Raw genomic sequence first — 72,089 nt, 5'->3', positions numbered from 1 at the left:
TCGCGTAGCAAGGTCGGCCGAGGTCTTGACCAGCCTCGATTCGATTTAAATGGTGAGCTTCCAGTACGGTGGATGAGGGACCAACGAAGAAGCGGCCTATGAGTGAAGCGCTAGGTGACCTGCGAAGGATCCTAGAGAGTGTTGACCATACGGTGCTCGGGCTCTGGGTCGCCGAAGATACCCACACCTGCATCGTGGAAGATATTGGAACAAGGAGTAAGAGTTGTTTTCTGAAACCGGGTAGATCTCGTTGATTGACCTTGCTGATCCTCAATGGATGAGTCCATGGTTCTCTTATATGGATCTGTTAATTGATCTTGCTGATCTTCAACGAGGATTCCATCTTGATTTTTATATGTGAATATATTGCTGGGTACTATAAGCTAGGAACTATTGAAAAGGCCCTTGAGTGAGCAGGTGGTGAGGGTTCTGGTTGCCAATGATGCCATAAGTACACCGATGAAGGAATGATTGGAAATAAGGGTTCAACCAGAGATTTTGAGGATTGTGATCAGTGACACAATGGTTTCATTAAAGGATTGTTTTAAAGATAGCTGATGCTGAGAAAAAGGCAATTTCATATTGTTTTAAAGATAGCTGATGCTGAGAAAAAGGCAATTTCATATTGGGTGTGTAAGTGGTGTGACTAATTTTATGTTTGCATGAACTTTCGGCTAGGGGGCTTGGGAACTCTTTCCCTTGGTACCCGGGACAAAACCTAACCAAATTCCTAATTGGATCCCATCACTACAGTGGTTGGGTGGTTGGCTAACCCATGGGACTGGATGGGGTTAGGCTGGACTGATGGATCCGTAAATCGAGACTCAATTTCTGTTTAGTTCGATAGATGAAGTAAATCCCGGATAAAAATTGTTCTATAGAAAAAGAATCAACGGCTGTGCCTCTCGATGAGGAAAAAAGCGTTGGTCTCTATGATCCAAGTGCAATCTGTCCCTTGATCTGACTATGGGACTTACGAGTTCTCGGTCAGATCAGTTCAGTTAATTAAGGCTTTTGACTACGTTAGGAAAAAGTTAGGAAAAAGTTATCTTGGTGGAATCACCCGTGATTTTCGGGCAAAGGAAGTTTTTCCGGGTTCGGTTTTAAAAAAACCGATGGATTAGTCTCTTGTCCGGATATCCGTGGGTGAGGCCTCGAGTGTGGGACCCTGCCCTGCACAAGAAGTGCTACTTCCGCTGCTAGCATCCCAAAATTCGTTGCGCAGTGGGGTCAGGGATCTTACACGAGACGTCCTCCGTTGACTCTCGGTCAGCTGTTGCAACTTTATCAGTTAGGTCTCTACGACCTCATTCTCAAGACGGTCAAAATGCTTCCCCAACATTATTGACATAAAATAGTCATTTAAAAACAAGTCATAAATACAGTTTCTATAATGAACTCTCGTCTTTCACATTGTTTCATCTATCCACATTACTTAATCCATATCCAATTCATATGTATTCCTATTCTCATCCAATCACATCATTTTTCATCTCATCACATCTTTCCTCATTTATCCATAAAATAAAATTATCTAAAATTTTATCTTTGAATTTAAATAAAATACTCATTAATTCCAATATGCTAGGAATTTTCCTTTTTCCATGTAAATGATGGAATTCCAAATGTCATAGGAATTCCTCTTTTAACATTTAAATATTGAATTACTAGAAATTCCTCTTTTTATTAAATAACTATTTATACATAAACATAAAAATCAATTTATCCATGTTTATGATGAGAATTATTCAATTAACCTAGGATGATTAATCCTAGGATATGGTAGGAAGTCCTCTTTTCATATTATGAATGAAAATGATTTATGTATTAATTTTTCAAAAACTTTGCCATAGCTCCGCTACTATTACTGATAATTCTCAATAATTTTGAAAGCATAAAGTTTAGTAATACCATACGATAGAATAACCATTAATTGGATCACTATCAAATAATGGACTTGATTCGTAATTTTTCCATAAATTAAATAGCATAAAAGCATTAAAAAGCCACTTCTTTTGGCCTCTAATTTTTCAAACATAAAAATTACTTTTAGATTAGAGAATTGCTTCATGAGAAGCATCATTTGAATATAGAATAGATCATAGGAATGACCATTCTTTGGGAGAGAGAGAGACATGCTAAAAAAAAATATTTAATTTAAGCATAATTGGAAATTTATGTGTTTTATCACTACAATTCATTAAAGAACTACAATTCATTAAAGAACTTCAATTGTATTAAAAAGCCATTCAATTGAATGCTTCTCAAGCTTGAGAGGGGTTGAGAAGAGAGAAACATTTGGAGATTAAAAAAAAAAGACCATAAATCACACTTTGCCTCCTAGATTGCTTGAGAGGGGTTGAGAAGAGAGAAACATTTGGAGATTTAAAAAAAAAGACCATAAATCACACTTTGCCTCCTAGATTGCTTGATTCTTTAATCAATGTAGAGGCCCCCAACCGATCAATTGGTTTGGTATGTTGATGAAGACCCCAAGGAAGATTGAAGAGAGAGAGAGAAGCTCCAATCTCTTCAATTTGTAGAGGATTTTTAGAGGATAATAGAAAATATCATTATTTAAGTATAATACTGGCATGGTATAGTTCTCATATTTTTTTACAAAGGGCTAAGGATCTATTTAAAGGTGAGGGAGGCCTCTAACCAAGTCCAATTAGTTTCTAGAATTTTCCAGGTTTAGTTTGGCTGAATTTGGACAAGATTTTATCTCCCTTTTGATTTGGTTTGATCCAAGAGAGAGGAGAGATAAAAATATCACAATATTTTTGAGTTTAAAAATCCACCACGCATGTGAAATAGGCGCCTCCTTGAAGAGCCCCCTTCTCCTTACCAAGGTGTTAAAATTGAATCATTATACCCAAAATATCTCATTTTTTTAAAGTAATATTCATAGTTTTTTAAACTAATAAACCTTGTACTTAGTCAAATATTCATCTTAAGTAGGCATTTACTCATTTTGGGTATTTTTCTTTTATAAATTGGATTTATCTCCTCCCCACACTTGGATTGATCCTATTGGCCCATAGGAACCTTAATTGGACCATAATCCAAAAATTTCTGAAAATCTAGACCCTTAGGCTAAGGTCCTTTATACTTATTTTCAATTAATTCCAAATGCACATTGGAAAGTTCTTTTTGAATTTCTGTTTCAAGGGAAACCATTTTAGACACTAGGAAGATTTTTATATGCAAAAATATCTCAATTTTAGATTACCTCTCTCTAGATATTTTCTCTCTCCACCTTAGATAGGGTAAAACATAATATTTCTTTTATTTCAAAGAGGGGAATAATTACAAGATCAGAAGGGGAGGTTCTTACACGTGTACACCTCAAAAGCTGGAGGGAGGAATCTTACATCTTACCCCACTTAAAAAACGCGAGATGTCCTCATCTCGTAGGTGGAGTATGATCTCTTTCATCTTCTTCTACTTGCACCATTACTGCCTTGGAAGTGGACGACCGATTTGGGAACATCTCTCTTTGACTTCCCCTATTCTGAGGAGGCGGAGGTCTTGCATTACTTTGGATTAAAACTGCGGGTTGGTTAGAGGGTCTACCTCTCGGATTTCTTTGATTTTGGCGGAAAGAAACCTGATTACTCTGGAAGGAAGGAGCTGGAGTCTGGAATCTTGATCCCTGATTTTCTCACCCTGAAAATCTTGTTCCAAAAGGAGTTGGGCAATCCATATTGCGATGTCCAAATCCTTGATAGTTATAGCATTTCACTCCCTTGTTCAAGGGTGGAACTTCTGAAGTTGAATTCCAAGGGATTGAGTTCCGGGAAAAGGACCTTTCTTCTATTCTGGAACTTCCTATATCCCAGGCTTGACCCTTATATCTCTTAGACGGTGGAAGGTTGGAATCACCTTCTGGAGCTAAAAACCTTTTGAAAAATGATGGTGCTGGCTTCGGCGAGACCTTGACATCAAAGGCCTTGGCGAAATCCTTTGCTATCCGCACTGCTTCAGCCATGGAAAGTGGCTTGGCATTCTTCACTAGGATATTCAAAGGTTCGTTTAGTCCCCGAATGAACTTGGCCATCAGCTGTTCTTCATCCAGTGTGGTGGTGAGTATTTGAGGAGGAGAGCGAATGCTTGGTGATATACTTCAATGGTTCTGCTCCCCTGGGTTAACTCTAAGAATTCGTTCATCTTTGTTTCCAAAAAGTCGAGAGGACAGAATCTCTTCCTTGGGTAAATTTTGAGATCGTTCCATGTCTGAGTGTTTCGATCCACACGGTTTGTCTCGCAGTGGTTTCGATCCACACGGTTTGTCTTGCAGTGGTTTCGATCATGCTACTCTGGCTGTTTCTACTATCTTCAGCCTTGCAAGAGCCATTTTGCTCTTCTCATTATACCCTCTTCCATTGCTTTGATCCACTTCTCTACAGTCTCGCCCAAGTTTTTCCCTTCACCCTTGAAAGGTCCAGGCTGCGATCTATGAAGAGTTTTACGAATATCCAAGTCGAGCTCTTCCTCATCAAGTTGGGGGTTATCATTCCTACCACGACAACCTCGATCCATTATCCTATCAATACAAAAATTCTTGTTAAGTCCTTTTATTTACAATTCAAATCCGACTTTAGATCCAACTGACTCTGGGGGTCTTTAGATTGTTCAGCTCTCCACAGAATCATGGGGAATAAAGATCCCTTATATATAACTCATTATTAGATAACAATTCATTCAGGACATATCATTCATTTTCTTAACACAATGGTCCATCAGACCAAAAATTCCATCTGAACATTCCTCCATGGAAGTTTTAGTTATGCAGGTTTTTAATTTGTCATCCCTTAACTGGATCCACTGGGTCAAGTGTAAACAATAGCAATCTGACAATCTACTAATGTCGTAGTGATTTGCTGAAGTCATAATCATCATTCCAGTTATTATCATCATCATTGGGATTCGTCCCATTTATCCTCATTGTGGCTTTGTTCAACTGATTGATTTTCAACCAAAATTCAAGAATCATCTTTTTTCAATTAGAATCCAAATCAACTCATCAATTCTCAACCAGAATTTTAAAATCATATCAACCACATTTGAAGTCATCATTTGGATAGCATTTTTACTTATAATTTCAAGGTCTTAGATTTACTTGTATATACTGCCAGTAAAGAGCTGCAGTTATACCCTCGATATGTATGGGTAGTCCACGATCCTTGGAATTATAAGGTAAATACCATCATGACTAGGCCTCAAGCAAGTCAGGGATTTCCATACAATTGCGGTACTTCATCTGAAGACCCACTTTCAATTTTATGAATCTTCATTCTGAATATCAATTTGTATGAATTTTATCACACAATTACAACCTTTTACTGTTACTTCACAAATTTTTGACATTTTTGGCTTTTCAGTTGATCCACTTTAGTCGATTCGCTCTGATACCAGTTGAAAGATCCCTACCCCCTCCGTGCAACGGATTCGGGGTGCTAGTAGCGGAAGTAGCTTCTTGCGTGGGGCAAGATCCCTCACTCGGGGCCTCACCCACGGATATCCGGACAAGAGACTAATCCCTTGGTTCTTCAAAAACCAAACCCGAAAAAATTTCCCCCTATCGGAAAGCATGGGCGATTCCTCGAAGATATTTGTACTCTAACGTAGTCAGAGTACAAATATATTTGTACTCTAATGAAGATATTTGTACTCTAACGTAGTCAGGGTCAAACTGATCCGACTGAACCTGTGAGTCACTTGGTCAGATCAAGGAAGAAACTTGCACTTGGATCATAGAAACCAACGCTTTTTTCCCCATTGAGAGGCACAGCCGTTGATTCTTTTTCCATATAACAATTACTATCCGGGATTTACTTCATCTATTGTCATTTCCATTACATCACATCTTATTTTCATCTTATCACATCCATTCACATCCTATCACATCTCACACACATCTTATCGCATCCTATTTACATCTTATTACATTCCATTTACATCCTATCACATCTCACACACATCTTATCACATCCCATTTACATCTTATCACATTCTATTTTCATCTTATTACATTCATTCACATCTTATCACATCCTATTTACATCTTATCACATCCATTTCACATGCTATTTTCATTTAGTAGCCTTTTCTAGTTGATTTCGATAATGGAACTTTTTCTGAATTTCTACCAATTGCTTGGCCTAATTAAAGGTTCCTTTTCTTAAATGACTATTTCTATATTCCTTCTCAATTTCTCAATAGATTATATTCAATATTCCTCTTGAATAAAAGAATTCATGGGATTTACAGAAATCGATTCTACCTATATTTCCACTTTTGATAAATAATCATAAATTGAATTATACTAAAAATTCCTCTTCTTTCCATTTAATTTCTTGGATCTCAAATGCCATGGGAATTCTTCTTTTTTGCATTTAATTATTTGCATTCCAATGTCATGGGAATTTCTCTTTTATAATAAAATACCCATTAATTCAATATGCTAGGAATTTCTCTTTTCCCATCTAAATGATGGAATTCCAAATGTCATAGGAATTCCTCTTTTACCATTTAAATATTTCTCATAGATAAAATAAATTTATCTAAAATTCATCTTTGAATTTAAATAAAATACCCATTAATTTCAATATGCTAGGAATTTCTTTTTTCCCATCTAAATGATGGAATTCCAAATGTCATACGAATTCCTCTTTTACCATTTAAATATTTCTCATAGATAAAATGAATTTATCTAAAATTTATCTTTAAATAAAATACCCATTAATTTCAATATGCTAGGAATTTCTCTTTTCCTATCTAAATGAAGGAATTCCAAATGTCATAGGAATTCCTATTTAAATATTTCTCATAGATAAAATAAATTTATCTAAATGTTTATCTTTGAATTTAAATAAAATACTCATTAATTCCAATATACTAGGAGTTTCTATTTTTCCATCTAAATGATGGAATTACAAATGTCATAGGAATTTCTCTTTTAATATTTAAATATTTAATTACTAGAAATTTCTCTTTTTGCTAAATAACTATTTATACATAAACATAAAAATCAATTTATCTATGGTTATGATGAGAATTATTCAATTAACCTAGGATGATTAATCCTAGGATATGGTAGGAAGTCCTCTTTTCATATTATGAATGAAAATGATTTATGTGTTAATTTTTCAAAAATTTTGCCATAGCTCCACTACTATTACTGATAATTCTCAATAATTTTGAAAGCATAAAGTTTAGTAATATCATATGATTTGTCAAACATAGAAATTACTTTTAGATTAGAGAATTACTTCATGAGAAGCATCATTTGAATATAGAATAGGTCATAGGAATGACCATTCTTTAGGGGGGAGAGAGACATGCTTTAAAAAAATATTTAATTTAAGCATAAATGAAAATTAAAGAACTTCAATTGTATTTAAAAGCCATTCAATTGAATGCTTCTCAAGCTTGAGAGGGGTTGAGAAGAGAGAAACATTTGGAGATTTAAAAAAAAAAGACCATAAACCACACTTTACCTCCTAGATTGCTTGATTCTGAAGCTCCAATCTCTTCAATTTGTAGAGGATTTTTAGAGGATAATAGAAAATATCATTATTTCAGTATAATACTAGCATGGTATAGTTCTCATATTTTTTTACAAAGGGCTAAGGATCTATTTATAGGTGAGGGAGGCCTCTAAACAAGTCCAACTAGTTTCTAGAATTTTCCAGGTTTAGTTTGACTGAATTTGGACCTAGTTTGGCTCCCTTTTGATTTGGTTTGATCCAGGAGAGAGGAGAGATAAAAATATCACAATATTTTTGAGTTTAAAACTCCACCACACATGTGAAATAGGCACCTCCTTGAAGAGCCCCCTTCTCCTTACCAAGGTGTCAAAATTGAATCATTATACCCAAAATATCTCTTTTTTTAAAGTAATATTCATAGTTTTTTTTACTAATAAACCTTGTACTTAGTCAACTCTTCATCTTAAGTGGGCACTTACTAATTTTTGGGTATTTTTCTTATATAAATTGGATTTATCTCCTCCCCACATTTGGATTGATCATATTGGCCCATAGGAACCTTAATTGGACCATAATCCAAAAATCTAGACCCTTAGGCTAAGGTCCTTTATACTTTTTTTCAATTAATTCCAAATGCACATTGGAAAGTTCTTTTTGAATTTCTATTTCAAAGGAAACCATTTTAGACACTAGGAGGATTTTTCTCAATTTTGGATTATCTCTAGATATTTTCTCTCTCCAGGTCAAAATAGGGTAAAACAGAATCTCTCCAGGTCAAAATAGGGTAAAACAGAATCTCCAGGTCAAAATAGGGTAAAACAGAATCTCTCTCTAGATATTTTCTCTCTCCAGGTCAAAATAGGGTAAAACAGAATCTTTCTTTTATTTCAAAGAGGAAAATAATTACAAGATCAGAAGTGGAGGTTCTTACACCTGTACAGCTCAAAAGCTGGAGGGAGGAATCTTACAAAAGGACTCTAATCTATTCAATTTTCACTTTCTAAAGAGTAAACAATAAGAAAAGTTTAAATCAATTTATTTGTTACTCATTTTAGGATAAAGAAGGGCTAAATTCTTCAAGAAGAGAAGGGGCTAGCCTTTTCCATAACATCAAGATTCACTTTAATCAACAAAAAAAAGCAAAGAAATAAAAAAACCATAGATTAGAAATTAAAAAGTAGATTTTTTAGCTTACATGGAGTTTTGTGAGCTTTCCTTTGGCTTGAGGGATTGAGGGTTCTACTCTTGTTTGGATCAAGAGTGGCCACTAATTCTTTTGAAGAGGATTTAGTCAAAAAATGAATTAATTCAATGTAATTGGCTTTGGGAAGGAGTAGAATAACAGTGCATAAACACTATTAAGCTTTTACAAAGGGGGAGGCTTCTATTTATAGGAAAAAGTGAGCCTCAAACCAAGAAAACTGATTTTAGAATTTTTCAGATCATTTTGGTCATTTTTGACCATTTTTGGGCCACTTCAGATTACTTTTTGGAACTAGGCTTGAAATAGGAGAGAGGAGAGATGAATTTGACCAGGTCTGGGTCTTTCGGTCTAGACGGTTCGTCTCGCAATGGTTCCTCCATGTGACCCTGGCTGTTTCCACAAATTTTAAGCTGGCAAGAGCCATCTTGCTCCTCTCATTGTAATCGATTACATCAAAGTACTCTTCCATTGCCTCAATCCATTTTTCCACTGTTTCTCCTAATTGTTCCCCTTCATCCTTGAATGGACCAGGTTGGGATCGGTGCAGGGGGCTTTACGAATGTCCGGATCTAACTCTTCATCATCGGTAAGAGGATCCAGTTTCCTAGCACGGGCCGCGCGCCTCATGATTCTGACAAAATGAGATTTTTGTCAACTTAACTTTGTCATCAGATTTATGACTATTTCATTTTTGAGATCTATTTCTTAAACAAATAGATCTCAAAAATGAGATCTGTTTCCTAGCACGGGCCGCGCGCCTCATGATTCTGACAAAATGAGATTTTTGTCAACTTAACTTTGTCATCAGATTTATGACTATTTCATTTTTGAGATCTATTTCTTAAACAAATAAATATTCCATCATAATTCTTGAAAACAAGATTCACTCTGATAATTTTGTCAACCAATATTCACAACCACGAAATCAATTTGGAATCTTTTGTAAAACATCATTTATTATCAAAAGTTTTTGATATATACATAGAGCGTCTCGGCTCCAAAAGCCACTGCCTCAATCGCGTACGCATAAAAAGGCGATACTGCGATGAAGACATGCTATGATATACACGATTCATCACTGATAAAGCTGTTGTAATTCTACTTCTAGGAATAAAGCGGCTTAGAAGTCTAAAAATTTGGCAAGAATTTCTAAAATTTCGGGGCGAATGAGATTAAAGAGTTGGACATAATGAACAACTCCTAGCCTTATCAAGATCATGGCTAGTGAGATATTCTGCTTGAGTCTTTGAAGATGATTGGTATTGACGTTAATACATCACCCTCCCCAGAGAACCACATGTGCTGACGTTGCTCTACTGGATCAGGGAAGTATAGATCCTCAAAGTGAAGAGCGAGCCTCACTCTGCTTTCTCGGGTTGTAGATGAGTTGATGAGATTTTTGAAGGCAAAGGCGATCATATCTTGACTCTGGGAAAGTCCAGGAATGCTAGACAGGTTTGGGGTATCCATCTAAAAATCCAATTCAATTATGAGTTTTCAATTTATGAATTCATTTCAAACATAATCTTAGCAAGTAAAAACATTTTTTTTTCACAGATTTACTTTAGAATTTTAGGCAATTTTTTGCTGCTGTTTCATAAGTTTACAACACCGCTCTGATACTAGTAGCTGTGAGATCCCACTGTCCCCTCTGTGCACCGGATTCCCGATTGCTAGCAGCGGAAGAAGCTTCTTCATGCGTGGGGCAGAGTTTCCCACTCGGGGCCTTGCCCTCGAATGTCCGGACACGAGACTAATCTGGTGGTCATTCCGAAACCGAAACCAAGAAAATTTCCCTTGCCCAAAAAACGGGGACGATTCCACCTTTTTGATTTCCTTAAAACGAATTTTCTAACAGGGTCAAGAGACTAAACTAACCTTCACCTGATTAAACTAGATAGAAGGAAAACTATTACAGACTTAACTTGAAGAAATCAATGCTTTTTTCCTAACTGAAATCGGGCACAGTCGTTGATTTATTCATTTGAGAAGTCTTCAGGTTATTATTTAACTATTCGAGTTCTAAGCGTATTCCTATTATTCAATTATCATTATTAAAACTCTACTGATTCTAGCCATCCGGCCCATGGGTTAGCCACCACCCAACCACTGGAATTGGTAGATCTAGACAATTACTCACCCATCCATAATTGAATGCCTTTCTTAACTTTTGCTTTCGAATACAGATATGCACACACTCCTCTTTAAAACTTTAACTTATAAAACAATCCATTGATAAACAAATATTGATTATAGATGTCATAACTCAAAATTTCCATCTAATCCTTGTTTCTAAAAAAAAACAGTATCACTCTGGACTCTTCGTTGAGACTAGCTAGTCAGCCAACGAGATCCAGTGTAACAGATTACAATAATCATTGGTCCATCATAGAATATCTTCCATGAGTCATGACATACGCATGGGTGTCCTTGGCAGCAATGCGAGCCCGTGTATTGCCTGGTCAGAACCCTCTAAGATCCTCCTTAGGTGTCCTAGAACTTCACTCAGGGACCGCTTCGTCGGCCCTCGTCTATCATACCGGAAGCGCACCATTTTAACCGTACCGAGGCTGGTCAAGACCTGGGCAAGCTTTGCCGCGCGTGAGCTGTCCTTTGAACACTCCCCGCCGCGAGCTATTGTAATCGAACTTCCCTTAGAAAAACACATATACCAAATGCTCCCTCCAGCATTCTGGTGTAAGACATTTCTTTAAGAAAACAGGGTTTCTATGCAAGTTTTCAGTTTGATTTTCTTTTGAATACAGTAAGTATATCTTAAATCGGTATCCCCAAAACTTCATAATCGTAATACTGAATTTCAAAACAAAATTCCTCGAATTCTGTAACCTGATCCTCAGATCAATACAAAGGGTCTCAACTTAGTTTCAGATTTGTTGGGAGATTTGAGTGTATTTTCTTGAAGTGGTCACATCGTCTTTCCTCGAAACTAATGAAAGAGTTTGGTCTTAGTCATAGTCTCAGATTCAGGGTTCGAGTCTGATAAGGTTTTTCTTGAACTATCTTTCCCAAAAAGGGGGTGATATTTCAGTTACTATTTTACTGAATTTTATTCATTGAATATTCACTTAACTGATTTCTAAATTAATCATGAATTTTGATGAGGAATAAATTATTCATTTATCTGAATATTTTGACTTCAATAGATTTCTTGAATTTTCTCTTTACAATCCGAGTGAATATAAACAATAGAAATTCCTCTTAGAGTATTTACTTATTCACTTATCAAATACTTAAACATAGAATTAAAGAGAAATCTAATTTTGATATAAAAATTCTTTATGCATCTATTTATGCATAAAATCCAACTTCAATGGAAATAACACTTTTATATAAAAGAAAATCCTTTTATGCATCTATCTATGCATAAAATCAATTTAATAGGAATAACACTTTTAAAATAAAAAGAATTTCTTTATGCATCTTTCTATGCATAAAAATTAATTTCAGTAATTGATATCAATGATATCCATGCACATATTCATAGGTGAATATGTGCATGGAGTAAATAAAAATATTTCTTTTAGAATGCACAAACGATGGGGATTACTCTTTTAGAATAACATAAAAATAAACTTTATTTTTCACAAAATTCAAGAAAATTTTGCCATAATTTCCTTTGTATGGCTGAACATTTCTCAATTTTTACATTCTAATATCACTTTAAAATTAATCCCAATTTGAAGTAAAGTACTCTTATCTATTCAATTTTCACTTTCTAAAGAGTAAATAATAAGAAAAGTTCAAATCAATTTATTTGTTACTCATTTTAGGATAAAGAAGGGCTGAATTCTTAAGGAAGAGAAGGGGTAGCCTTTTCATCAAGGACGCAGAACATCAAGATTCACTTTAATCAACAACAAAAAAAGCAAAGAAATCAGAAATCCATAGATTAGAAATTAAAAAGTAAAATTTTTAGCTTACATGGAGTTTTGTGAGATTTCCTTTGGCTTGAGGGATTGAGGGTTCTACTCTTGTTTGGATCAAGAGTGGCCACCAATTCTTTTGAAGAGGATTTAGTCAAAAAACAATTGAATTATCAAGTGAATTTAATGTAATTGGATTTGGGAAGGAGTAGAGTAACAATGCATAAACACTATTAAGCTTTTACAAAGGGGGAGGCTTCTATTTATAGGAAAGAGTGAGCCTCAAACCAAGCAAACTGATTCTAGAATTTTCCGGTCAATTTTTGACCATTTTTGGGTCAGTTCAGCTTACTTTTTGGAACTAGATTTGAAATAGGAGAGAGGAGAGATGAAATATCTCATTTTATTGATTTAAAATGGGAAGCAATGATGATAAAAAAGGTGCCTCCTTCATGAGGGGGAATCCCCACTCTGAGGTGTCAAAAATCAAAATTTTAACTATTTTCTTTGGTCCTTAGTCCACTCTTCATCTTATGTGAGTATTTACTCATTTTTGGGGGGTTTTTCTTTATTTCTTCAATTTATCTCCTCCCTTCATTTTGGATTAATCTTATTGGTCCCTTAGAACCTTAATCCAAAATTTTCAAAAAAATCTGGACCCTTAGGCTAAGGTCTTTTGAGCAGATTATAATTTATTTCTAATGTACCTTAGGAAATTCTTTTTAAACTTTTGTTTCGGGGGAATTTAGTTTAATAAGAAAGGATATTTTTCTATCCAAAGATATCTAAAAACTGAGTTATCTCTCTCTAGAACATTTTCTCTCTCTAGGTAGAAACAAGATCTTTTATTATTCTGAAAAGGGGATTGATTACAGGGGAAGAAACTGGACATCTTGAGGGCTGGGGAGGAATCTTACATTCCTCAATGAGTTACCCTTGTTTTTTAGGAGCTTACTTGGAGTGCAGTGTGTGGAATTGAGATCGAGGGGGAGTGTTGAGATATCGAGTTCAACTAGTGCTACGGCGGACATTGAGATGACCCACCTGGGTGATAGCTTCCGCATCTACACCACTGGCATGGTTGGTGAGATTATGGGTGATATGCAGCCAATGGGATGACAGGCTGTGTGATAGCCATTTTGGATTACTAGAGACTGGCATAGGTATAGCACCAGCTCATTTAGTCGGGTTCACATTATGGACCGACCCTTGTATGTTTTGTAGTAGTTGAGTACTAACCCATATAGTGTGTACTCTTATCTTTATGTTATGTTGGTTGAGTAGATAAGAAGAAGATAGAAGAAAATTCAACTATCCATCTCTCTCTCTTGTGTCTTGCTCTCTCTTGTGTGTGTGTGTTTGCTCTCTCTTGTGTGTGTTTGCTCTCTCTTGTGTGTGTGTTTGCTTGCTAGGGTTTGAAACTCTCCCTCTCCCCCACATTCTCTTTAATCTCAACCAAATAACAATGGCACTAAAATACTCAAATTTCAAAGGGAAGAGTGACAAAGATCTAGATGCTCATGTTATCTCATTTGGAACCACATTTTTGGTGCCACCACCAATAACTCAGAAGATAAGAGTTCTGTGTTCTAGGATGGATTGACACTAGCTCACACCATATTGCTACTAACATGACTATTATGGCTTGTGCTCAAATATAATCTCACTTTAAATGAGAGATTTAGTTGGTCATACTACTACACACAATGATCGTGCTTATATAGAGGATTAACCTTATACCCATTGCAATATAGCAAGGTTGATAAATAGTTCCAGGGGAAAGTTAGGACTAGATCAAAAATGTACTTTAAAGGATCATACATGTTCCAAGGATCACATGTCTCAGCTTTCTTGTAAATATATAGTAGTTGCTGCTATAAGGAGTCTATGAGCTGAAGAGGACTTGGACTACTCATTTTCTAGACCTAATCTTGCTCGACATAGACATGAGCATGTAGGGATACCATTAGATGTTGCATTGGGATGCCTATCCTATTAGACTGGATGATTTGATTTGATATACTATGTTTTTAATCATGTGCAATTGATTTGTTCAATAAATACCTATGAATAATAAAGGTACCAACTAAAAAAAGCAAACACTTAGAAAAGACACGATCATTTTAAAAAAGGAATCTACAATTCTTGTTTACTAAAACATAATACTATTAAAACTTTTGGCAAGCATGTTATTCTAAACTTACAAGCTCAACATAGTTGGAAAAAAACTTTAGTTTTGGCATTTGTTTCGTATGTATTTATCATTTGTTATAATGCATGTTAGTTTCATCATGTGAAGTAGCAATTTAAAGCTAGAAAACAACAGTATGATAAGTGTGTTGTAGATTTCTACAGTCAAAACTATTTCCAAATAATAATACATTATCCAAAAGTCAAGAGAAGAGACAAAGTCTATGTTATCTATCTTAGGAATCAATTACAAAAGTTACCATGCATGCATGGTACAATTTTATTTTATATAGAGGGAATATAAGAATTGTGCACATTGTCCAAAGTGTAACAAGCCATGTTACAAATTGGGACTGCCAATTGTCATGTACCAAGAAGGACATTTTTCCTTCAAACCATGTCTCAACCATATATTCAAAAGCCCATTTCACTAGCCTTAAATATGGATAAACAATCAAAGAACCAAAGCACAAACGATATTTTGCATTGTAAAGCATTCCAACACATTAAAAGAGAATGGTCAATGTTTAAATATGCACTTGAAAAAATTAAGCTTGGCTTAGTACTTGGGATTACCCCTTTTCCACATGCAAACATCCACACAGCCCATTTGACATCATTGTGATGTCATCCTACATCTAAAGCACTCACTCATTCACATATATGCATAGTTTACACAAGGAAAATAGTAGGCAAGCCACTTTCAAGTTTGAAAGAGATAGATGTGTTGCAACATCTTGCCTATATATCACTAGACAATCTTAATAGGGTGATTATACTTTTTTGTCCTAAAAATATTGCAAGGATTACTTGATTACAAAAGATTTAAAAAAGAAAGAGCCTTTGTTGATTTTCCCACATCCACACCCGCACCCGCACCCACACCCACACCTGCACCCGCACCCACACCCACACCCGCACCCACACCCACACCCACACCTATGCCCCCCCCTCTCTCGCTCTCTCATGTACATGCACATTTGTATGCATATGCATGCATGCATGTATGGGTGGTGCATGTATGTGTAACACATTTGTATGCATATGCATGCATGCATGTATGGGTGGTGCATGTATGTGTAACACATGGACATGTGCATGCATGCACACACAATGTTGGGGGATGTGTTTTTTTTGGAGAGAGAGAGAGAGAGAGAGAGAGAGAGAGAGAGAGAGAGAGAGAGAGAGAGAGAGAGAGATTACACTTTAGCTCTTTGGTTGTAATCCTACTCTACCCTTAGATATTTTTAAGTGGCCTCCTACTCAAAAATGTCTCATTGAATAGGCCTTATGTGGCTAACTTAGTAGTGTGAGTATGTATCTTTTTTATTGCCATGGTTTTACCCAACACTCTTTATTCCACACTTCCTTAGAGTGGAGGGGTGAGTCAAGAATCGAACTTGTATCCCATGGATAGTAGCCTAGAGCTATACTATTACCCCCACCACAAAAAAGTGTTTGTTCGAATGCGATAACATAGAGCTCTATTGTTGGGTTATTGTCTCCATCCCAAAAAAAAGTGTTTGGGATATAGTAGTAGCTAGAGATCTACCGTTGGGATATTATCCCTACCCCCCCAAAAAAAGTGTCTGGAATGTGGTAGCCCAGAGCTCTATCCCTAGACTAATGTCCCTACCCCAAAAAGTGTCTGGGATGTGGTAGCTTGGAGATCTACCATTGGGTTATCGTCCTTGCCACAAAAAAGTGTTTACTTGCAACATGGTATTAAGGGTGTCTACAATATAGCATCATACATGTCCCCACCCCAAAAAAGTGTCTTCAATATAGCATCATATATGTCCCCACCTTAAAAAAGTGCCTGCAATATAGCATCATATATGTCTCTCATGAGGCACATTTGGAATCATATTAAGTCATATATGCCTCTCATGAGGAATTGTGGAGTATAGAGTCTAGACACATTTGGAGTCTTATGCATAATAGATTAAAGTTATGTTGACTAGTCAAGAGGCCATTTGTGGTATCTAGATTGAAGCTGATGTGTGCTATCGAAATCAAGATGTACAGGGAGCCTTCCTTGGAGGCAAGTGTGCTTAGTGCCATGTGGTCCCTGGAGGCAAGTGTGCTTAGTACCATGTGGTCCCTCAACTGAAGAATAGGCTAATCTTTGTTATGTGAAGGGCCTACACAACATGAGTGGACCAAAATTTTTTGGCAATATTATACACTAATATTTATTAGAGTATTGGCAACAAAATATTGCGAATATTATACACTAAAATATTGCGAATATTATACACTAATTTATTAGAGTATTGGCAACAGAATATTGCGAATATTATACACTAATATATGTATTAGAATAAAAAAGTATTAGACATATTTATTAAAGTAATAACACGGGAGCTTGTTGACCGGGTCTTTTGATGCTGGCCTGCAGGCCCGCGAATTAGGGTTTTTTTTTTTGACGAATGCGCAATATATTTGCTTCGCCCACAGGCTTCTCTGGCGTGCTAATCAAGACGAAAACACAGGTCGTCTCAAGATGGCGCAAAATGAAGAGCAAACAGGAGCAAATCCTCATGATGATGATGTTAAGCTTAATCTTCTTCCCTCTGATGCAATGCTTTCAATGAAGAGAAATGATGGGTTTCATGATTTGCAGGCTATCCTCACTGCCACCCAAGCATGGAAGGATCCTGGCCTCTTTCCTGCACGAAAGCATGTGGAGGCCTTCGAGATCCTAAGCTACCAAGACTGTGTGAATATGCTCTCCGCCATCTTTGAAGTTAGCGAGAATTTTGAGCTAAGCAGGGATAACATCAGCCTCAACATGGACGCTACTAGAAGGCAGACTTCTAACAAGAAGTTGCCTGCCACCATGCTTGCCCCTTCTATATTGGGCAAGAACAACAAGTCCAAGAGGTCGGTCCAAACTAGGCTTATTTGTTGCTTAAGGAAGGCTTTGAGTTGCTATATGAGCTGCATGCTCTATGTTGAAACAAAAGGAGACCTTAGTGGCCTTGTAGGAGGAGGACATGTCATGGCTCCTATCCAGCTCCATGTGCATCCAACTGCACCAATGAGAACAACTTGATGGCACTTTGCCTTCTTCTATCGTGCTTTTGCAACATGCTAATGATCTTCGATTTTCGGTTCCACCGTGTTGGTGATCCCCATGCATGTGCATGTCCGTGATTCTAGACTTGCCCTCCCCCAAGTTTTGATGATTCAAGTACACGTATATCATTTCGGCATCGCCTCTTTCGACCATCGGCGGGGCCTACCGTCTTTTCTATCAATAGGTACTGCTAACACATCAACTACATGACATTTTGTAACTTTGGTTATGTATAGAAAAAGTTATGCTCCATATTTTGCTCTACTAATTAAAAAGGTATCTCTAATAAACCTTGAGCGAGTTGAGAACCAATGTATTCTTCTTGGCTACATGATTCTTATATATTAATTAGCTCACCTAAAATTGTAATAAGGTGATTTAACCGTGCATAAGAGTCCTTATTACCTACATGACTCAAATGCAGGTATAAATGTTTTTCCATCTAAGCACTCCAATTACTCTCCTCAAGTATTTGTCTAGTTAGTGGATTAGTCCTGGCATGCCTTTTATATTTTCTTTTGTATCTTTATCTTCAAAGATTTGCACATGATTGTAGCATTAACTCCACTACAAAGAAGATCATCCACACCAAGTGTCAAAAGCCCTTTGGTTAAAATGTAAGAAATGTTCCACAAGGATTCTTGTTGTTGAAGTGTATGCAGTATAATCAAGGCAAAGCGATAACTCTCAATTGTGCCTTCTCAAGCTTGAAAAGAAACGGCAATCAAGTCCACAAGATGGTTTTTGATACACTTGCCAAACCCATTAGGGATTCTTAAGGGCATTACTGTGAAAACATATGCAACCACTTCTATACACAAGAAATTGTTTTGGCATGCCTTTGGAAAAGGAATGCCTTACTGATATTGTAGTTACTAAAAAATGAAGAAATTTTAAAAATTTTGGAATACCTTTTCTTTTCCTAGGTGCACATGAATGAAGGGGATATGTGCTCATGATGTTTGCCTAGCCTGTTTCTTTTCTTAGGTGCATGTGTAAAGACTATCTTTATCTTTGTTTTGAGGGCCCACATAATAACACCTACATAGGCTAGGTGTATGCCCTATTCATGTCTTTTTTAGGTTCTCTCTTTGTCTCTCTTAACTCTATCTGGAGCCCTTCCATATTTAGAGGCTATGTTTTCTAAAAGGTGATCCTAATTAATGAGCTAGACTTAGGCTCCAAGTTTGGACAATGTTTTTTTTATTAATATTGGAGAATTAAGGATTAAGTATGTATGGCACTTGCCAATTGAGTAGCCATTCATTTTTAAAGCATATCAAATCCTTCATATAGGTCAAGGCTAACACAGTCACATGGCAAAGAACATGTTTGCTTCCACAATTCTCATGTAATTTTCTTCTCCATTCTTTCCCATCCTTGTATTTAATGGGGACAACAACTAGCTATCAAAATGGGGACAACAACTAGCTATCAAAATTCTCATACATTTTCTTTTCCCCCTTTTAATGGGGAAGGTCTCTCTCTCTCTCTCTCTCTCTCTCTCTCTCTCTCCTTTGCCCCTTATTTTCATGTAGTGGGTACAACTAGCTACTAAAATTCTCATACATGTTCCCTTTTCCCTTTCAATGGGGAAGCGCTCTAAACCCCCCCTCTCTCTAGCTCCATAGGCTGTATGATGATGATGATCCCATTTTGTATCATATGTCTTGGCTTTGATGTTCCCAGCTCATAGCTTTAGTCTTTGAGATTACATGGCCATTATTGTATCACTTTTGATCTCATAGACCTATTTGGTCTTTTAAAGACATTTAATATAATTTTTCTTCTCTCTCTCTCTCTCTCTCTCTCTCTCTCTCTCGTTGAAATATACAAGTGAATAGGGTGTGTGCGGGAACAAGCCCTTGGCTAGAGGCTGTAAAAGAGAATTTGTAAATGTGAAAGAACCTGTGAAAAGGTGAGAAGAATCTACTGGGAGAGAATAAAGGGTAGCATGAGAAGATTTAGGAAGTGTGGAGATATTCTGGGAGAGGTGGAGAATCTCCTAGATAGATAAGAAAAGTGCTATATAGCACTTACCTCTTATTTATTACACACTTTCCATAGAGCTTTCATATTAGCTACCTCTTAACTTTTCCTAATTGCAACCATGCTATTATAGATCTATGGTGATGGCTATATAGAACTTGTTATATTTCTCTATAATTTGTTTTACTGCTATATGGAACATTTAAGGGAAATATAGCACCTCATATAGTGTTATATGTAGCAATGGTTAGTACTATATACTCTTGCTCTATAAGGCCCTATACTACTGAACACTGTCTCTAGTCGTCTTTCTTGAGTATTGAGTTTGGCACTCTCACTCCACCCCTTGGAGGATCAACCTCCCATGGAACTGTTGTCTGAAAGCCTTTCTTGGTGTGCCCCAAGTGGCACCCGACTCACATGACTGCCATCCCCTTGGGCTTTGTGGAACACCACCAACCAACCTCCTGGGAATTCTTCCATGTCTTGTGTTCCTTGCCTTGGGCCTCATATCTGTGCACTTTCCTGTGCCTTGGACCTATGCACCTTCATCTAGGGACTGAATCAATGTGTTTAGCCTTGCTGAACGTGATGCTCTAATATCAATGTTACATGCAAAAGCCTTGGGAGTCTTCTTTCAGCCCTTGGAACATGCTGATGCAAAATGTAAGTAGATTCTAGAGAAGAGAGAGAGAGGTAGCTGAGTATTCAGTATATTCATAAAATGTACAAAAGGTACAAGTCATGGTAGTCCTAGGCTTGCCTAAAAAGGTAATAAAATACCTAATTTAGCCCTAGGTCTAAGACCCAATCCTGGCTAGATTGAATCTTCTATACAATAAGCACTTGTGGCTTTTTATAGGCCTTGAAGTGACTTAGTGAATTGGCCAATTGCCGGTCGGCCAACTCTTGGACAAAATCCAATGATCTTGCTATAGCCGATTGAACATATGTAATGGTACATGCTGGGCCGATAGCCCCCCTTGTCCAACACTAGTCAATCACTTGCCAAAAGAAACAACTATGCTCCAAAATCTGGTTCTTTCTCTTGTTCCCTCTTCAGGGCTAGCTCTGAGATCAGCCAATGCATGTCTTACACATGACACCAAGAGGATAAAAGGCATGATGATGTAGATAAGTGATAGGAAAATGATCTCTATGTCTACATGTAATCAGAATTTATTTTTTCTCTTTCTTGAGGGTGTAGGGTTTACATGGAATGCATTAGTTCAATGATATGGTTTTTGTCAGAAGCATTGAGGGCCACCTTCAGGACATGCACATATGCAAATTGGAATTGCTATTATATACGGTATGACCTCTAAATTTTGGAAATGAATGTAAGCATGTTATTTATTATGAATTCGATGTAATAAATATGCGGCTGCTATAGAACAATTTTTATAGGCTTCAAATGAGAAGCCACTTTCATCTAGGTGAAAGTTTGGGGCATCGACAACTCCAAAGAATTCATTCTTTTATGATGTGCAGCAACAAATTGCAATCGAATATGCCAAAGAGCAGGCTAAAACAACGTTAACGGAACACTTATAGGATGAAACTAGTGGAGGTGGTGGGAATGACAACTTTAAAGATGTGCCCATGATGACGAAGCATCTATTCCCCTTTCCAGTCAGGAGGAGGTTGAAGTGCAAGATGATGAAATAGATGTTCACCTTGCATTCCTGATAAATAAGCACAAGAAGGACAAACTTAAATCTAAAATAATTGGTATGATAAATTGTTAATTCTGCTATGTTTATAGTATAATCTATATTAAACTTATGGAATATAGGTCATGAGGTTGGGAAGACCAACACACCGAAACCCCACAAAAGGTCAAGGTTGTCCAAGAAAGGGCAGCTAACTGGTTTGAATCCATAAACCTTCTACAATGTTGGAACCATAATTTGGAAGTCAAGTATTAATATACTCCCATGAATGTAGATGAAGATTTAGGAGTGGTCAACGTACACACACCCAAAACCCATAAAAAAGAGCAAGATTGCTCAACAAGGACTAACAAAGTGGTAAAAATCCCAAGCCTTGCAAGAAACTTCAGTAGGAAAAATAATAATCAGCCACTTTGATAGGCATTGTCACCTATTGTAAACTCAAGAAAAAGTTTTCTTTTTTACTATAAGGCTTGGGCTTGAGATTAGGCACCAAATCAATGGAAGTCATGGCTTTCTTCATGAACATGGTTCTTGGGATTCACCATTGTTTAGGTGCAATTACCTACCAACTTGTAATTATCTTTTGAATAGTAACAACTATTGATTTCCAAAATTTTGCCGATTGTTTTTTTTTCAATTTGTTGTGTTCAAATCGTGCCAATATTCTATTTATTGTGTGTTCAAATGAGTTTCTCAAAATGTGCATGTAAGATGACTCCATTCATCGGTCCTCGCTAGTAGGGAACTCGAGGACTACCAACACAAACACTAGGGTTGGGGAAAAGGGAGTGTGGATCCTCTTAGGGAAGTATACCTGCCAAGGATAAGTCGACCTCACAGGCTAGACATGAAAGACCTATGCTCTACACTGTCCTACCATGCTCTCTGACCACCACCTAGCACCACAGTATCCCATCAGGCCTCTCACTCACACCACACCCACCACTGGCTACTCACTCACATAGAGAGATAGACAAAACACCACAAGAGCGCAACACTCTATACCAAACTGTAGACAAGAATGATACAAGAGAGACTGTGCTCTAACATAGAGCACAGTCTCATACATAGAGAATACCATACACCAGAGAATGTGCTCTCTGTCAAATTTGCTAGAGTGAATGTGTCACAAGAGAGAGTGTCCTCCACTACGAGAGAGTGCTCCCCTTATCTCCTCCTTGGGTGTCCTCCTCCTTGAAGTCCCAACCCTCATCATGTAGTGTAGAGGGAAGATCTTTTGTTGGGAAAAAGGAGATGGTAAAGAGGATCTCACCCTGCCTTGGGAAAGGGAGAGGGGTGTTGCCTCCATGACTGCCACCCCATCGGAGTTGGCCATGCACATCGAAGATGTCGGAGGGCATCGGTGGTGATGGCGGTCAGAGCCGTCAAAGCCGTTAGAGGGCCCCAGCGATGACGGTGGTGGTCGGAGGGCATCGGTGGTGACGACGGTCGGAGGGCACCGACGGGTGACGATGGTTGGAGATGTTGAAGGGCACCGATGTTGACGGCAGCGGTTGGAGGGTTGGAGGTGTCGGATGGCACCGGCGGTGAGACGGTGTTCGGAGGTGTCGAAGGGCACCAGCGATGATGACGGTCGGAGCGGTTGGAGAACTGGCGATGACAACGATCGGAGCGGTCATCGGAGGGCACCGCGGTTGGAAATGTTAGAGGTGATGGTGGGAGGCTCTTGGTGGAGTGTGGAGGGTCTGACTTCCTGTCCACAGTGCAAACTGTTAGACCTCAAAAACTCTATATTTTCATGGAATGTTGTAATTTCTCGAATATTGTTATGCCCTCGTGTTTTTGTTTTCCATGATGATCTGTTATGCCAAAATAGGTAGTGTAGATAAGAAATGTGAGCAATCATAAATACATGAAATTCAAAGGAGCAAAGAACATGTTATGGATCATGGGTTACATTACATGTGGATGTTGGGCGCATGACCCTGAAACTGATGGAAATGGGCATGTGTATGCCGATGAGCCTGATCATGTGGATGATGTGGAGGAACATGCTATTGAGCATGTATATATGTTGTTGAACAACATGGGATATTTGACCATGTGGATGTTAGACATGACCCTGAAATTGATGGGAAGAATGAGCATGTGCATGTTGAGCCCGAGCAGATGGATAATGTGGAGGAGCATGTTACTAGCATGTATATGATGTTAAATAGCATGGGATATCTGACCATGTAGATGTTTGGCATCACCGTGAAATTGATGTTAAATAGCATGAGATCATGTGTATGCTGAACATCACCTTAAAATTTATGGGAATGCGCATTTGCATATGCCGATGAGCCTAATCATGTGGATGATGTAAAGGACCATGCCACTAAGCATGTATATGATGAATAACATGGGATATTAAACCGTGTAGATGTTAGGCACATGACCTTGAAATTGATGGGAATGAGCATGTGCATGTGTCGATGAGATTAATCATGTGGATGATGTTGAACAACATGGGATATTTGACCATGCAGATGCTGGGTATTTGGCTGAAATAGATGACAATGCTCAACATGGGATATTTGACCATGCAGATGCTGGGTATTTGGCTGAAATAGATGACAATGCTCAACAACTTCCTCTAAACATTGTCTAGGAAGACTTAAAGGTTCATCTTGGGATTGGTGAGAGCAACTTGAGCATATTGTAGAGCCTGCTCATGTGGATGCTGAGGAAAAGCCTCCTATTGACCATATGGATGTTGGGCATGTGGATGAAGTTGAAAAGCGTAGGATAATTGGCCATGTGGATTTTGGGCATGTGGATAATTGAAAAGCGTAGGATAATTGGCCATGTGGATTTTGGGCATGTGGATAATTGAACAACCTAGTGTATCCAACCTAGATGTTGATAAATAACATTCTACATGCCCTAGAATTGATGAAACAAGAACATCATCTATGGTAGAGGGTTACCCAGGTGGATGTTAAATAACCTAGCATCCGACCTAGATATCCAACTCGGATGCTGATAAAAACAACCTAGTGTATTCGGCCTGGACACTAATAAACAACCTTCTATATGCCCTAAAATTGATAAAACAAGAACATCATCTACTGGTAGAGGGTTACCCAAGTAGATGATGTTCAAGTATGAAACTTATGAGAATAGTGACCTAATACTCAAGGCAATTGAGTTTCTGGATGATGATTTAGATGAAAGTGAGGATGCTTCTGATGAGCATGTGGAGGATAAACATGGTGAAGACCATGCGGAGGGGGCTTAACAGGGTGAAGACCATGTAAAGGTAGATAGGGTGAAGACCATGTAAAGGTAGACAAGGTGAAATGAGGATTATGCTGTTAATGATGAAGTGTTCTTCCACGACTCCACGATCAAAATGATTATTCCTCTTTTTGAATAAAAAAATTAGTTGTTGGTACTACACATGAATTGGCTACTACTAAACCAAGATAGTGGTTGTATAGGTATGTAAGAGTTTCTAGAAGAGCACAAACATGTGGAGACTTTCAAGCGATTCACAAGAATAAAAAACTAGTGCTTGTGGTAGGACTAGATGATGTTGAGAAGTTTTTGATTTGGTATTCTAAGTGTTTCCACCTAATGATATGGACCAATTGTATGGCATGCACATGGATGAAGCAATGAAGGAAACATTTCATAGACAAAGATAGTAAATTATTTTTAGGTATATTGATCTCTTCTTTTTAGTAATATTATTATTACAAATATTTGAACTAATATTTAACAATACTTATCGTGTTGTAGGTCAATTCTTGCAACATCATTATTCACAATGATCATATGATTTCAGGGGCATCCAACATCATAAGCACTTGGATAACCAATTTTCTGGAAGAAACTTGATGGTGTGTGGAATTATTTCCATAATTTAACAAATAAAACATGCTATTGGTTTTGACAATGACCGTTACAAATCTATCCCCAATGAATGGGAGAACTGTATAGCACCAAAGTGGTTCGATCCAGATGATGAGGAGAAGGATCCATGGTACTTGACATGATTTCTTATGTTATGGTTATACATGTGGAGCATTGTAGGTGATCAGTAGACATTTATAGACATAATATGCTCTTGAATAGTAAGGATGACATTTCTATCGATGTTTTTTGACTATGATGTTTTGTATATTGCCGCAGACCCATTCCATAAATTGGTAAATTTTTGCCTTACCCTTTGCTATGGTTGCACCTAGGGTTTCCGTGTTGTTGGTAACCTTGGTCATAGTGTATCTAGTGGGGCATCATTCGTTTGGATATAGTTCATCTATTTGAAAAGTCAAGCATAGTGCACGATAGTAGTGATGACTTCATTGAAGTGAGGCCTTATAGGAGAGGCATGATTATACATAGGGATCACTTGAATCTTGATAGCTTTGCATTTAACTTAGGTATTCTTGTAGATCTAGTGGGGTTATGGAGGCACCATTGATGGGGACATACCATACATGTGATGATATATCAGTTTTTTATCTGAGCAACATTAACTTGGATTACGAGGCATTCTTTTGTGATGCTCATGGATGTCTATGTATCATATGGATATAGTTTATTAGGCTTTCACTTTTAGTCTTACATGGAATGCCATCACGACACAATGTTCATCTTTGACCTTGGTGGACATCTAGACCATGATCTTGGTGTGGCATACCTCATGGATTTCTATTCGATCTGAGCATCCTTGGTTACCATCTTTTGATGGTGGGGTGGCATTATTTCATATTCGATCCTGGTGGCCACATCATTGCATGCTTGTTAATTGGGGTGATATGACACCCTTTTTATCCAGGTGGCACAAGATCTATGGTTAAATTTGTGATATTTTTATCGCTCCTCTCTCCTGGATCAAACCAAATAAAAAAAGGGAGCCAAACTGGTCCAAATCTAGTCCAAATTGAGTCAAACTAAACCTGGAAAATTCTAGAACCCAGTTGGACTTGGTTAGTGGCATCCCTCACCTATAAATAGACCCTCACTCTTTTGTAAAAAAATATTGGAGCTATACTATGCCAGTATTATATTAAAATAATCATATTTTCTATTATCCCTTAATTTTTTTCTCTCTCTTGGGAGCTTGGAGATCTCTCTCTCTACAGCAACTCTTGGAGTTGCTCTTCTCCTCTTGGTGGACCAATTGATTGGTCGGGGAGAGAATCAAGCCAAACTTGGAGGTAAAATCAAATATTATGGTTTTTTCCAATTTGTCTCAATGACTTTCTTCTTCTCAACCCCTCTCAAGCTTGAGAAGCTTTCTAAATAATTATTTTAATTCAAATCAAGTTTTTTCTTAAAGTCTTAATGCTTAATTAAGAGAGTTAATCTTTATACTTAATTATAATATTTTCTTTAAGTAAATCTCTCTCTCTCTCTCTCTCTCTCTCTCTCTCTCTCTCTCTCTCTCTCTCTCTAAAAGAATAGTCATCTTTATGGCTAAATCCCTTGAAAAAGGATGATTCTCAATGATAGTCTCTTAATTCAAAGCTAAACTCTAGGCTTGATAAGCTAGAGATTAAGAAAATGGTATTTTTATGATTTTGTGATTATTTATAAGTAGTTAAAAACTACTTTGATTGATTCTAAATGAGAAATAGATTATCCTATCAATTTGGGAAAAGATAATTAATGGAATTAGCTTAATCTAGTGGGATAATCATAATTAAGTTTATGATTATGGTTAAAATTATAATTTAAATTCATAGTTTGATTTTAAGCATAAAAGAGGAACTACTATAATATTTTCATTACAAGATTTTATTCTTTTAGAAAAACAAAATGAGAATTATCAATAATAGCAGCGAACTTCCTACCATGTTCTAGAATTGGACATCCTATGCAAAAAGAATGATTTTCATCATATTCATGAGAAATAATTTCTTTTGTAATTATGCATAATTAACTTATTATGAGAAAAGAGTAAATTTTGGTAAATTTACTTTTATACAAAAAGAGAAATTTCCATGATATTTGAGATCCAAGTAATTAAATGGTAAAAGAGGAATTTTTGGTAAATTTATTTTTATACAAAAAGAGGAATTTTTAGAATATTTATTTTTATGTAAAAAGAGGAATTTTTGGTAAATGTATTTTTATGCAAAAAGAGAAATTTTTGGTAAAATTATTTTTATGCAAAAAGAGGAATTCCCATGATATTTGAGATCCAAGTAATTAAATGGTAAAAGAGGAATTTTTGGAATGATTTAAATTATGAGTATTTATCAAAAGTGAAATTTTGAGTATTATTAATTTTATTGGGAAATATGGGTAGAATTGATTTTTGTAAATCCCATGAATCTTTTACTCAAAAGAAGAATATTGAATATATTTCACTTGAGAAATTTGAGAAAGAATATGAAAATATCCATCGAGAAAAAGTACCTTTAACTAGGCCAAGCAATTGGTAGAAACTTAGAAAAGTCCTATCGGTATCGAAAGTAGAAAACGGTACTAAATGTGAATGCGATGTGATAAGATGTGAGTGAGTGTGATGAGATGTGGATGAGATGTGATGTGATGTAAATGAATGTGGATGTGGATGAGATGTGATGTGATGTAAATGGATATGGATATGGATGAGATGTGATAAGATGTGAGTGGGTGTGATGAGATGTGGATGAGATGTGATGTGATGTAAATGAATGTGGATGTGGATAAGATGTGATGTGATGTAAATGGATATGGATCTGGATGTGATGTAAATGGATGTGGATGTGGATATGATGAGATGTGATGTGATAGATATGCATGTGAATGAATGTGGGATGTGAATGGGTGTGATGGATGTGAATGGATGTGATGAGATGTGAGTGGTTGAGGTGAGATGTGAATGTGATGTGAATGGATGTGATGTGATGTGGATATGGTTAGATATGAATGGATGAGATATGATGTGGATAGATGAGATGTGATGTGATGTGGACTTGGGTAGATGTGAATGGATGTGAAGTAATGTAAATAGATGTGAACGTGATGTGATGATATGTGGATGTGAATGAATGTAGATGGATGTGAATGAATGTAGATGGATGTGATGTAATATGAATGGATGAGATGCAATGTGGATATGTTGTGATGTGATGTGATGAGATGTAATATGATGTGATTGGATGAGAATGAATGAAGGACGATAGGAATACATATGACTGGATGTGGAATAAGCAATGTGAATTGATGTAGAAGAATGTGGAATAACGAGAAATGATGTGGAACAATGTGGAAAGATGAGAGTTCGTTAGAAACTGTATTTATGAAACCTGTTTTTAAATGACTGTTTTATGTTAAGAATGCTGGGGAAGCATTTTGACCATCTTGTGAATGAGGTTGTGGAGACCTAAGTGATAAAGTGCAACACTTGAAGGAGAGTCAATGGAGGACGTCTCGCGTAGCAAGATCGGCTGAGGTCTTGAGCAGCCTCGGTTCGATTTGAAATGATGAGCTTTTGGTACGGTGGATGAGGAACCAAGGAAGCGGCCTATGAGTGAAGCGCTAGGTGACTTGCGAAGGAGCCTAGAGGGTATTGACCATACGGTGCTCGGGCTCTTGGTTGTTGTTGCTATAAAGATACCCACGCGTGCGTCGAGGAAGAAAATGGAACAAGGAGTTAGAGTTGTTTTCTGAATACGGGCATGGATTTGGTTGATTGGCCTTGCTAGTCCTCAAGGATGAGTCCATGGCTCTTTTATATGGATCTGTTGGTTGATCTTGCTGATCTTCAATGGAGAGTCCATCTGGATTTTTCTTAAGTGATTATAATTCCAGGTACTATGAGGTTGGAACTATTGAAAAGGCCCCCGACGAGTGAGTAGGCGGTGAGCATTCTGGTTGCCAATGATGCCATAGGTACGCTGAGGAAGAAATGAATAGAATACTTGATTATATTTTTGGATACTATGAGCTAGGAACTATTGAAAAGGCCCCTGAGTGGACAGGTGGTGAGTGTTCTGGTTACCAATGATGCCATAGGTACACCGATGAACGAATGATTGGAAATTAGAATTCAAGCTGGATATTTTGGAGGATTATGATCAGCGATACTATGGTTTCATTAAAAGATTATTTTAAAGACAACTGAATCTGTGAAACAAGCAATTTCATATTGGGTGTATAAGTGGTGTGACTATCTTGAAGTTTACTTGAAGCGCCGGCTAGGGACCCTGGGAACTCTTTTCCCTGGTACCCGGGGCAAAACATAACCAAATTTCTAAATGGATCCTATCCCTATAGTGGTTGGGCGGCTAACCCATGGGATTGGATGGGGTAGGCTGGTCTGATGGATTCCTAAAAAGAGACTCAATTCTGTTAAGTTACGATAGTTGAAGTAAATCTTGGATAACCCTTGTTCTATGGTGGAAAAGAATCAACGGCTGTGCCTCTTGATGAGGAAAGAAGCGTTGAACTCTATGATCCAAGTACAACTCTCTTCCCTTGATTGGACCATGTGACTTACAGGTTTGGTCAGATCAGTTTGGTTAGTTAAGGCTCTTGACTACGTTAGTATAGATTTTTCTTGAGGAATCGCCCGTGCTTTCTAGGCGAGGGAAGTTTTTTTGGGTTCGGTTTTGAAGAATCGAGGGATTAGCCTCTTGTCCAGATATCCGTGGGGCCTAGAGTGAGAGGCTTTGCAAGAAGTGCTACTTCCACTGCTAGCACCCCCGAATTCGTTGCGCGGAGGGGGCAAGGATCTTTCAAGGAAATCCATAAAATAAAATGCTTTCCAAGTATGAGAGAGGTTTAGGAAGAAGATTAACATCAAAAAAGAGAGTAAACATCATTGTTTAGGCTTACCCTTGGTATGCTTGATTCTTTACCTTGCAAAAGTTGTGTAGCCTTCAAAGAAGAGGCTTGGCCACCAAAAAAAGAGGGTAATCGTGAAGAGAAGAAGAGGTTTAGTGAAGCACCAAAGCTTCACAATGGAGAGGCAAGGAAGAAAGAAGATGAAAATACACTAAAATGAAAATTACACTAGCATGTAAATACACTAAAATGAAAATTACACTAGCATGTAAATACACTAAGATGAAAATACAAAGGAATGGGGCTCTATTTATAGGTGAGGGAGGCCACCAACCAAATCCAATTGGGATCTAAAGGCTTCCAGCTTCAATTTGATCCAATTTAGACAAGTTTTAGACTAGTTATGCCCAATTTTTGATCTAGTTTGGAAGAGATGAGAGGAGAGATGAAATATCTCATTTTTTAAAATTAAAAATTGGGGTAAGATGGAGATTCTAGGTGCCTCCTTCATGAGCTCCACTCACCCTCCTGAGGTGTCAAAATTCACATTTTTATACTATTAAGTACTAGTACTAGTCAACTCTTCATCTTATGTGAGAATTTACTCATTTTTGGTGGATTTTCTTTTATTCTTGCATTTTTCTTATTCAAACACTTAGATTAATCCTATAGGCCCATTATAACACTCTTTGGACCTTAATCCATAATTTTATGAAGATAGGTACCCCTAGGAGCTAAGGTGTTCAGTACATATATTTAATTAATTTCTAATGCACATTGGAAAACTCTTTTTAAACTTTTGTTTCAAGGGATTACTTCCTATTGACTGGAAGAAAATACTTATCCAAAAATATTTCAAAACTGTATTACCTCTCTCTAGACCAAAATAGGGTCAAACAAGATCTTTTTTTCATTTTTCTGAAGGGGGGAATGATTACAAGAGACTGAAGGGGAGGTTCTTACATCTTTTCAAAAGATGGAGGGAGGAAGTCTACATCCTACCCCACTTAAAAAACGCGAGATGTCCTCATCTCGCAACAACTGGAGGATAATCTCTTACATCTCTTTCTTCTTCTATTACTTCTAGCATTATTGCTTTGGAAGTAGATGGTTGATTTGGGAACTTCTCTCTTTGACTTCCCCAATTGTGAGACTGAGGTCTTGCATTACTTTGCATCGAAGCTGAGGGTTGGTTAGGGAATCTACCTCTAGGGTTTCCCTGATTTTGAGAGAAGGACCTTGATTACTCTGGAAGGAAGGAGCTGGAATCTGGAATCTGTAATCTTGGTCCTTGAATTCCTTGTCCTAAAAACCTTGATCCAAAAGGAGTTGGGCATTTCATACTATGATGACCGTATTCTTGGCAGTTAAAGCATCTAATTCCTCTATTCAAGGGTGGAACTTTTGAAGTTGAGTTGCAAGGAATTGTGTTCAGAGGAAAAGGCCTTCCTTCCATTCTGAAATTTCCTATATCTTGGGTTTGATTAGGACCTTGTTGTTTGTTTCTTAGGAGGCGGAAAGTTGGAATCACTTTCTAGGGTCTCTTTTTGAAAGACGATGGTGTTGGCTTCGACAAGACCTTGACAAAGGCCTTGGCAAAATCCTTCGCCATCCACACTGCTTCAACCATAGAAACTGGCTTAGCATTCTTCACCAAGGTATCCAAGGGTTCGTTCATTCCCTGAATGAACCTGGCCATCAGTTGTTCTTCATCCAGCGGTGGCGAGTATTTGAGGAGGAGAGCGAATGCCTGATGATATTCCTCCATAGTTTGGCTCCCTTGGGTTAGCTCAAGAAACTCATTCATCTTTGTTTTCGAGAAGCCTAGAGGACAAAATCTTTTTCTGAAGTATGCTTTAAGATCATCCCACATTTGGGTGTTCCGATCCAAGCAGTTTGTCTCGCAGTGGTTCCTCCATGCTACTTTGGCTATTTCTACGATCTTTAGTCTAGCAAGAGCCACCTTACTTTTTTCGTTTTACCCTGTGACATCCTGTGACATCGAAATACTCTTCCATAGCTTCGATCCACTTTTCTCTATGGTCTCACCTAAGTGCTCCCCTTCACCTTTGAAAGGTCCAGGATGAGATCTATAAAGAGCTTTACGAACATCTGGGTCGAGTTCTTCCTCATCGAGATGGGGGTTAACATTTCTACCACGACGACCTCAATCCATGTTCCTATCAATACGAAAACTCTTTGTCAAGTCCCTTTTTCCAACTTAACAAGACACTCAAAGAATCTCAGGTGAAAAGACCACTTTATTTATAATTCAAATCCAAAAAGAAATTTAACTTTAGATCCAGCTGATTTTGGGGTTCCTTAAAGTTTGATCAACCCTCTCAAAATCCTAATTTCCAATTAACATCTGAACATTCCCCACGGGAATTTGAATTGTACAGGTTCTCAATTTGTCATTCCACAATTGGGTCCATTGGAAGCTGCGAACAATCTGTCAGTACGATCCTCTAATCTTATAGTGGTCTGCTGAAAGTCTTGATCATCTACCAAGCTATTAACATCATCACTGGAATTCTCCCCATTTGTCATTATCATAACTTATTCAACTCATCTACCTTCAACCAGAATTCAAAAATTCATCATCCTTCAACTAGAATCCAAATCAATTCATCAGTTTTCAACCAATTTTCTAAAATCAATTTTCAACCAGAATTCTAAAATCATATCAACCAGCATTCGAAATCATCATCTAGGATAGTATTTTTGTTCATAACAAGGTCTAAGATTCACTCGTATATATTGTTAGTATAGAGCTGCATTTATACCCACGGTATATACAAGTATTCACGGCCCTTGGTGTTATAAGGCAAATGCTATCATATCTAGGCCTCAAGCAAGTTCGGGATTCCACAAAAAAGTGGTACTTCCATCTAAAAACCCAATTCCCAATTTATGAATTTCCATTCGGAATATAAATTCGTACGAGTTTTAACACACAATTACAATCTTTCACTGGTAATTTATAATTTTTTGACATTTCTTGCTTCTTGGTTTATCAAGAAGCAAGAAATATAAATTCGTACGAGTTTTAACACACAATTACAATCTTTCACTGGTAATTTATAATTTTTTGACATTTCTTGCTTCTTGGTTTATCAACTTCAACCAAATTGCTCTGATACCAGCTATGAGATCCATGCCCTCTCTGCGCATCAACAAACTCTAGAGTGCTGGTAGCAGAAGTAGCAACCTCATGCGCAAGGCAGAGCTTCCCACTTGGGGCCTCGCCCCACGAATGTCCGGGCCCTCGCCCATAAATGTCTGGGCAAGGGACTAGTCCGGCGGCTCTTTCAAAACCGAACCCAAAAAAAACTTTCTTTTCCCAGAAAGCATAGGCGTTTCCTCCAGGAAAATCTTCTAACGTAGTCAAGGGCCTTAACTATCCTTTGTATTCTAACTGAACCTGCGGGTCACATGGCCAAATCAAAGGAGGAACTTGCACTTGGTTCATAGAGACCAACGCTTTTTTTCCCATCAAAAGGGCCACAACCATTAATTCTTTTCCATAGAACAATGATTATCTTGTGACTTACTTTGACTACTATCAGAACTTGAACAGAATTGAATTTTATTATAGGAATCCATTAATCTAGCCTAACCCCATCTAATCCCATGTGTTAGCCAACCGCCCAACAATTATATTGATAGGATCCATTATAAAAATTTGGTTATGTTTTGTTCTGGGTACCAGGGAAAAGAGTTTCCAGGCCTCCTAGCTGGCACTCATGCAAAAATTAAATAGACACACCACTTACACACCCAATATGAAATTGCCTTTCTTAGATTCACTATTTCCAAACATAATTGCAATAAAACCACATTGTTTCCATCATAATCCTTAGTATTCCATTTCCACGATTCAATTTCCAACTTTTCACTTAGGTCCCCATGACCTCATTCCAAATCCAATTTCCAGTCATTCCTTCCTCAGCGTACCTATGGCATCATTGGCAACCAAAACGCTCACCGCCTGGTCAGTCCCTCTAGGCTCACCTAGTACTTCACTTAGGGACCTTTTCAACAATAGTTCCTAGCTCATAGTACCTAGGAGTATAATCTCATAAAATCCATATGGACTCTCCGTTGAAGATAGCTAGATCAACCAACAAGATCCATTTATCAAAAGAGCCATGAACTCATCTGTTGTTAAAGACTAGCAAGGCCAATCAACCAAATCCATGCTTGTGTTCAGAAAACAGCTCCAACTCATTTTCTTCCTCGATGCACGCGTGGGTATCCTGGGTAACCCAGAGCCTAAGCAGCACCCTCTAGGCTCCTTCGCAGGTGACCTAGCGCTTCACTCATAGACCGCTTCCCTGGCCCCTCATCCACCGTACTGTAAGCTCACCATTTTAACCGAACCCAGGTTGGTAAAGACCTCGACTGACCTTGCCATGCGAAAAACAATCTTTTAAAAAACAGGTTTTACATGCAAATATAGTTTCCAAGCAAAATTCCCATCTCTCCACATCATTCCTCATTATTCCATATCATTCCGCACATCATTCCACGTCATTTCTCATTATTCCATATTTTTTCACATCAATTCACATCATTCCACATCAATTCACATAATCCCACATCATTTCCACATCTATTCACATCATATAGCATCATTCCACATTCATTCACATCATTTCAACATTCATTCACATCATCCCACATCATTTCCACATTCATTCACATCATCCCACATCATTCCACATTCATTCACATAATCCCACATCATTTTCACATTCATTCACATGATCCCACATTATTTCCACATTCATTCACATGATCCCACATTATTTCCACATTCAATCACATCATCCCACATCATTCCACATTCATTCACATAATCCCACATCATTTTCACATTCATTCACATGATCCCACATTATTTCCACATTCATTCACATTATCCCACATTATTTCCACATTCATTCACATCATTTCATATCATTTCCACATTCATTCACATTATCCCACATTATTCCAGATTCATTCACATTATCCCACATTATTCCAGATTCAATCACATTCACTCACATCATTTTCACACATCAATCCAATCTCTACAAACAAGATGGTCTCTTTTCGCTTTGAGCGAATTAGGTTTGATTATCAACTTTCTTTGATCTTGTTATCAGAATTTTTATTCCACAATCAACTAGGTTAAGAGTATAGTTACTCTACTTTTCATATTGATAGAACTTTCTAAGTCTCAGCCAATTACTTGGCTTAGTTAAAGGTAACTTTTTCTCGACTCAATTCAATTAAGTCTAAATTTTCGTTCACTTTTGGATCCTTGATTCTTTCAAGAATTCCAAATTCCTTTCCTAGAGGGAATCTAGGAATAAGTCATTCACAAGTATTTACATTTCATCCAACTAAGCATGTTTCTAGTCTTTTCTAGGAAATCCCTTTTCCCGTTCAGAGTGTACTTAAGATTCCATTTCTTGAGAATCTAGATGTATACTTCATAATTCAAAAAGTTAATATGTTCGTGATTCCTCTTTTTGATTAAAAATTTATCCATGTTTTCTTGATGCATTCCTATGAATATTTTCACATTCTTTTCTCAAATTTCCAAAATAAAATATGCTCAATATTCCTCTTTTTGAATAAAAGATTTATGTATACATCCTTATGGGATTTACAAAATCAGTTATACCAATAATTCCTCTTTCAACATAAAATTTTTATGCACACATACTAATTCATTTTTTTCTAAATGAATTATATTCATAATTCTTTCCATAATTCTCATAAATTGAATGAATCTAAAAAAAATTATGCATAACCTTCTTTATTTTTCTGGTAAATGAACAATGCTCAAAACTCCACTTTTAGCATAAAATTTATTATGCGTAAATTCATTTCCTAATGATAAAATTTTTTCCATAGCTTCCCCACATTTTCTATGAAATGATAATGCTTAAAAGTATACTTTTAATATAGAAATTATTTATGCATAAATTTATTTTCTAATGATAAAAATTTTGCCATAGCTTCCCCACATTCTCTATGAAATGAGAATGCTTAAAATTCCACTTTTAACATACAAATTTTTATGCATAAATTTAAATTCATTTTCTAAAAATTTTACCATAGCTTCCCCGTATTTTCTATGAAATGAGAATACTCAAAAATTCACTTTTAGCATAAAAATTTATTTATGCATAAACCTTCATTTTCTAATGATAAAAATTTTACCATAGCTTCCTCGTATTTACTATGAAATGAGAATGCTCAAAATTTCACTTTTAGAATAAATTTTGTTATGCATAAACCTTCATTTTCTAATGATAAAATTTTACCATAACTTCCCCGCATTTTTTATGAATTGAGAATGCTCAAAATTTTACTTTTAATATAAAAATTAGTTTATGCATAAACCTAAGCATAAACATAAACATTAGTTCATCTAAAACAAATCATAAATTAAGAAATGCATGGTTTTAAGAGGAAACCCATAAAATAAAATGCTTCCCAAGCATGAGAGAGGTTTGGGAAAAAGATTAACATAAAAAAAAGAGAGTAAACATCATTGTTTAGGCTTACCCTTAGTTTGCTTGATTCTTTACCTTGCAAAAGTTGTTTAAACACTTGGATTAATCCTATAGGCCCATTAGAACACTCTTTGGACCTTATTCCATAATTTTCTGAAAATAGGTACCCCTAATGGCTAAGGTGTCCAGTGCACATATTCAATTAATTTCTAATGTACATTGGAAAACTTTTTTTAAACTTCTGTTTCAGGGGATCACTTCCTATTGACTGGAAGAAAATACTTATCCAAAAATATTTCAAAACTATATTATCTCTCTCTAAACCAAAACAGGATCAAACAAGATCTTTTTTTTCATTTCTGAAGGGGGGGATGATTACAAGAGACTGAAGGGGAGGTTCTTACATCAAGCAGGATCAAACAAGATCTTTTTTTTCATTTCTGAAGGGGGGGATGATTACAAGAGACTGAAGGGGAGGTTCTTTACATCATCAAAAGCTGGAGGGAGTAATCTTACATCATGTGAAAAATGTTTTTATTGGCCTAACATGAAAAAGATATTGCAAAATATGTCTCTGATTGCATTGTTTGTCAATGTGTCAAGCATCATCATGGAAAACCATATAAACTACTGATGCCTTTACCAATTCCGAATAGTCCATGTGGGAAGAAATTTTAATGGATTGGATTTCATTACGGGATTACCTACTACGTCCTCACATAATGACATTATTTGGACCACAGCAGATAGGTTTAGCAAACAAGCATACTTTGTGGGATGCAAGAAGACTGCTCCACTTACTAAAGATATTTATTAAAATTATTTTCACTCATCATGGTTTTCCTAGACTAATTGTTTTTGATAGAGACTCTCGCTTTTGCAATCATTTTTGATAGCTTTGTTTTCAAATTTACACTCTAAGATGGACTTTAGTTCCACTTTCCACCCAGAAGCAATGGCTAAACCGAAGCTACTAATAGCACTATCTTGGACCTTTTGAGGGCCTATACCATTGACAAACCTTCTAATTGGGATGAGCATTTTCACATTTTGCAATTTTCTTATAACAATACCCACTCTACCACAGGAAAGGCACCCTTTCAAAGTTTTCTATCGTAAAAAGTTACCTACTTCGACTTCTAGAATCAGAACACAAACTCCAGCTGTAGACCATTTTTCCCGTGACCATTCCCAGATTCTGGCTGAAGTGACTCAATCTATTCAAAAAGCTTAAGAAAGATATACAAAACAAGTAAACAAGAAGCAAAGAGCTATGCAATTTCAAGAGAATGGCATCGTTTGGTTAAGAATCTAAAAACGTAGACTTAAGAGCATTGAAAAACACCCCAAGCTTAAACTCGCTCCATGTTTGGTTAAGAATGGCATCGTTTGGTTAAGAATCTAAAAACGTAGACTTAAGAGCATTGAAAAACACCCCAAGCTTAAACTCGCTCCATGTTTTTATGGGTCTTTCAAGAAAATCAATGACAATGCTTTTAGATTAGACATCCCACCTCATTGGCGTATACACAACGCCTTACATATCAGTTTGCTATGCCCATTTAAGGGAGCTCTTCCACTTTACCCTGTTATTGATGACCCACCTCTTTTACAAGAAGACTCGAAAATGTTAGTCCCATAATCCATCCTTGACCATGACCAGCATACCACCAATTATAGAGGTACTATTTATCATTGATACTTGATAAATACAAGAATCACTCTACTAAGGACGCATCGTTGTCTGCCTACCGTGCCTTGATTATTACCTACCATTCACAATCACCTTGATTCTAGCTACGTGTCATGATTACTACCTACCATTCACAATCACCTTGATTCTAGCTATGTGCATAGACTCACCGATTGAGGAAGTGTACATATATCCATTTGTGTACAAACTCTCCAATTGAGTAGTATACTATGTGCGGACTCGACGATTGAGGCAATACACTCTTTACATGCAAACTCACCAATTCAAGAAGCATGATTTCGTGTAGACTCGCTGACTAAGGCAACACAAGTAGAGGAAGAAGACTCGCTGATTGAGGTATCTTCCTAGCTTCATACGAACTGAGGTCCATTCTTTTCCAACCCCGAGGCACGTTATGGATTATGAAAACTATTGAAATATTTTTATGGTATATTTTTCATGGATATTTATTTTTGATTATTCACCACATGGCTAGTAACTAACCGCCAGGTGTACTGGTCACACCATGTTTGGTAGAAAGTCATTGGATATAAGCTTGTGTATGTTTTGTTAATAGCAAATTAGTGAGCAGGGGTAGTGTGGGCAGCATGATGATGGTTACACATTTTTTGTGTGCATATTGGATGCACATTTTGGCATCACTATGTTTATGACGATATATTATATTTTTGGCAACATCATATTTATTCGATATTATATGTGATAGGCCGTCATTATCTTGTACAGAAAATGGTGGCACACATATTTATTATGCACATTTGTCATAGGGACATATTTATTCAAATGGTCTGTTTACCCCTAAAAGATGGCCCATATTAATTCATGCATGACACTTTGCTAAAGAAAAGGCCCAAGGATGGTTCACATTACTTCATGCATAACACTTTCTTAAAGTTTAGGGGCAAGGCCTAAAGTGGAGTGTAAAAGTCATTTTTGGCCATTAGGAAACCTTTGGACATCTTTTGGGCCTTGTAAGGATTCCTAATTTTTAGGGATTAAGGCTAATTTTGTGCTTTCTTAAGGAGACAAGGTCAATAAAGAAGCCTACTTGGAGCCTATAATTTGAGCTTTCTAGCCCATAACTCCCCTATAAAAATAGGGTCTAAAGTTGTCATTCTCTCTCCTCTTCTCTTTCTAGCAAGCTTGTAACTAAGGGGGGGGGGGGGCCAAAATGGTCAAATTTTGTTTTTTCCATTTTGCAAGTTTTATACTTTGAAACTGACCCGAGACCCCTATATATGAAAAAATTCAATTTTTAACCTTGATTTCTCCCTAAAACCCACTATATCTCATCATTGAATGCATCCATCTTTTTGTCCTTCATTTAATGCCTCCACTTTTCCCACCAAATCAACCAAATCAATGTGGAAAGTGTCAAGATCATCTCTTGTCACTTTCCATATCATTAATCTTGCAACGGGCGCGCGGGGGGGGGGGGGGGGGGGGGCAAAAATAGTGAATTTTTTTTTCTCATTTTTGAGCTTTTTTGCTTTAAAAGTTATCCCAAACCCATATATACATATCAAAAAATCATTTTTCAACCTCTTTTCTCCCCAAAATTGAACCAACTCTCTCTCTCTCTCTCTCTCTCTCTCTCTCTCTCTCTCTCTCTCTCTCTCTCTCTCTACTGTGAGCTTGACCTACATAGCCTCACTCTATCTCCCACTCTACAATCCTCTCATCTACTCTCAACTCTCCCTTTCTCTCTCTAATGTGAGCTAATGGACTGCGAGCTCTCTCTCTCTCTCTCTCTCTCTCTCTCTCTCTCTCTCTCTCTCTCTCTCTCTCTCTCTAATCTCAACTCCTTGGAAGGTTATGGCATGCACTCACTCTCTCTAATCTCAAATCCTATCCCTCTCTCTCTAAGGCCTCGGTACCCCATGAGATTATCAGAGCCAAGATGGGAGCACCACTGATCGTAGTCGAGGCACTTGCCAGATCAGTGTCCTTCATTCATAGCACATGGGAGCTTCCCCGACACCGGTATGCATGACTTGCTTTAGAGTCCTCTCATCAGCTAGCCATGGAAGGAGACACTTCATGTTGGTATGCGCAGATAGCATCCTGGTTTGAGCTCCATGGGTTCAGTTTAGACAGACTTCCACCCTTCCAGTACTCTTTGGAGGCACCCTCTCTCACCTTGACACATTCTGAGATTAGTAGAGTCATCAGACACACAGGACCTCATTCAGTTGGACACTAGGAGGACATGGCTAGAGCCCTCACAGGAGTTGGGGACGAAGATGGCTTTCTATAGAGACCATCTTCTCCGCACCACTGAGGATGGCTTTATACTTAGACCGAGCTACATGGATACCCATCTATCTCATGGATTGAGGTGCGCCATTGGGGGCAGATCCGCACCTCTTCACATCAGTTAGAGATAGAGACAGGCAGATTTAGAGGCATACCTCCCGGGGACAGGATTTCTCAGATTTGTTGGATAAAGCCAGAGATGGAGGAGCACTACATTTGTCACTGCATAGCATATTATGAGATTCGAGGGCGCTACCATTGCCTTTTCAGAGAGGGATTTGGACCACTGGTGGCTAGAGTCATGGGGACTATTGTGATCAGCGATGCTTGGGTTTTTATCTCCTGGAGATCCGCAGGCTCAGAGAGTCCATTACCAGGAGAGCAGACGCCCGACTGGCAAGGAGTCCACACAGAGACAGATTACTGACTTCTTTAGAGGGACTACTCGGGAGGACACACAGCCGACAACCCAGCAGTGGGCACCCCGTGGGACTCTAGTTGAGAGAGCTATCTAGTTGGGCAGATCCAGATGCCCGAACGGTTTGCAGATCCTCACATTGGAGACAGTGCCTACACTGGAGGATTCAGAGCATCATTGCGAGGCATCGGGCTCGTCCAACCAGGCATCTCACTATGGCAGATATCTAGGCCATCCGACAGAGACCCATGCTAGAGCTCCTAGGATGATTACCACTCTAGCCATATACTGTTGTACTCATTGTCACTTTTGTACTCCCCCATATTCACATATTCATGTATCCATGTACTCATGTACCCCATTTTGACTAGTAGCATTAGCTTCCCACTCTCCCTAGTTGCTGCTTTCCGGATGCTCGCACTGATGTATTGTAGGGCTAGATACTTACCTTCAGTTCTTTCTTTTCTTTTCCACAGTGTATCAGATGTCACATGGTTGTAACTTTGGTCTCATAGGTCACTTTGGCCTTTTGAAGACGCTAATATAACATTTCATTTCATTTCATCTCTCTCTCTCTCTCTCTCTCTCTGTCTCTCTATCTATCTACTGTGAGCTTAGTGCTGCCTCCCTCTTCTTTTCCACTAGCAACTCCCTCTAAGCATGGCATTGCGTGAAATCACTAACACTAATGTGCCATTGCATCGATGTAAGGTGGATTTGCATGTGTGGGTGTTGAAAGAGTATGCAACTTCAGGCAAGGTTCATCTCACAGAATAGGAGAGGAATGTACATAGACAAGGGGGTCACACTAATGTGGATCTATGGGTTGATGGGCATCTATACCCAGCTGAACTAAGATTGCACTACCCACCCACATTCAAAGACTTACCATCATTTATTCAGTATGTGGGAGATGGTTAGTGGCATATGCTCCAAGTTAACGTTGCTAGTGTACACCAAGGCCTACTTAAGGGTCAAGCAAAAATCAAGGAGCTTGAGGGTGTAAATCAAGAGAGAGAAGCATGCGTGGAAAAGCTTACGCAGACCATCTCCTACATCAAAAGCACTCCTATTGGAGCTAGGGATTGTAAGAGGCCACTCAACCACATCAAAACACTTGTCCTTGGGGGGGCGCTCGTAATAAGTGGAGAGTTCAAGTAGTGCGGTATGGCTCCTCTTTCTTATTCTCTAGCACTTCCAATTCAAAATGCCAATGTAAATCATGTGTGCACTTTTGTAATGTTAATGTAATTTTGCTAGTTTTTAGAGTATTCCTTCAAGATGCCATAGGTTTTGATCAAACCGGTGATTGTAATGAGCTCTTGCGCTCTATCACAAACGAGGGAGCATGTGCATAAAATGATTAGGAATCCCCATTGCAAGAAGATACATAGGGTTGTTTCCAATGATATCATACAAAGAGGGTTCCCAAAGTATCAATAGTGTTGATGTTGTCAATGCATGCGATGAGGTAGGCATTAGCATGAAGGACTACAAAGATCTTCATCAATAAAGACACCCTTCGTAAGAAAGGTATGAAGCACAACCTTTTTCCACCGTCAAAGAGGGTTTGTCTAGCAAAGGGAGTGAGCAATGAAGATGTAAAATGCAGGATTGGGAATTACTACCACATCAATGACACACTCTGCATTGTAGCATGGGGAAAGAAGAAGATTTCAGATGGTAATGTTTCATTTGAATTCAATGAGTTTAACAACATTTTTGTTGAAATGCGAAAGCTACAAAAGCAAATGATATTATTCTATGGGTTGCCTTATGGATGTAAGTAGGTTCCGTAACATTGTACGCATTCGTTCTGTGCTCATTTATGGGGAACGACTTAACATTTTGTTTGATTTTTGTGTTTTATAGGTTCTAAGGTCTCCTTCATGCTGAAGCTGGACAAGTGCCAGATTGTGAAGGGAAGAAGGGTAGAGAGAATAAGTGTCATACTCATGAACCAGGATATGGCGGAAGCTGAAGGATCCCTGCCCCCTCCGCGCAACAGATTCGGGGGGTGCTAGCAGCGGAAGTAGCACTTCTTGCACGGGGCATGACCCCTCACTCAGGGCCTCGCACATGGATATCCGGACAAGAGACTAATCCCTTGGTTCTTCAAAAACCAAAAGCACGGGCGAGTCCACCAGGATATTTGTACTCTAACGTAGTCAGGGTCATTACTGACCAAACTGATCTGACCGAACCTGTGAGTCACTTGGTCAGATCAAGGAAGAAACTTGCACTTGGATCATAGAAACCAACGCTTTTTTCCCCATCGAGAGGCACAGCCGTTGATTCTTTTTCCATAGAACAATTACTATCCGGGATTTATTTCATCTATCATACTATAACAGAATTAAGTCTTATTTTACGGATCCATCAGCCCACCCCATCCAGTCCCATGGGTTAGTCAACCGCCCAACCACTGTAGTAGTGATGGGATCCAATTAGGAATTTGGTTAGGTTTTGTCTCGGGTAGTACCACGGAAAAGAGTTCCCAGGCCCCCTAGCCAGATATTCATGTAAATTTAACGCCAGTCACACCACTTACACACCCAATATGAAATTGCATTTTTCACAGATTCAGCTATCTTTAAAATAATCATTTAATGAAACCATAGTGTCACTGATCATAATCCTCAAAATCTCCGGTTGAATCCTTATTTCCAATAATTCCTTCATCGGTGTATCTATGGCATCATTGGCAACCAGAACTCTCACCACTTGTCCACTCAGGAGCCTTTTCGATAGTTCTTAGCTCATAGTAACTGGCAATATATTCACTTATAAAAATCAAGATGGAATCTTCGTTGAAGATCAGCAAGATCAACCAACAAATCCATATAAAAGAGCCATGGACTCATCCGTTGAGGACTAGCAAGGTCAATCAACCAGATCCATGCCCGGTTTCAGAAAATAACTCTTACTCTTTGTTCCAATATCTTTCCTGACGCACGTGTGGGTATCTTGGTGACCCAGAGCCCGAGCACCGTATGGTCAGCACCCTCTAGGATCCTTCGCACGTGACCTAGCGCCTCACTCATAGGCCGCTTCCTTGGTCCCTCATCCACCATACCGGAAGCTCACCATTTAAATCGAACCCAGGCTGCTACACGAGATGTCCTCCATTCACTCTTCGTCAGCTCTTGTAACTTTATCAGTTAGGTCACCAACGACCTCATTCACAAGACGGTCAAAATGCTTCTCTAGCATTTTTGACATAAAACAGTCATTTAAAAATAGGTCATAAATACAGTTCCTATAATGAACTCTTGTCTTTCACATTGTTCCACATCCGTCCACATTACTTAATCCATATCCAATTCATATGTATACCCATTCTCATCCAATCACATCATTTTCCATCTCATTACATCTTTCCTCATTTATTCTCATCACATCTCATCCACTCGCATCAACCCATATTCACATCCCATCACACCTCATTCATTTCACATCTATCTCAATTTACATCACATCTCATCTCATTCATTTCACATCAATATCACATCCTTTCACATACACATCCACATCCATTCTTCCACATACAGAACCACATCCATTCTCCCACATACACATCCGCATCCATTCTTCCACATACACAACCACGTCCATTCTTCCACATATACAACCACATCCATTCTTCCACATACACATCCACATCCATTCTTCCACATACACATCCACATTCATTCTTCCACATCCATTCTTCCTCATACACATCCATTCTGCCACATCCATTCTTCCTCATACACATCCACATTCATTCTCATTACATCACATCTTATCACATCCTATCACATCCCATACACATCTTATCACATCCATTCACATTCTATCACATCCCATACACCTCTTATCACATCCATTCACATTCTATCACATCCCATAAATATCTTATCACATCCATTTTCATTCTATCGCATCTCGTTTACATGTTATCACATCCCATACACATCTTATCGCATCCTATTTTCACCTTCTCATCCATTCACATGCTATTCCCATTTAATAGCTTTTTTGAGGTTGATCCTGATAATGAGACTTTTTTTAAATTTCTATTAATTGCTTGGCCTAATTAAAGGTTCTTTATCTTGACAACTATTTCCATATTCATTAACAATTTCTCAAATGAATTATATTCAATATTCCTCTTTTGAATAAAAGAATTCATGGGATTTACAGAAATCAATTCTACCCATATTTTCACTTTTGATAATTAATCATAAATTGAATTATACTAAAAATTTCTCTTCTTCTCATTTAATTTCTTGGATCTCAAATACCATGGGAATTCCTCTTTTTGCATTTAATTAATTGCATTCCAATGTCATGGGTATTCCTCTTTTATCCATCAAATATTTCTCAAAAAGTAATTTTATCCAAAATAAAATACCCATTAATTCAATATGCTAGGAATTTCTCCTTTCCCATCTAAATGATGGAATTCCAATTGTCATAGGAATTCCTCTTTTAACATTTAAATATTTCTCATAGATAAAATAAATTTATCTAAATTCCATCTTTGAATTTAATTAAAATACTCATTAATTCCAATATGCTAGGAATTACACTTTCCTCATTTAAATATTTGAATTCCAATATGGTGGGAATTCCTCTTTCATCATTTAAACTTATCTAAGTAAAAAGATAAATTTCAAAAATTTTCTCTTAAAATTTAAATAAAAATCGCCATTAATTCCTTTACACTAGGAATTACACTTTTCTCATTTAAATATTTGAATTCCAATATGGTGGGAATTCCTCTTTCATTATTTAAACTTATCTATGCAAAAAGATAAATTTAATTAAAATTCTTCTTTAATTTTTAAATAAAATATACATTATTTTTGCATCCCAAGTTTTCTCTTACTTCATTGGAATACATGGATTTCCATTGTCATGGGGATTACTCTTTTAACATAAAAATGGATTACTAGAAATTTCTCTTTTTTTTAAATTAATTATTTATGCATAAACATAAAAATCAAAATTTTCATGATTATAATAAGAATCATTCAATTAATCTAGGATGATTAATCCTAGAATATGGTAGAAAGTCCTCTTTTCATATTATGAATGAAAATGATTTATGTGTTAATTTTTTAGAAATATGCGATAGCTTCGCTCTGCTATTACTGATAATTCTCAATAATTTGAAAGCATAAAGTTTAGTAATATCCCTATGATTGGAATAACCATTAATTGGATCAATATCCAATTATGGACTTGATTCTTAATTTTTTCAAAAATTAAATAGCATAAAAGCATTAAAAAGCTACTTATTTGGCCTCTAATTCGACAAGCATAGAAATTACTTTTAGATTAGAGAACTGCTTCATGAGAAGCTTCATTTGAATATAGAACAGGTCATAGGAATGACCATTCTTTGGGAGAGAGAGAGGCATGCTTAAAAAAAACATTTAATTTAAGCATAAATCAAAATTTATGTGTTTTATCACCACAATTCATTAAAGAAATTCAATTGTATTAGAAAGCCATTCAATTAAATGCTTCTCAAGCTTGAGAGGGGTTGAGAAGAGAGAAACATTTGGAGATTAACGAAAAAAGACCATAAACCACAATTTACCTCCTAGATTGCTTGATTCTTTGATCAAAGTAGAGGCCACCAACCAATCAATTGATGAAGTCTCCAAGGAAGATTGAAGAGAGAGAGAGAAGCTCCAATCTCTTCAATTTGTAGAGGAGAGGATAATAGAAAATATCATTATTTCAGTATAATACTAGCATGGTATAGTTCTCATATTTTTTTACAAAGGCCTAAGGATCTATTTATAGGTGAGGGAGGCCTCTAGCCTAGTCCAACTAGTTTCTAGAATTTTCCAGGTTCAGTTTGGCTGAATTTGGATAAGATTTGGACCTAGTTTGGCTCCCTTTTTATTTGGTTTGATCTAGGAGAGAGGAGAGATAAAAGTATCACAATATTTTTGAGTTTAAAACTCCACCACACATGTGAAATAGGCGCCTCCTTGAAGAGCCCCCTTCTCCTTACCAAGGTGTCAAAATTGAATCATTATACCCAAAATATCTCATTTTTTAAGTAATACTCATAGTTTTTTACTAATAAACCTTGTCCTTAGTAGTCAACTCTTTATCTTATGTGAGCATTTACTCATTTTTGGGAGTTTTTCTTTTATAAATTGGATTTATCTCCTCCCTACACTTGGATTGATCCTATTGGCCCATAGGAACCTTAATTGGAGCATAATTCAAAAATTTCTAAAAATCTGGACCCTTAGGCTAAGGTCTTTTTTACCTATTTTCAATTATTTCCAATTGCACATTGGAAAGTTCTTTTTGAATTTTTGTTTCAGGGGAAACCATTTTAGACACTAGGAGGATTTTTATATCAAAAAATATCTCAATTTTGAATTACCTCTCTCTAGGTCAAAAACAAGGTAAAACACAATCTTTCTTTTATTTCAAAGAGGGGAATAATTACAAGATCAGAAGGGGAGGTTCTTACACTTGTACACGTCAAAAGCTGGAGGGAGGAAACTTACATCCTACCCCACTTAGAAAAACATGAGATGTCCTCATCTCGTAGATGGAGTATGATCTCTTTCATCTTCTTCTCCTTCTTCAATCACTTCCAGCGTTAGTGCCTTGGAAGTGGACGGCCGATTTGGGAACATCACTCTTTGACTTCCCCTATTCTGAGGCGGAGGTCTTGCATTACTTTGGATTGAAACTGCAGGTTGGTTAGAGGGGCTACCTCTGGGATTTCTCTGATTTTGGCGGAAAGAAACCTGATTATTCTGGAAGGAAGGAGCTAGAGTCTGGAATCTTGATCCATGATTTTCTCGCCCTGAAAACCTTGTTCCAAAAGGAGTTGGGCAATCCATACCGTGATGTCCAAATCCTTGACAGTTATAGTATTTCACTCCCTTATTCAAGGGCGAAACTTCTGAAGTTGAATTCCAAGGGATTGAGTTCCCGGAAAAGGACATTTCTTCCATTCTGGAACTTCCCATATCTTGGGCTTGACCCTTATATCTCTTAGACGGTGGAAGGTTGGAATCACCTTCTAGAGCTAAAAACCTTTTCAAAGGTGATGGTGTTCGGCGGGACCTTGACATCAAAGGCCTTGGCAAAATCCTTCGCCATCCGCACTACTTCGGCCATGGAAATTGGCTTGGCATTCTTCACTAGGATATTCAAAGGTTCGTTTAGTCCCCAAATGAACCTGGCCATCAGCTGTTCTTCACTAGGATATTCAAAGGTTCATTTAGTCCCCAAATGAACCTGGCCATCAGCTGTTCTTCATCTAGCAGTGGCGAGTATTTGAGGAGGAGAGCAAATGCTTGGTGATATACTTTAATAGTTTTGCTCTCCTGGGTTAACTCTAAGAACTCGTTCATCTTTGTTTGCAAAAAGCCGGGAGGATAGAATCTATTCCTTAAGTAAATTTTGAGATCATTCCATGTCTGAGTGTTTCGATCCACACGATTTGTCTTGCAATGGTTTCTCCATGCCACTCTGGCTGTTTCTACTATCTTCAGCCTTGCAAGAGCCATTTTGCTCTTCTCATTGTACTCGATGACATCGAAGTACTCTTCTCATTGCACTTGGTGACATCAAAGTACTCTTCTCTTCCATTGCTTCGATCCACTTCTCCACAGTCTTGCCCAAGTTTTCCCCTTCACCCTTGAAAGGTCTAGACTGCAATCTATGAAGAGTTTTACGAACATCCAAGTCGAGCTCTTCCTCATCAAGTTGGGGTTTATCATTCCTACCATGACGACCTCGATCCATGATCCTATCAATACGAAAATTCTTGTTAAGTCCTTTTATTTACAATTCAAATCCGACTTTAGATCCAACTGATTCTGGGGTTCTTTAGATTGGTTAGCTCTCCACAGAATCATGGGATGAAGATCCCTTATATACAACTCATTATCAGATAACAATTCATTCAGAACATATCATTCATATTCTTAACACAATAATGGTCCATCAGACCAAAAATTTCCATTTAAACATTCCTCCATGGAAGTTTCAGTTATGCAGGTTTTTAATTTGTCATCCCATAACTGGATCCACTAGGTCTAGTGTTAACAGTAGCAATCTGTCATTTCACATCTATCTCAATTTACATCACATCTCATCTCATTCGTTTCACATCGATATCACATCCTTTCACATACACATCCACATCCATTCTTCCACATACACAACCACATCCATTCTTCCACATACACATCCGCATTCATTCTTTCACATACCATTCTTCCACATACACATCCACATTCATTCTTCCACATACACATCCACATCCATTCTTCCACATACACATCCACATCCATTCTCATTACATCACATCTTATCACATCCTATTTTCATCTTATCATATCCCATACACATCTTATCACATCCATTCACATTCTATCACATCCCATACACATCTTATCACATCCATTCACATTCTATCACATCCCATACACCTCTTATCACATCCATTCACATTCTATCACATCCCATACACATTTTATCACATCCATTTTTATTCTATTGCATCTCATTTACATCTTATCACATCCCATACACATCTTATCGCATCTTATTTTTCACCTTATCTCATCCATTCACATGCTATTCCCATTTAATAGCTTTTTCAAGGTTGATCTCGATAAAATGGGACTTTTTCTAAATTTTTGCCAATTGCTTGGCCTAATTAAAGGTTCTTTTTCTCGACGACTATTTCCATATTCATTCTTAGTTTCTCAAATGAATTGTATTCAATATTCCTCTTTTGAATAAAAGAATTCATGGGATTTATAGAAATCAATTCTACCCATATTTTCACTTTTGATAATTAATCATAAATTGAATTATACTAAAAATTTCCTCTTCTTCTCATTTAATTTCTTGGATCTCAAATACCATGGGAATTCCTCTTTTACATTTAATTAATTGCATTCCAATGTCATGGGTATTCCTCTTTTATCCATCAATATTTCTCAAAAAGTAATTTCATCCAAAATAAAATACCCATTAATTCAATATGCTAGGAATTTCTCTTTTCCCATCTAAATGATGGAATTCTAATTGTCATAGGAATTCCTCTTTTAACATTTAAATATTTCTCATAGATAAAATAAATTTATCTAAATTCCATCTTTGAATTTAATTAAAATACTCATTAATTCAAATATGCTAAGAATTATATGTATGTATATGTATCTAATATGTATATGCATATGGATAGTTTATATATATTTATATGCATGTATAGGTATGTATTTGTATAGGTAGGAAGGTTTACATATACATATACATTTACATTTACATTTACATGCATATAATTCAGTAGAAAGTAAAAAAGTACCTTTGTCTAGGAGCTCCTCACTTGGAGGCACATGATTTAGAGGATAGTCCAACCACCAAGGAAATCTCTTATATTCCCAATCAGAAACCCCTCTCTCAACCCATTCCTTCAGGTACATTGTTTTCGAGGAATTTGGATCTGCCCATTCTTTGATTGCTTCCGTCTCTTCGTCCATTAAGGTTTGGCCAATGAGTAGCTGGACCCACCTACATATCCAAAATAAAACAAATAGCACTAAAATATTTTTTTAAATGCGTATATGTATTTTCTGCAAAAATAGAATGGCATTAGAAGATATATACCTGTACACAACCCTCTTTGCGGCATTCTCCACCTCAGGTTGCTTTTGGCCTTCCTTCACTTTTCCAATCTTTGCCCGCACCTCATGGAAGACCCATGGTATGTGTTTTGATCGCTCCTCTTTCACCCATTGCATAAATGGTGGGATGTAGATAACTTCATCATATACCAATAAACCCTCCAAAATAGAGTCCGCCTCCCCTATTAGCTCTTCCCAATACAACTCTTTCTTCATATGCAGCAATGTCTTTTTGTTATCCCCAAACATCTCCGAAATTACCTTGTCCTTCGCCCCCGGTCATAAGCATTTGAAGTAATTCCGTCTTCCTATTTCAGCATCATACCAAAGCCATAAGAGATTAGATGTTAAGGTTAGTTTATGTTAAGGGAGGTTTATTGACATGTGACATACCTTTGAGTTGAAATCCGAGATATGGCGACTTTGTAGAGCTTTTCTTTGGTCAGAGCAACCAATCCCTTCTTAGACCAATCATAGTTATATACGAGTTGAAAGAATGCATCACCATTGGATGGGTTTGCAATTATGAGCATCTTGTACGCTCTATCTCGAAATGTTTGCTCTACAACACGTCTGACTTTCTCACGTTTTGTCTCATATTCTTGCAGCCCCATGGCATGTCTATCAATGCATGATATAGCTTGCTTCACCGCATTTTCAAACGATGTCTACGTATAATGAAAAGGAAACATTATCACTCACACGATTAAAAAACATTGATAATCCTTTTATTAATAAAAGATGAGAAATGTAAACACTACCTTCCACACAAGCTGTGCCAAGGTTGTAGCTCGAGCATTGTACCATTGCTCTCCACTTCGTCGCTCCAAACTAAGCTCCATTAAAGCCCACCTCCTTACGTCTTCACCAAGGTAGTCCAATATGGATGATTTGTCTGCCATTCCAAATCGTTGAAACATGAAGATCTCATGTGACAATGTGGGTGTAACACTAGTGCGCACCAATCTGTTGTAAAGAGTCACAATGATCCAAGAACTTCACAATGACTTCACAATGTCCGTAATTAAGTAGAGAGAGATCACTTACTTATTTTGAGATCGCAAAGTCAATAGCAATTCTCCTTCTTGCTTCTTGTCCACAACCAAAAATTGACATTTGACCCAGACATGGCATGAGGGGCTATGAGACCAAGTTAGAGAAAACAAAATAAAGATATTACAATATATTACTTTTAATGTTGTATAAAATCACTCTATGGCATTCAAAAGAACATACCTCCATGCACTCGAGACATCCATGCCTTCACATGACGATTGCCATCCCAAACAAGAAACTTCTTACCACTGAGATCCTCCCACTCTATGGCATTCAAAAGAACATACCTCCATGCACTCGAGACATCCATGCCTTCACATGATGATTGCCATCCCAAACAAGAAACTTCTTACCACTGAGATCCTCCCACTCTGATTTCATCCTCAAATCTGTCATGTTATACCACCCAGTATGGTCCCCATTCTTGCAAGTCTATTTATGTGACTGTGAAATACATAGAGCTTCCGGGACGTGTAAGTGAAACTAAAAAAGGAGGAGATGCTTCGACATAGCCATGGTAGTCAAAGGAATCACAAAACACCTCAAGTTGGCTAGAAACTGTACGGATGGCTTCATTTGGAATTAGCCTGCATAAAGGGACCAATGGGGTAGAGGAATTGTGTTGCACAAAAAACTTAGTGAATACATCACCAAGCAATCCCAATTCAATAGATTTTCCAAGAAGCCTTCTATGGGTCTCCCCTTGACCAGTACTAGATTCAGGCATCTCCGTGTGAGTTGGAGGAGGTGAGCTCATTGAGCCAATTTTGTTCTCCAACACAAGCGCTTCTTCCTCATGGAACAAGAGAATTATGCGCTTCTGTTTCCTCTCTAAGAGGAGATACATGTGAGGACACAGGTGTCCGTGATTGAGCTTCCTCGCTAAGAGTCAAACAAACACGCCCAGATCTAAGTGAGTATCCCCTGTTGTCTGTAAGACACACACACCAAGCCCAAGTAAGTATATTTAAAAACATTAAAACACAATCTTAGTAGAATCTTGGCTATTCACATCATATACCTTTCTTAGTCTTTGCCTGTTGTTTTCTTTCTTTTCTTGGAGCCATCTCTCTCTCTTTTGCCTTGAATATGAGTAGCAAATAGTTTGAGCTGAATGACAGATAGGAGACAAAAGGTCATGAATCTTGCTCTACTACTATTGCGCAGACGGTGACTCCTCCCATCCTGCACATCTCCCCCCTTGCCCCCCGTTGCTCCGGCCAATCCAGGCACTCGGCCAGGGGATGGCTCTATCGGGTGCCTGGACTGGCCAATGCAACGGGGGGCAAGTGATATCAAGACATCACTCAAGTTTTCAAAGGCGTCTAGGTCAGTAGGGCTAAATTGGTTGTCTTCATCACACGCCCTTTCTGGAGTGAAAGCTACTAGGACCAATGGAAGCCTACAAGACATCATCACTCATTATGACATGGAGGGCAATAAAAACTACCTTGTAGATATTACTCGAAATAAAATATATATGCTACAATGTAGTCCTCTCTATGCTGCTGATAGTCTTGATTCTAGTGCTAATGACATTGCCCAAGATGTCCGACATTTGGAGACCTCAGTGGAGAAAGAATTAGGGACACAAATCACCCATGTTCATATCTCGAGCTCCTCTCTGAGAGTGACTTGAATGGCTCAGCACAACTATTTTGCAACCAGGTGAAGGCACAAGCAATCCAAAAGCACAATATCTCTGAAGATGAATGTATTGCTTCAGAGAGTATACTTTCAGTTCTTCGTAATAAGAAGGAGCAACCTTCTCTTCTACGTTCATTTGCTGGAAAAAGTTACTCGAGTCATCCAAGTCCAAGAGATGCCAAGACATTATGATGGTGATTCCATCCTAGAGTTTCCACCCAACATATGGCAAAATAGGAAATATGGATGGAATGGAGCAAAAATATGATGGTCACCTATGGACACATCCAGTAACATCAAACATGTTTGTAAGTTGTACCGTGCATATTAGCTATTGTGTTGGTGCTTTGGAGTGCCATAGGCTCAGCTGTCCTTTTTACTTGAACAATAAAAGGTATAACAACACCTTCTTTCACATGGACATCTAACAAAAAAGATTGTAGTTGGACTTCTGACAAAGGATGAGAAAACTAAAATAGTTTGTCACTTTTGTCGCAAAACTGCACACTGTGTGCAAGTGTGTAGATGTGTTGTGTATTACGTAATGCCTCGTGACACAACTATTACAAGAATGATGCTCCACACTGGGCTACATGAACATCCAGTTCAGCCAGGAACTTCAAGGTCAATGTTGGAGCGCGTGAAAATGTTTGTTTCTCAAGTGTTAAAAGCCCAGAGAAGTGCAGGTCCTCGAAAAATACAGATGGATATTGTGAAGGATATGTTGTTTTCCTCCATGATGAATCAAAATGATGAGCTACCTACTACAAGCATTGGGGATCATGAGCTCTGCAATTTTTTGGAGGAGTTGAGTCCTCTTATGGAAAACCAGAGGTGAGTATTCATTCTGTAACTTAATTATATTTGGATATATTTTTCTACATTCGGTCCTCTCTTTATTGTGAAATTATGTTTTTAAGGTTTAGACACATTGTATCCTAGGAGAAAAGAAAATTGATGCCGGCAGGAGAAGACTTTGATAGCATGCTTCTTATACAGAGAAGATCTCGCTATTCATTTATACAAGGTAGTCGTTTCCCAGGACAAGGTGGCCCTGATGATAAATGTTATGTCTTTAAGATGTCTTTGCGAGGACCAGCATCAGGACTTGGTGAATCGCATGCGGTGTGATAGTGGAGGTGACTTGGCAAAGTCCTAGGTTTTGTTTGATCACACTCATCAAGTTTTTGGTTGGACAACAATGGCTTGTCATGTTTATGACCCAAGGTGAGACTACGTACTATTTTTCCTTTCTTTCAATTTACCTTGAATGATTGCTGATTGAAAAAAATTCTCTCCAAAATCCTATAGTGTTCAAGAGCTGTTGACAATTGCCACATGCGAAATGAAGGAGGAGGATACAAAAAGCCAAGTACTATTTTGGGAAATGCTAAATAGCACAATGGAGCAATGCGGTTATGCACCCGCACACTTCTATGGGTTTATGGGGCTGATGAAGTAGGGTCAAATTGGTGTGCGGTTAGGACCGTTTTCAATGGGGGTCCACACAGCATTATGGAGGACAAGGAGCGAATGTGCTTATTCCATTGGAAACAAAGTTTGATGAAGCATGCTAAACAATGCGTGAAGGCAGAAAGTCAACAACACCATATTGACATGCGTGAAGAATGGAGATTGGCAACTAATAACAAGGAGTCAGATTTCTTAAAAAGTAAAGAGATTCGTGAGTGGTGGAGAAATGGACATGTTCATGAGGGAAAACTATCAGTAAATGGATACATGGATGAGTTGGTGGAAAGTACGAATAGCACATTGGGGCAACCTCATGTCAAGGGTGAGAAATTTTATGGAGAAATGATATGTTGTATGGATGTATTTGCATTGGAGTCAATTTTGTGAATTCATGTATGAAACCTCTTGTGTGTAGGTGGTCTTAAGCTCGGTCGATTTAGCACAAACCCCTCGAACAAACTTATCTGAAAGTGTACATGGGAGTTGGCTTGCTGGTGAAGGATATAAGGAAAAGGCTAACTTGTATGATGCGTGCATTTTAGATATGGCAAATGCTTTACTACTACAAAGTGCAAAGCAATATGCATATCAGATGGGGAAGCACAATGGTGAGGAACCAAGCTTGAGCAAGTTGCTGGACAGGGTGGCAGCAAGGTCAAGACCGACACCACCACAAGTGGGTTGCATGGTCCATGAAACAGTAGCTAGTACTCCTATGTATGAGGAATCAAGGCCTCTACATGGAGATAAGGAGACTATTCAATGGAAGAGGGTGAGGACAACGGAAGTAGACCAATGTTCACATCGTCCAGGTTATGTCATGCAGAGCAGACATCATCAAAACCGGGGAACAGCAAGAAGAGTAAGTTTTGGAGATAGATCTAGAACAAACAGTGTAGCAAGTCACGCTTCAAGGGGAGGACCAAAAAGTCCAATGACTGGAGGAAACAAAGATGTAGGACATGAAGAGCCTAAACAACATTATGGCACAATGAGCGGAGGACAAATGCATGTAAAGGAAGAGGCCGTTGGACGCACAATGTGGGCCATTAGACGAATTGAACTCAAAAGTCAAATGTTTGGGAGAGGTATTAATGGAAGACTTAAGTGCAACTCATACATACAAGGAAGCTCTATTGGAGTTGTTGCCCCTAGCTTCTACTCAGAGCGACGACATCATGGTCCGAGAGGGCCAAAGGCTCAAATAATGTGGTTTTGTCCTTCAAATGTTTCACACACATGGCATGTAGATCCAAACATAATATACAAGCCATCATACCCAGATATGTGGAAAGTGGATGTTGGGACCAACATAACCAGCCAAGAGGTAGAGAAATTAGTAAAGGCAGGGTTCAAGTTAGATGTTACTCATGAAGAACCTTTTGTGTCAGGGGTGGGAGAAACGTCCACACAAGCAGCGGGCAACAAAGAAAGTGACAAGAGGCCACATGATGCTACACAGAATACAAAGAGATCAACCAAGTAGCGGCATTGGATTTCCAAAGAAGCAGAAAAGAGGATTGGTAGTGCCGAGGCCATGACAACAACGACAGTCCTTAATGAGAGTGCAATGCAGTCGTCCCCCTACTCTATTTTTCATTTGGCATGTGAGAGTGGAGAGGACTATTTTATACACATCAAGGTACAACCTTGGTGTATGTCCTGATTTCATGCAAAGAGAATCTAGAGGAAAGTCTTACGTTGCATGTAAGCATATCTATTTTGTCTTCTTGCGAGTTTTGGGATTACATATAAGAATGAGGATATGGTAACGCATCAACCGACACTATCACAAGAGGATGTGGGCAATATACTATCACGTCCTCGAAGCAAGGATGTTTGTGCCTATACTTACGCTTTAATCAAGCCTCTCATGTTTGTGCCTCAAAGAAAGACCAATATTTATTTCAACACAAGTAAAAACAAGTATACCTAGTTCATATTTTCTTACAAAAAGATTGAGTTCACATTTCCTTACAAGAAGATATATGGTTGGTACAACTCCTTTACCATAGCTTTGCAAGCTACCTACAATAAGACTTTAGAGTAGTGACACTATACTCCATCCCAAAGCAAGACAAAAATATTGGGTTCAAATTTTCTTACAAAAAGATTGACTTCACATTTCCTTACAAGCTTAAGTAGGCACAAACATGAGAGGCTTGATTAAAGCTTAAGTATAGGCACAAACATCCTTGCTTCGAGGACGTGATAGTATATTGCCCACATCCTCTGGTGATAGTGTCGGTTGATGCATTACCATATCCTCATTCTTATGTAATCCCAAAACTCGCAAGAAGACAAAATAGATATGCTTACATGCAACGTAAGACTTTCCTCTAGATTCTCTTTGCATGAAATCAAGACATGTACACCAAGGTTGTACCTTGATGTGTATAAAATAGTCCTCTCCACTCTCACATGCCAAATGAAAAATAGAGTAGGGGGACGACTGCATTGCACTCTCATTAAGGACTCGCTGATGTCATGGCCTCGGCACTACCAATCCTCTTTTGTGCTTCTTTGGAAATCCAATGCCACCACTTGGTTGATCTCTTTGTATTCTGTGTAGCATCATGTGGCCTCTTGTCACTTTCTTTGTTGCCCGCTACTTGTGTGGACGTTTCTCCCACCCCTAACACAAAAGGTTCTTCATGAGTAACATCTAACTTGAACCCTGCCTTTACTAATTTCTCTACCTCTTGGCTGGTTATGTTGGTCCCAACATCCACTTTCCACATATCTGGGTATGATGGCTTGTATATTATGTTTGGATCTACATGCCATGTATGTGAAACATCTGAAGGACATAACCACATCATTTGAGCCTTTGGCCCACCCGGACCAGGATGTCGTCATTCTGAGTAGAAGCTAGGGGCAATAACTCCAATAGAGCTTCCCTGTATGTATGAGTTGCACTTAAGTCTTCCATCAATACCTCCCAAACATTTGACTTTTGAGTTCAATGGGGTTCATCTAATGGCCCACATTGTGCATCCAACGGCCTCTTCCTTTACATGCTTGTCCTCCGCTCATTGTGCCATAATGTTGTTTAGGCTTTTCATGTCCGACATCTTTGTTTCCTCCAGTCATTGGACTTTTTGGTCCTCCCCTTGAAGCGTGACTTGCTGCACTGTTTGTTCTAGATCTATCTCCAAAACTTACTCTTCTTGCTGTTCCCCAATTTTGACGATGTCTGCTCTGCATGACATAACCTGGATGATGTGAACATTGGTCTACTTCCGTTGTCCTCACCCTCTTCCGTTGAATAGTCTCCTTATCTCCATGTAGAGGCCTTGATTCCTCATACATAGGAGTATTAGCTGTTTCATGGACCATGCGAGCCACTTGTGGTGGTGTCGGTCTTGACCTTGCTGCCACCTTGTCCAACAACTTGCTCAAGCTTGGTCCCTCACCTTTGTGCTTCCCCATCTGATATGCATATTGCTTTGCACTTTGTAGTAAAGCGTTTGCCATATCTGAAATGCACGCATTCATCATACAAGTTAACCTTTTCCTTTATCCTTCACCAGCAAGCCAACTCCCATGTACACTTTCAAATAAGTTTGTTCGAGGGGTTTGTGCTAAATCCACCAAGCTTAAGACCACCTCCACACAAGAGGTTTCATACATGAATTCACAAAATTGACTCCAATGCAATTACATCCATACAACATATCATTTCTCCATAAAATTTCTCACCCTTGACATGAGGTTGCCCCAATGTGCTATTCATACTTCCCACCAACTCATCCACGTATCCATTTACTGATAGTTTTCCCTCATTAACATGTCCATTTCTCCACCACTCACGAATCTCTTTACTTTTTAAGAAAGCTGACTCCTTATTGGTTGCCAATCTCCATTCTTCACACAAGTCAATATGGTGTTGTCGACTTTCTGCCTTCACGCATTGTTTAGCATGCTTCATCAAACTTTGTTTCCAATGGAACAAGCACGTTCGCTCCCTGTCCTCCATAATGTTGTGCAGACCCCCATTGAAAACGATCCTAACTGCACACCAATTTGACCCTGCTTCATCAGCCAATAAACCCATAGAAGTGTGCGGGTGCATAACCGCATTGCTCCATTGTGCTATTCAGCATTTCCCAAAATAGTACTTGGCTTTTTATCCTCCTCCTCCTTTATTTTGCATGTGACAATTGTCAACAGCTCTTGAACACTATAGGATTTTGGAGAGGATTTTTTTCAATCAACTATCATTCAAGGTAAATGAATGAAAGGAAAAAACGGAAGTACGTAGTCTCACCTTGGGTCATAAACATAACAAGCCATTGTTGACCAACCAAAAACTCAATGAGTGTGATCAAACAAAACCCAGGACTTTGCCAAGTCACCTCCACTATCACACCACATGCGATTCACCAAGTCCATGATGCTGGTCCTCGCAAAGACAAAGACATAACATTTATCATCAGGGCCACCTTGTCCTGGGAAACGGCTACCTTGTATAAATGAATAGCGAGATCTTCTCTGTATAAGAAGGATGCTATCAAAGCCCTCTCCTGCCGGCATCAATTTTCTTTTCTCTTGGGATACAATGTCTAAACCTAAAAAACGTAATTTCACAAATAAAGAGAGGACCGAATGTAGAAAAATACATCCAAATATAATTAAGTTACAGAATGAATACTCAGCTCTAGTTTTCCACAAGAGGACTCGACTCCTCCAAAAAATTACAGAGCTCATGATCCCCAATACTTGTAGGTAGCTCATCATTTTGATTCATCATGGAGGAAAACAGCATATCCTTCACAATATCCATCTGTATTTTTCGAGGACCTGCATTTCTCTGGGCTTTCAACACTTGAGAAACAAACATTTTCACGCGCTCCAACATTGACCTTGAAGTTCCTAGCTGAACTGGATGTTCATGCAGCCCAGTGTGGAGCATCATTGTTGTAATAGTTGTGTCACGAGGCATTACGTAATACACAACACATCTACACACTTGCACACAGTGTGCAGTTTTGTGACAAAAGTGACAACTATTTTAGTTTTCTCATCCTCTGTCAGAAGTCCAACTGTAATCTTTTTTGTTAGATGTCTATGAAAGAAGGTGTTGTTATACCTTTTATTGTTCAAGTAAAAAGGACAGGTGAGCCTATGGCACTCCAAAGTACCAACACAATAGCTAATATGCACGGTACAACTTACAGACATGTTTGATGTTACTGGATGTGTCCATAGGTGACCATCATATTTTTGCTCCATTCCATCCATATTTCCTATTTTGCCATATGTTGGTGGAAACTCTAGGATGGAATCACCATCATAATGTCTTGGCACCTCCTGGACTTGGATGACTCGAGTAACTTTTTCCAACAATGAACGTAGAAGAGAAGGTTGCTCCTTCTTAATAACGAAGAACTGAAAGTATACTCTCTGAAGCAATACATTCATCTTCAGAGATATTGTGCTTCGAACCTTTTGGATTGCTTGTGCCTTCACCTGGTTGCAAAACAGTTGAGCTGAGCCATTCAAGTCACTCTCAGAGGAGGAGCTCGAGATATGAACATGGGTGTTTTGTGTCCCTAATTCTTTCTTCACTGAGGTCTCCAAATGTCGGACATCTTGGGCAATGTCATTAGCACTAGAATCAAGACTATCAGCAGCACAGAGAGGACTACATTGTAGCATATATGTTTTACTTTGAGTAATATCTACAAGGTAGTTTTTATTGCCCTCCATGTCATAATGAGCGATGATTTCCTATAGGCTTCCATTGGTCCTAGTAGCTTTCACTCCAGAAAGGGTGTGTGATATGAAGGCAGAAACCCTTGTAGATATCCATGACTGACAAGCGTGGTCTGGTGGAGAAGTATTAAAGTTTGAGATTTTTTGCTGCAGCCATCAAGCTCCAAAGGTCACAGTGTGCTCCATAGGGAAGGCAATACACGAAGATGCAGAAAGGACAGGAGAGACAAAAATGTGAAATGAAAATAAAAAAAGGAAGGAACAAGTGGACTTTATAAAACAAAAATAGAAGATCAGGTATCTAGGCCGAATCAATCATTGTCAGCTAAGGCGACTGAAATGATAAAACAAGGTGGAGCAATCACGATTGAGAATGGTCACGATAAATTTTTTTTATAAAAAATATACAAATATATATGTATCTTTTTATATTAATTTATTATATGTATGTTTTAAATTATACATTTATTGGTTCTAAGTATATATGTATCTTTTTATATTAGTTTTTTATATGTAAGTAACCTTTAAAATTGTTGAAAAATACAAGTGAATATGGTGTGTGTGGAAACAAGCCCTTGGTTAGAGGCTGTAAAAGAGAAGATGTAATTGTGAAAGAACCTGTGAAAAGGTGAGAAGAATCTACTAGGAGAGAATAAAGGGTAGCATGAGAGAATTTAGGAGTGTGGAGTTATTCTGGGAGATATTCAGGGAAAAGAGAAGAGGTGGAGAGAATCAGGCAAGAGGTGGAGATATTCTGGGAGTGAATCATGGAGAAATCAATGGGATTTGATGCTTGATGTAAACTCTATAAATTGAGGCATAGCCCTAATGAGAATTTGCTGGTTTTTGAGTATCCATGCCTACATTAATCTATTTGCTAATTACCCACTAATTACGTCTTAATTATTTACTAATCACTTTGTTAATGATGTTGATTCTAGTGTTTGATCCACCATAGCTCATCATTTTGCTCAAATTTCAACATGGTATCAGAGCCATGCTAATTTGTGAGCCAATTATCTTGCTAATTATTTTGCTAATTAGGATTAGTAGAAAATTATAATTTTTCCTCTTTTTTCAATTAGCCTCTGTACCCCCAGCCAGTGGAGGAGCTCCCTCTCCTTGCACACTCAACCATTGCCCAAACCCTTCTAGCCCAAGATAGCTAACCCATAGGAGCTCCAGCCCATCAAATCAGAAGCGCAAACCGCCCACGCAAGATTTTTGCTGATTAAAAAGCTATGCTTTTCTGTAGTAAATCAATGATTTCTACTTCATCAAATCAAATGGGTCTAATTCCTCTTAGCCCCGGGGGTTTTCAAGCATGCTCTACAAGCTGGTGAAGACAGAATTTAGTTTCATCAAGTCTACAGTGAGATCCAAGCTCTTCATCAAATCTGCAGGTGACTTTGGTAAAACAGAGATTAAGCTTTCAATATTTGGTCAAATCTTGTGTTTCTTGGCTTAATCCTCTACTAGACTCATTGCTATTGATGCCTTTGAAAGCATTTGAAGCTCATTTGAAGTCTAAGGCACCAGATCTGGGCTCCCCGCATACTCTTTTTTTTGCACACAAAACAGAGCATTAATTTGCTAATCAGTGATTAATCAGTGCTAATCACTATATTTTGGTACAATTGAGGGTTCAAATTAACCATTAGGTATCTGATACAGATCCCTATAACTTCAGATTGCAATTCGGAGTTGGTTTGATACTCCAACCATCCCGTACAAATTGGTTACCCTTGGTTTAATGTAATTTCTGGGAAAATTGTGCTGATAAATTTGTGATAATCATCATTTTGCATTTAACCCTTGGTTAATGCCTGTAAATCTCACTCAAATTCAAGATTATTCACAGCGAGAGTTGCATTTGGAATGTGCATGAGAATGAATGCTATACGCATTATGTATTGGGCACATTGCATCAGTGTAAAAATGGGAACAGACACTGTCCTTGTCCAGAATAAGGCAAGAGGTAAGACCTCCTGCATAAATTTGGGTTTGCATTGCATAATGAAACAAGATAAGCATCAAAAACCCAAAGGAACTGTCAGCAAAACATTGAAACATGTTGCTCACATGGAGCAAAATGACCTGACGGACGAGCTCATGGCCCCAGCCATGAAAGAAGAAGAATATCTCTTTCCAAGAAGAGGATCCACACCGAGAAGAAGATCTGAAGGAAGACATGGACACGAGAAGAGAAGCTGCCACAAGAAGAGAAGCTGCCCCGAGAAGACTGAAAGAAGAGACGGACGCGTGGAGAGATGCTGCCACGACAAGAAGACTGAAGAAAAGAGAAGATGTGAGGCTCCAAAGAGTGAGGAGCCATGTGAAAATCTCAGAGAGAGAGAGAGAGAGAGAGAGAGAGAGAGAGAGAGAGAGAGAGAGAGACCCCACAGCCCAATGTAACCTGCCCCAACAAAGTAAAAAAACCTCTGAGCCACCGATGATGTAGGCCACGTGGTAGATGTATGTGTGAGCACTTTAGTCAAGGTCGCGGGCACTTATAGTAGCCTTGGACACATATAGAGAGAGAGAGTGTGTCAAGGACTATGGAGTTTAGGGACTTGAGGCACTGGTCGCGGGCTATCAAGTAAGAGGGAAACTTGATACAGGGTCCAGGTGTGCTAGGATTATTCACTTGAGGGGAGGTGTTGAAAAATACAAGTGAATAGGGTGTGTGTGGGAACAAGCCCTTGGTTAGAGGCTGTAAAAGAGAAGATGTAATTGTGAAAGAACCTGTGAAAAGGTGAGAAGAATCTACTGGGAGAGAATAAAGGGTAGCATGAGAGAATTTAGGAGTGTGGAGTTATTCTGGGAGATATTCAGGGAAAAGAGAAGAGGTGGAGAGAATCAAGCAAGAGGTGGAGATATTCTGGGAGTGAATCATGGAGAAATCAATGGGATTTGATGCTTGATGTAAACTCTATAAATTGAGGCATAGCCCTAATGAGAATTTGCTGGTTTTTGAGTATCCATGCCTACATTAATCTATTTGCTAATCACCCACTAATTATGTCTTAATTATTTACTAATCACTTTGTTAATGATGTTGATTCTAGTGTTTAATCCACCATAGCTCATCATTTTGCTCAAATTTCAACATGGTATCAGAGCCATGCTAATTTGTGAGCCAATTATCTTGCTAATTATTTTGCTAATTAGGATTAGTAAAAAATTATAAATTTTCCTCTTTTTTCAATTAGCCTCTGTACCCCTAGCCAGTGGAGGAGCTCCCTCTCCTTGCACACTCAACCATTTCCCAAACCCTTCTAGCCCAAGATAGCTAACCCATAGGAGCTCCAGCCCATCAAATCAGAAGCGCAAACCGCCCACGCAAGCTCCCGATTTTTGCTGATTAAAAAGCTATGTTTTTCTGTAGTAAATCAATGATTTCTACTTCATCAAATCAAATGGGTCTAATTCCTCTTAGCCCCGGGGGTTTTCAAGCATGCTCTACAAGCTGGTGAAGACAGAATTCGGTTTCATCAAGTCTACAGTGAGATCCAAGCTCTTCATCAAATCTGCAGCAGGTGACTTTGGTAAAACAGAGATTAAGCTTTCAATATTTGGTCAAATCTTGTGTTTCTTGGCTTAATCCTCTACTAGACTCATTGCTATTGATGCCTTTGAAAGCATTTGAGCTCATTTGAAGTCTAAGGCACCACATCTGGGCTCCCCGCATACTCTTTTTTTTGCACACAAAACAGAGCATTAATTTGCTAATCAGTGATTAATCAGTGCTAATCACTGTATTTTGGTGCAATTGAGGGTTCAAATTAACCATTAGGTATCTGATACAGATCCCTATAACTTCAGATTGCAATTCGGAGTTGGTTTGATACTCCAACCATCCCGTACAAATTGGTTACCCTTGATTTAATGTAATTTCTGGGAAAATTATGCTGATAAATTTGTGATAATCATCATTTTGCATTTAACCCTTGGTTAATGCCTGTAAATCTCACTCAAATTCAAGATTATTCACAGCCAGAGTTGCATTTGGAATGTGCATGAGAATGAATGCTATACGCATTATGTATTGGGCACATTGCATCAGTGTAAAAATGGGAACAGACACTGTCCTTGTCCAGAATAAGGCAAGAGGTAAGACCTCCTGCATAAATTTGGGTTTGCATTGCATAATGAAACAAGATAAACATCAAAAACCCAAAGGAACTGTCAGCAAAACATTGAAACATGTTGCTCACATCATGGAGCAAAATGACCTGACGGACGAGCTCATGGCCCCAGCCATGAAAGAAGAAGAATATCTCTTTCCAAGAAGAGGATCCACACCGAGAAGAAGATCTGAAGGAAGACATGGACACGAGAAGAGAAGCTGCCACAAGAAGAGAAGCTGCCCTGAGAAGACTGAAAGAAGAGACGGACGCATGGAGAGATGCTGCCACGACAAGAAGACTGAAGAAGAGAGAAGATGTGAGGCTCCAAAGAGTGAGGAGCCATGTGAAAATCTCTGAGAGAGAGAGAGAGACCCCACAACCCAATGTAACCTGCCCCAACAAAGTAAAACCACCTCTGAGCCACCGGCGGATGATGTAGGCCACGTGGTAGATGTATGTGTGAGCACTTTAGTCAAGGTCGCGGGCACTTATAGTAGCCTTGGACACATATAGAGAGAGAGAGTGTCAAGGACTATGGAGTTTAGGGACTTGAGGCACTGGTCGCGGGCTATCAAGTAAGAGGGAAACTTGATACAGGGTCCAGGTGTGCTAGGATTATTCACTTGAGGGGAGGTGTTGAAAAATACAAGTAAATAGGGTGTGTGTGGGAACAAGCCCTTGGTTAGAGGCTGTAAAAGAGAAGATGTAATTGTGAAAGAACCTGTGAAAAGGTGAGAAGAATCTACTGGGAGAGAATAAAGGGTAGCATGAGAGAATTTAGGAGTGTGGAGTTATTCTGGGAGATATTCAGGGAAAAGAGAAGAGGTGGAGAGAATCAGGCAAGAGGTGGAGATATTCTGGGAGTGAATCATGGAGAAATCAATGGGATTTGATGCTTGATGTAAACTCTATAAATTGAGGCATAGCCCTAATGAGAATTTGCTGGTTTTTGAGTATCCATGCCTACATTAATCTATTTGCTAATTACCCACTAATTATGTCTTAATTATTTACTAATCACTTTGTTAATGATGTTGATTCTAGTGTTTGATCCACCATAGCTCATCATTTTGCTCAAATTTCAACAAAAATGAAAATAATATGTAACTGTCTATAGGCCCTATTTAAATAGTAGACGATTATTATTATTGATATCAAGGTTTATAGTGCAAGTTCCTATATTTATCTCCTATATGTATCTACATATGTATCTACATCTAACCAGACTCTCAACTCAGCTGGGCGATCTAACGCATCTGTGAACTTTGAACAGGTAAGGTACTTCTCTTTTTTGAAAATTTCTTGTTGTTCTCTGCTGTTCTCTTTCTGAAAATTTGAGGGCCAGCGGCGGCGGTGGAGGTGGCGGCGGTGGTGGAGAAGATGTCCCGTGCGCTTAGAGATGTTGGCGGGCGGCAGCGATGGTGAGGGAGAGGGCGAGGTGGATAGAGATGGAGGTGGAGGGCGAGGTGGATAGAGATGGCGGTGGAGGTGGAGATGGAGGTGGAGGTGGAGGCGGTCCAGGCATGAGTGATATCCCCCCTTGCCCCCCATTGCTCCGGCCACTCCAGGCACCCGGCAGAGCCAGCTAGCACAGACCATCCCTCGGCTCTACCGGGTGCCTGTAGTGGCTGGAGCAACGGGGTCAAGGGGGGAGATGGAGGATGGAGATGAGGGATGGAGATAAGGGATGGAGATGAGGGATGGAGATAAGGCGTTCACAGCGTTCAGAGGCGATTTGAGGGCCGGCGGCAATGATGGTGAGGGGGAGGAGGCGGCAGCACTGGAGATGAGGCGTTCACAGCGTTCAGAGGCGATTTGAGGGCCGGTGGCAATGATGGTGAGGGGGAGGAGGCGGCAGCACTGGGGAGGCGGAGATGGAGGTGGAGGGTGAGGTGGATGGAGATGGAGATGGAGGTGGAGGTGGAGGTGGAGGTGGAGGTGGAGGTGGAGGTGGAGATGGAGATGGAGGTGGTCCAGGCAGGAGTGATCTCCCCCCTTGCCCCCCGCCGTTGCTCCGGCCACTCCAGGCACCCAGCAGAGCCGGGGGATGGTCTAGCGCAGACCATCCCCCGGCTCTGCAGGTGCCTGGAGTGGTTATAAAACAAAAATAGAAGATCAGGTATCTAGGCCGAATCAATCATTGTCAGGTAAGGCGACTGAAATGATAAAACAAGGTGGAGCAATCACGATTGAGAATGGTCATGACAACTTTTTTATAAAAATATACAAATATATAAAAATTCTAAGTTAAATATGTATCTTTTTATATTAATTTATTATATGTATGTTTTAAATTATACATTTATTGGTTCTAAGTATTATATGTATCTTTTTATATTAGTTTTTTATATGTAAGTAACCTTTAAAATGAAAATAATATGTAACTGTCTATAGGCCCTATTTATTCATTGAGTTTGAATAAGATTGAAAAAGAGAGAGAGACTTTCTTCTAATTTAAATCAAAGTTTCTACCCAAAAAAAAAAGAGAGAGAGACCGAGACCAGAGAGAGAAAAGGAAGGCAGAGAGAGAGGTGGAGAGATTTGCTGACAAGGAGGGATGTGGAGGGAGGTGGCGAACTTTAATACAATCTCCTTAGAAAGGAACACTTCTTTCCTGCATGGGCTTGCTTATTTTTTCTTAGGCTTTTGTTTCTGTTTTCTCCATCTTCTCTGGCTATAGAGACCACCTCTACGAAGCTTGGGGCAGTAGATCTTGATCTTCTCCTCCAGTTCCGAGCTTGGGCCAAGAAGGTAAGCACTCAAGCACTCCAGATTTCCTCTTGTTGTTCTGAGCTGCCTGAGGGGGATGGGAGGAGTCCCTCAGGGGGGCTGAGAGGGGCGACCGCGATGGTGAGGGGGAGAGGCGGTAGCGGTGGAGGTGCAGATGGAGGTGGAGGTGGAGGGCGAGGTGGAGATGGATGTGGAGGTGGAGATGGAGGTGGAGGTGGAGGCGGCCAGGGGACCTCCAGGCATGTGTGATCTCCCCCCTTGCCCCCCGTTGCTCTGGCGAGTCCCAGGCCCCCGGCAAAGCCGGCTAGCCGGAGCAACTGGGGGCAAGGGGGGAGATGTGCAGGATGGGAGGAGTCCCTCAGAGGGGGGGGAGATGTGCAGGATGGGAGGAGTCCCTCAGGGGGGCTGGAGGGGTGGCGGCGATGGTGAGGGGGAGGAGGCGGCGGTGGTGGAGGTGGAGATGGAGGTGGAGGTGGAGGGCGAGGTGGAGGTGGAGATGGAGGTGGAGGTGGAGGGCGAGGTGGAGGTGGAGATGGAGGTGGAGGTGGAGGCGGCCAGGGTCGATGTGCAGGATGGGAGGAGTCCCTCAGGGGGGCTGAGAGGGGCGGCGGCGATGGTGAGGGGGAGGAGGTTGCGGCGATGGAAGAGGAGATGGGGGTGGAGATGGAGGTGGAGATGGAGGTGGAGGTGGAGGCCGCTAGGGTCGATGTGCAGGATGGGAGGAGTCCCTTAGGGGGGCTGAGAGGGGCGACGACGATGGTGAGGGGGAGGAGGCTGCGGCAGTGGAGGTGGAGGTGGAGGGCGAGGTGGAGATGGAGGTGGAGGTAGAGATGGAGGTGGAGGTGGAGGTGGAGGTGGAGGCGGCTAGGGTCTACCTCCAGGCATGTGTGATCTCCCCCCTTGCCCCCCGTTGCTCCGGCCAGTCCAGGCCACCGGCAGAGCCGGGGGATGGTCTAGCGGAGACCATCCCCCGACCATGCTGTTGAAAGAACGGTAGAGGAGGAGCAGACACACACACAGGAGCAAACCCTAATGTATATTGCAAACCCTAACCATAGAGGGAAGCCATGTCCACTCTCACACAAAGCATAATGCACTAATCCATAATCCACACAACACACAATCAGTTGTGTCCACACTCTACTAACCCTAGCTAATGTCCACACATTATGACCAGCTGGACACGCGGTCATTTATGTCTCACACATGTTCCTACCTAATGTGCCAGTACATAGCATAGCTGGCTCACACTGACATCGAGCTTGAATCTCAACAGCCCCTCTCAAGCTCATGATGTACTGCCGATGAAGATGTAGATGAGCTTGGGATATCAAGACTCTCAACACTCCCCCTCAAGCTCATCCCATGTACTCCCAACATAGTCCGGAAGTACTCAAACTTCTCCCTGCTAAGTGGCTTCGTAAAGATGTCTGCCACTTGCTCATCAGTCTTCACATGGTACAGTTGATCTTCACATAGTGAAGATCAACTGTACCATCCAGCACCTTCTCTCTGACAAAGTGATAATGGACCTCTATGTGTTTGGTCCTCGCATGAAACATTGGATTCTTTGCCAACTGTATACTGCTCATGTTGTCACAATGAATGACAACTTTGCCATCAAGAGGCTCACATAAATCTGTCAAGAGACTCTTTAACCATATAGCCTCACAAGTAGCAATGGCTGCACCCCTGTACTCAGCCTCTGTAAACTGTAGGTTGCTTCTTGCTACTCCAACTCACCACGGCACTTCCAAGTGTAAAAGCATATCCACTAGTAGACCTCCTGTCATATGCGCTACTTGCCCAATCAGCATCTATGTAGCCATGTATGTCCAAGCTTTTACCACTCTCATAAAATAAACCATAATGTGCTGTGGTCTTCACATATCTCATGATGCGTCTCACTGCATCCAAATGTGGTTTCCTGGGGCTCTGCATAAACTGGCTGACTCCACAGCATAACTCAAATCCGGGCATGTGATAGTCATATATATGAGACTACCAACCATCTTCCTGTACATAGAAGGATCATCCAATTCCTCGCCATAATCAGCCCGCAACTTCACATTTTGCTCCAATGGTATACTCATAGGCTTACACCCTGTCATGCCATACTTTGCCAACATATCCAATATGCATTGACGCTGTACTAACCAAGTACCTGCATGATCTTTCACCACTTCAATTCCAAGGAAGTATCTCAACTCACCAAGATCTTTCATGTCAAATTGCCCACTCAAAGCTTTCTTGACATGCATCACATCTGCACACCATGATCACCTATGATAATCAAGTCATCCACATAGATGACTAGTAAAACAATCCCATGCTGTGTCTTCTTCACATAGAGTGAAGAATCTGCTGTAGAAATCTGAAAACCAAGTGAGATAAGATATCTGCTCATCTTATCACTCCAAGCACGAGGTGCTTGCTTTAGACCATACAATGCCTTTTTCAACCTGCATACGTGAGTGGGATATCTAGGGTGTACATACCCTTTTGGCTGTGCCATGTACACTTCCTCTTGTAGATCTCCATTTAGAAATGCATTCTTGACATCCATTTGATGCATTTCCCAGCCATTAGCTGCAGCCATAGCAATGACTGCTCTCACTGTGCCCATCTTAGCCACTGGACTAAACGTCTCATCATAATCCAATCCTTGGGTCTGTGCATAACCCTTTGCTACCAATCTTGCTTTATGTCTCTCAATAGAACCATCAGATTTGCACTTCACTTTGTAAACCCATTTACACCCAATAACATTCTTGTCCTGTGGTAATGCAACCAAGTCCCATGTATCATTATGGACCAATGCGTCCATCTCAACATCCATTGCTTTTTCCCATACATGCTCTCCAATAGCCTCTGTATAGCATGTAGGTTCCACATGCTTCACCATAGATGTCATATATGCATAGTGCATAGCAAAATCTCTATATGTCAACCTGTCAACAGGATATCTGACCCTCTGGGATCTCCGCAATGCATGCGGGTCACTATGTACACCTATAACTCTAGCATGTGGTGGCACATATCTATCCTGTCTAGCACCAGGTGTGCGTAAAACAGGTATGCCAAGCTCCTCATCCAAACTCTCAGAACTAGATGACTCATAACCTGTGATTCCAATTCCTTCGACTTTCTTCTTGCCTTTATCCTTAGCACTACTCCTCCCAGTGCTCACACTCTCATGCCTCAAATGTCCTGACCATGGATGTACACTGCTACTCTCAGCTTCTGCTGTGCTGCTGGCCCAGACATAGTAGTAGAACTAGAACTTGCTTGTGATGGCAAGTTCACAGGCACATCAGCCTCAAGTGACTCAATGACTCCCTCATCTTTTGCTTTGTACCAACTAGCAAGCTCATCAAACACCACATCTCGTGAGATGACCACTTGTCTAGTTTGAGGGTTATAACATTTGTAGGCCTTTCGATCCTATGCATATCCAACAAATACACATTTCTCTACTTTAGGATCCAACTTCCTTCTTCTTTCATCAGGCACATGTACATAAGCTATGCATCCAAAAACTTTAAGATGTCCAATGTCTGGCCTGTAACCTGTGAGTCGCATCTCTGGCATGCTTCCATGAATGGCTGCTGTAGGTGTTTTGTTCAATATATACACTACAGTAGCACATGCTTCTGCCCAATAGTAATCTGGCATGCTCTTTTCATTGAGCATCGCCCTTGCCACTTCACATATGACTCTATTCTTTCTCTCAGCCACACCATTCTGCTGAGGTGTATACCTGCAAGTCAACTGTCTTCTTATTCCATGCTTTCCTCAAGAAATGCTCAAAAGCTTTTGAGGTGTATTCACCACCTCCATCTGTCCTCAGACATTTAATCCAACAGCCATATTGCTTTTCTGCAAAAGCTTTGAAATCCATGAACTTTTCCAACACTTCACTCTTCTCTTTGAGAAAGTATATCCATGTCATCCTTCTAAAATCATCTATGAATGTAACATAGTATAAATTGCCTTTGATAGATGGGTTTTGTGCAGGACCCCATACATCACTGTGTACTATCTCAAGTGGCTTGTTACTCATATTTCCTTCTCTAGGAAACCTGAACCTTGCCTGCTTCCAAAACTGTGGGACAGGCTTCACAAACATGCATATGTCCATCATATTTGAACCTAGGCAATCCATTGACAATGCCTCTTGTTTGCATGTTCTTTAATCTCTGTATATTGACATGGCCAATCCTCTTGTGCCACATATCAATGTCCTGTACCACATTCCTGCTCTTTGAGAACATGGCTGATTTTAGCTCAGGAATTCCAGCATCCAGGTTAAACAATCTTCCTTCTTTCTTGCCTTTAGCAATCACTCTACATCCATGTTTGAAATCTTCAACGAAGCATCCATGCTCGTTGAAACGAACCTGTAATCCCTGTTCCACCATTTGACCAACTGAGGCCAAGCTTTTAGTGATCGAAGGCACATACAGCACATCTAACATAGACTTTGTCTGACCATTGTGCATGACCAATGGTACAC

General features: G+C 39.0%; 1 protein-coding gene across 1 annotated transcript; it reads right to left on the bottom strand.

Moving 5' to 3' along the window:
• Window positions 1-22,787: 22,787 nt before the first annotated feature.
• On the bottom strand, window positions 22,788-51,721 carry LOC147628957 (uncharacterized). The gene is made up of 5 exons (XM_086812841.1): window positions 51,581-51,721; window positions 51,305-51,487; window positions 50,803-51,086; window positions 50,557-50,706; window positions 22,788-23,232 (listed from the first exon to the last, which is right to left on the bottom strand). Exons 1-5 carry the CDS (start codon window positions 51,719-51,721, stop codon window positions 22,788-22,790), a joined length of 1,203 nt encoding a protein of 400 aa, XP_086668967.1.
• Between the last annotated feature and the right edge of the window lie 20,368 nt (window positions 51,722-72,089).

The sequence above is a fragment of the Cibotium barometz genome, chromosome 18 (assembly GCF_041138505.1).
Source record: "Cibotium barometz isolate CiBa-2024 chromosome 18, ASM4113850v1, whole genome shotgun sequence".
Lineage (NCBI taxonomy): Eukaryota > Viridiplantae > Streptophyta > Polypodiopsida > Cyatheales > Cibotiaceae > Cibotium > Cibotium barometz.
Note: the sequence above shows the minus strand (reverse complement) of the source record. Positions and strands in the feature narration are given on the sequence as shown.

Bases quoted from the DNA above. Each gene is read 5' to 3' on its own strand.
- LOC147628957 (XM_086812841.1), bottom strand. From the start codon at position 51,721: ATGGCAGACAAATCATCCATATTGGACTACCTTGGTGAAGACGTAAGG. The intron at 51,488-51,580 runs GTAGTGTTTACA...CATTATACGTAG, and splicing joins TGGCACAGCTTGTGTGGAAG to ACATCGTTTGAAAATGCGGT. The intron at 51,087-51,304 runs GTATATAACTAT...CCGGGGGCGAAG, and splicing joins GTGATGCATTCTTTCAACTC to GACAAGGTAATTTCGGAGAT.